Genomic DNA, 72,089 nt, shown 5'->3' on the forward strand with positions numbered 1-72,089 from the left:
GACCCAATCGGCTGTTTTATGTATTTGATGTTGTTTTTCTTTTGGAAGATTCCCGTATGTGTATGTGTAGTCATGTGATTTGCGGGGTTGGTTGGTTGGGTTTCGAGGAGGTTTATGATTGATTGGGAACAATTAGTTCTTAGTTTAAATTTTTAGGTTGGAAAATCTTGACCAAGTTTGAGTTTTGTAAAAAATGACCCCGGAACGGTATTTTGATGGTCCCAATAAGTTCGTATGGTGATTTTGGATTTAGACTTATGCCCGGAGTTGAAGTCAGATGTTTCTAGGTTGAATTGGCTCTTTTTGCCGAAAGTTGGCAATTTGAAGATTAAGAATTTTCTAAGTTTGACAATGGTTTGACTTTATGGCTATCAGGTTCGAATTTTGGATTCGGGACTTGGAGTAGGTCCATTTTTTCATTTGGAACTTGTGTCCAAAGTTTGGTATCGTTACGAGTTGGTTTGGTAGGAATCGAATGCTTGATTGTGATTTTAGAAGTTCTTGAGCTTCATTGCGATTTCTATGTGTTTGGTGTTCGATTTGTAGTTTCGGATGTTATTTTGGTATTTTGAGCTCGCGAACGAGTTCGTATGATATTTTTAGATTTGTGTGGATATTTGGTATGGAGTCCCGGGGGCTTGGGTGAGTTTCAGACGCATTTCAGATCATTTGAGTTGAGTTTCAGATTGCTAGTTCTTTGCTGGTGCTTCAGGTCTCGCAAATGCGAGATCCTGTTCGCATTTATGGACCTCGCATTTGTGGACCTCTCATTTGCGAGGTGTGTATCGCATTTGCTATGTTTGCCTGAGTGGACTGGCTTCGTAATTACGGAGTCAGTGTCGCATTTGCGAGGTTAACTGAGTGCTGGAGCATTCACTTTTGCGGAGTCTTGGATAGCATTTGTGATCTATTTTTGGCCTGACCTTGTTCGCATTTGCCGACAAAGGTGTCACATTTGCGACTTTTGGGGGACTTGGCAGACATCGCTTTTGCGAGCCAAGCAGTTCGCAAATGCGACTTCTGCAGCTGAACAGATAGTTGGGATTTCGGGACAATCTCATTTTATCACATTTTTTAGCCCTAGACTCGGTGGGAAGTAATCTTAGAAGGGGAGTTTTACACATAGCTATTGGGTAAGTGATATTGACATATTTTTAATATTATAACATGAGTATTTATGAATTTTAACATCAAAATCATGAGATTTGAAGGGAATTTTAAGGGATTTTTTACTATGGTTTGATAAATAAACATTTGAGATTTGGGAGCCGATTTGGACATGGATTTAAAAACCAAATACATATTTGGACTCGTAGGGTTATGGGCAGTCGAGATCTACCCCTCGACTCGGGTTTTGACCGCGCGAGCCGGGATTGACTTTTATAGACTTTTTGGGAATTGTATAAAGATCTCAACTTTATTAATTGAAATTACTTTTTCTTGCACTGCTTGATATTATAAATTCATTTTTGCTATATTTGAGTCGGGCGAAGGTGAATTATAAAGAAAAAGTATTTTTAGAGTATTGATTTGGCCTAATTGAGGTCGGTATCTTGCCTAACATTGTATAGGGGAATTAGTTCTTCGGATTTGGCCTAATTTGCATTGTTTGTGTTATGTGAGACATCGTATACACAATGTGATGAGTGTGTATACGGGCATATGTGGTTTGTGATGAAATTAAACCTTGGGCTATTAATATGCCTTGAATTGGGATTGTTTGGTATATAAACATGCTTTAGTGTTGAATATTCCCTGTACTCTTATATTATTGTCAAATTCTTGTGCACGTCGTTATTGAGTTTTGATCATATATTTGTGGTGACTTCAGATCTTGTTGTTTTGTGATATTATAGCACATGTGGACATGAAGTGTGATTTGATTGTTGTTATGTGGAGTATAAGGGTGGCGAAATGCGCATGCAGCGACATAAAGGTAGTGTTTATTAATACGCATGCCGTGAGATAAGGGTGGCTTATACGCGTGTAGCAATATAAGGGAAAATATTTTACTGTAATGCGCACGCGGCGACATAAGGGTGGCTTGTTGATGATGTTATGTGATATTTTGGGGTGTTCCCTTGTTATTGTTTATGTGTTGGAACGTGGATTGATGTTTTGGTTACATACTCGTTTCTCTTAAATGTTTCTACCGTGCATTTTCATGAGTTATTGGTTGATTTGTTATGCTTATCACATGTCCCACTCTTGTTTGATAATTGGTTGGTACATAGGAGTTATTCTACTTGAAGTTGATGTTACTTGCGCTTCTAGGTTGTTGATATCTGTTTCGTTATGCTTTCTGTTGTCAGTTCTTTAATTATCTTGCACATGTTATTTGACTAGTGAGTGACTTGACTTAAACCTCGTCACTACTCCACCGAGGTTAGTCTTGATACTTACTGGGTACCGACTGTGGTGTAATCATAATATACTTCTGCATATTCTTAGTGCAAATCCAGGTACCACAAACTGTGATGGTCATTAGAGAGTTGAGCTCGAACTGTTGGAGACTTCATGGTATACCTGTTGTTCTGCTCATAGGCCTCAGAGTCACTATATTACTTCAATTGCTACTGTTTATTGTATCCCAAAAAGTAATGTATTTTTTAAACTTCTTGCAAATTCCATGTAGAGCTTATGACTAAGTATTACAGGGTTTTGGGATTTATGACTATTGTATTCCTGTTTTTGGCTATGTTATGGCATTTCTTAAGATTTGTTTAATATTTAAGTTGTTTTATTGTGTTTGATCTCGTCTTGTGATAGGCTTACCTATTCTTAGGGACTAGGTGCCATCATGACCCTAGTGGTGGGATTTTAGATCGTGATAAGTTGGTAACAAGCTCTAGGTTCATAGGTTCTACGAGTCATAAGCAAGTTTAGTAGAGTCTTGCAGATTGGTACGGAGATCTCTGTACTTATCTTCGGGAGGCTATGGAATTATTGGGAAATTTTACTTCCTTCATTCATTATCGTGCAGATTTCTTGATTTTGCAGTTGGAGCCTTTGTTCTATTCTCTAACAAATGGTGAGGACACGAGCTTCAGTTAATGATGATACTGCCCCTGGTGCCGGTGTTGCTAGAGGTCGAGACAGAGGATGATGTAGAGGCAGAGCACGTGCCACGACACGAGGTTGTGCTAGGGTTGCGACTGAGGAGCTATTAGTAGCTCCGGTTGGGGAGCAGGTACCCGAGGCGCCTGTTGTTACCCCTAGACTTCAAGAGACTGGCACATTTTCTAAGCATGTTTGGGACCCCAACTCAGGCTGGGTTGATTCCAGTTCCACCAGCTACTCCACAAGATGGGGAGGAGCTCAGACTCTCGCCGCCCACACTCTAGAGAAGCGAGCTCACGTTAATCAGGCTCTGTGTGTTATACCAGTACAACCTGTGATTGTGGTTCAGCTTGAGGTCTAGCCAGTTGCGTCGATTGAGGAGTAGAAGAGGTTAGAGAGGTTCCAGAAATATCATACTCCTCATTTCAATGGCGAAGTTTCTGAGGATGCATGGGCTTTCTTAGACCAGTGTCATCGTATTTTGCGTGCTATGGGCATAGTGGTGCTGAGCGTGGTCGACCTTACTTTTTTCCAGCTAACGGGGCTAACATATAGATGGTGACAGATTTATGAGCCGAGTAGGTCATATGGCGCATCGCCACTCACTTGGTCCCAGTTCACTGAACTCTTCTTGACGGAGTTTATTCCACGGACCTACATGACGAGTTGTGCACTAAGTTCGAGCAGTTATGCCAGGGGAGTATGAGTGTGTCTGAGTATGCTACGAGGTTTACTGAAATATCTCATTATGCACCTACTTTAGTTTCCACTATTAGAGAGAGAGTCCGCAAATTTATTGATGGACTCGGTTATAGCCTCAGATTTGGGATGGCGCGAGATTTGGAGACTGAGACTCAATTTCATCTGGTTGTGGAGATCGCTAGGAGGTTGGAGCATATCCACGGCTAGGAGAGAGGGGATAGGGAGGCTAAGAGGTATCGAGATTTTGGAGGGTTTAGAGGTTCCCGCTCTGCGATTTCAGCTCGTCATGGTAGAGGCCTTATCAGTTGAACAGTTCAGGTTGCACTTCATGTTACTCGTAGTGCTCTAGCTAGTCAGGGACCTCAGGGTACTCATATTGGACAGCCATCTTTTAGTGCACCTTCTGTACGGGGTTCCTACATTGGTTATTCCACGTGTCCGGGGTAGACTCAGTACTAGTAGTCACACCCGCAGAGAGGTTATTTCGAGTGTGGTGATACTAGGCACATGGTGAAAGATTATCCCAGACTTCGGAGGGGTGGACCTCCACAGGGTACTCAGGCTATGGTTTCTGATCCAGTTTCTACTCCACCTGCACTGCCAACTTAGGGTGGAGGACAGGCGGGTAGAGGACGTCCTAGAGGGGGAGGCTAGGCCCTTTGTTATGCTTTCCTTGGTAGGACTGAGGTTGTTACATCATATGCTGTTATCATAGGCAGTGTTCCGGTCAGTCATAGAGATGCATCAGCTTTATTTGATCCGGGTTCTACTTATTCGTACGTGTCATCCAATTTTGCTTCATATTTGGATATGTCTTGTGATTCTTTGGATAGCCCCGTTTATGTGTCTACACCCGTTGGGGATTCTATTGTGGTGGACCGTATCTATATATCTTGTTTGGTCACCATTAGGGGCTACGAGACTAGGGTTGACTTTCTGTTACTTAATATGGTGGATTTTTATGTCACTTTGGGCATGGATTAGTTATCACCATATCACGCTATTCTTGATTGTGCTGCTAAGACCGTGAAGTTGGCTATGTAGGGGTTGTCGAAATTGGAGTGGAGAGGTTCATTAGGTCATCCTCCTAGTAGGGTGGTGTTCTGAATGCACGACAGAATGTTGAGAAGGAGTGATTGGCGTACTTAGACTTTGTGAGGGATGTTAGTGCTGATACTCCTACTATTGAGTCAGTTCCGGTAGTGAGTGAGTTTCCAGATGTGTTTCCAGCAGACCTGCTGGGCATGCCAGCCGACAGGGGTATTTATTTTGGTCAGCCCATCTCTATTCCACTATATCGCATGACACTAATGGACTTTAAGGAATTTAAGGAACAACTTCAGGAGTTGCTTGATAAGGGTTTTATTACACCGAGTGTCTCACCTTGGGGTGCTCCAGTTTTATTTGTGAAGAAGAAAGATGGCTCTATGAGGATGTGTATTGGCTACAAGCAGTTGAACAAGGTTACCATCAAGAACAAGTATTCATTACCGCGTATTGTTGATTTATTTGATCAAATTCAGGGTGCTAAAGTATTCTTGAAGAATGACTTGTGATCGGGGTACCATCAGTTGAAGATTCAGACTTCAAATAACCCCAAGATAACTTTCAGGACCAGTTATCCTCACTATGAGTTTTTGGGTAATGTCTTTTGGGCTGATCAATGCCCCAGTAGCTTTCATGCACTTGATGAATAGCGTGTTTTAGCTGTATCTGGATTTCTTCGTCATTGTATTTATTGAAGATATACTGGTGTGCTCTTGTAGCCGAAAGAAACATGAGCAGCACTTAAGGATCGTGCTCCAGACCTTGAGGGAGAAAAAGCTATATGCTAAATTCTCCAAGTGCGAGGTTCGGTTAGACTCGGTGGCATTCTTCGGTCACATGGTGTTTAGTGAAATGATTAAGGTGGATACGAAGAAGATTGAGGAAGTTTAGAGTTTGCTCATGTTGATACCCAATTTTACCCTCATATTTTATAAAGTATTCCATATACTTTTAAAATATTATTTTTGCATTATTACCCAATTTACAAGAGTCATATAAGTATTTTCTATAATGTTCTATCATTTGTAAAGCTTTATAAAATTGATTTTCTCGCATTTAATTTGTTTAAATATTTATTAATTATTTTTTAAAATTATTTTAGGCTGATTTAATCATCAAAATTTATAATTTTATACCCCCATGCGTTTTATAATATTTCATCTCATTTTTATATAATTATATGTGCATTTTCTCTATTTTACCTACATTAGTTACAATAATAGCCTATATTCTATAAATAATTACGTTTATTATATTATTTATGCTAAAATAATATTTTTATATTTTTATAATGTTAAGCTATTAGTTTCAAGAATTTTACTGAATAAATGATTTTTTATTAATTTTTAATCATTTTCTATAATTTATTTTTTATGCATTTCAGATATTTTAATTGTAGCCCAATTTTGAGCTAATTTGGACCAACACCTGACACAAAAAACACATGGCCCAACTCTTTTATCCATTTGAGGCCCAAACCACACGACCCTTTACCTAGTCGCGACCCGTCTCATTACCCACCCCACTCTTTCTTTCAATCTTGGCCGTTGATCTCAAAGATCATCGACCCATAAACTATCTTCCCCTTTTAATTAACCTCACCCAAACCCTAACATCATTTTCACCTGTCCGCCGCCCCCAGGTCCTCTCGAACCTTATCCTCTCCTCACAAACCCTAGCCTCCACCCTCAAGTCTTCTCCGAATCCAATCCATTCATGGATTCTTACCCCGATTTTCTTACCCTTTTTGGATTACATCGCTGTTACTTGTGTAAATATGGTATTACTTAGTACTTGCCCAGTTTTGAAAAGTACCAATCTTCCAAATCAAGAGAAATCAGACGTGATACTCAAGATTCAGACGGGTTTTCTTCTATATACGTCCATGGCAAGATTATACGGGCCCGATTTTACAAGATTCTTCAGCCAATCTATGATTCCAAGCAAAATTAGGGTTTACCTAATTTTTCTCCTAATTTGGTTCTTAATCGATTCTGCATGCTCTTCTTTTCTTATTCATGTTTGATTAATTTTGTTTCCTTGTTTGGATGTTTGATTTTTGCTACTATATAAACCCCCATTCCTCGTTTCCCTAAGAGACCTTAACAACTACCGTTATTCTCTCACTCTCACTTGTCCTATACTACTCTGAAACTTAATCTCTTGGCCGGATGAAATCCAAGGCCACTAGAATTCAATTATCGTACCTTTCTCAGTGTGAGCACTGCTCGGGTTTCATCTGAAACCCTTGGAAACTCTAGCGCACTGAGATTCTTGGGTTCTACTACTCATCTTGCCATTAACAAATAAGATATTGCTGAAATTGTTCTTCTTGTTTATTTGTTTGTCAATTGGTAACTAGTAAGTCCTTTGGCCTTTGTAGTTTCATCTTTTGTTTGAGTTCATGAACTTTTTGTAAACCAATCTGTTACCATGCTATCTTTGCTTACAACCCTATTGGCCTTAAAATTAGTTTGTCATTCTGAACTATTTCTAACACTAGAACTTGCCTATTTTGGTAACCCTGATTCTGGATTTCTTAAGCATGCTTTACTGTTCTGTGTATTTCTGAGTACTTATCTCTATTGTCTGCTATGAGCCTATCTCCCTACCTTGTTCAAGACTCTTGTGAGGAACCAATCCATTGCCCTAAATGTGTTCGGATGCATTTCTTCTACTAGGTCATTCATGTGCAGCTTGTAAACTTTCCCAGTGATCATCTAACTTCTGAATGTCATTACTTCCTAAACCTCTAAGACAACTATGACATGTTTTATGTAACTCTTATATGTTCTCTTTGACCTACTCAATTATGTGTTTCAAAGGTGAATATCAATGTTTAGCCTCTTCATGCATATGATCAATTGACACTAAGCTTGATAATTGCCTATCTTGTTAACCTAGGATTCATATTTTCATCTACCATGAATCCTAATGTCTGCTTGTCATGTTAACCTAGAATTGACATGTTCTTCCACATACTATGAGTTCTTTAGAATGTTGTGCTATAGTTAAGCTTCAAGTTTAACTAAGTATGTTCACCAAAGTGTGCTACTAGTATGTTGTTATGAAAGGGTTTCATCTAAAATCCTCATATGAAGATTGTACTCCACCTTCTTCCTGTCTATGATTCTACTAGACTTTCATATGAAGCTCTTTAGGTTAGCTCTATGTTGAGACACTGTTTGCAGTAGTTTTCTAGCTTATGATATCCTATCTTATCACCGTTAAAATTTTACTTTCCGGAATTACTTGCCCACATGTGTCTTTGATGCTTTTCAACTTAGCATGTTCCTGTTTATTGGATGAAATTGCAGTTGTTTCAGTTATAAGAATCAAGTGTTTAAGTTATTCTATGAGTGATTTTGTTTGGTATCCATTAGCTTAATTACTTCGATCGCTTGGGCATGGTGTGCTAGGCCCGCCTTTTGTATTGGGGGTTTAAAGTATATTGTCTGCACCTGGAGCTTGGGCCTGCTATCTGCATGAATTTCTAAGCCTATTTGAAGGCCCATATGTGTTATCGGGTTATTCTAAGTTTGTATTTGGGCCTGTACTTATTCAATGTGGTATGTAATAACTTATAAAACTGAATGATGGGGAAATTAGTAAAAAGAGGGGCTGGGGTATTCTAGTTATTGCATGAATGGGTAGAAAACCTGTCCATAGAATTTAATTGCTTGGTTTGCTATTTGTTTGACGTGCTTTATTTCTATACACTAATAGAAATCACGCCCATAGGGATTCAAATACTTCACCTACTCAACCTACCTAATGCACGTACATTATCAAAAGCATGCTTGTAGGAACCTATGCCCTTTACTTGTTCACATATCTACTTTTATGCACTATTAGATAACATGCCTATATTAATCAAACATCATTGACTATTTGCTCAACTTGTGCAATTGCAATGTGAGTATTAGATAACATGCCTATAGGATCGTGTTAAGTATGCTTCCACCAATACTCATCTAGATACCATGTTTATAGGGCCTTAATTGATTAACTAATTAGCTATTTTTATCGTTCTTATCACACTGCCCAGCTAGACAACATGTCTATAGGAATAAGAATGACAAATCTATGTTCCCATGCCAACTATTAGAGAACTTTCCTATAGGATACTACTACTCTCTTAGAAAGCATGCCAATAAGATTAAAAAATGAGTAATTCTGAGTTTTCCAATGGCCTCACTGCCCCAAGCGCAAATCATTTAGAGATCATGTCTATAGGCTTTTATACCACTTGTAATATGTAATTTCGATAATATGGACAGCGGCACTGCCCATGAGATGTTCTTAAATTGTGTGGTCACATAGAAGCCATGCCTATAGGCTTTTAAACAACTCCAACATATCTCGATTCTAAAACTGCCTACTATAGAATCTAAATCTGTCTACGTGCTTTCGTTGCTTATGTGTGGAGGCTAACTTGAGCCATGCATTGTCTTTATGTGTAGTCCTACTTGTTTTGAATGTACGCCTAGAACGAGTAGTGCACGCATAGGAACGGGACCATAGGCATAGACCCTAAGTAAAGTCTAGAACCACCCAAATAGTAGGTCCAAATCCTCCTGGATCATAGGCATGGGACGGGTAGTGCACGCATATGATACGGCCTAGAATTGAACTGGAGCACTTTAGGTAAGCAACTTTAACATAGTAATTGGGTAGCAGGAGGTGATAGTCTGTGCCCGCTGAATAATATGAGCAATCCCTACCCTAAGGGAGTTGCGAAATATTATTTATGTTGTACGGGGTGATCCATTATGCTAAAACACTTAGGACCCCGCCCCCCATTTATATGTTTGGTACTCGCACCTTTGTTTCTTTGAAGTGAGAACAATTAGGTTGTATCTTGTAACCTCCAAAGACTTGTACCGATCGGTTATATATAGTCTAATTCCTTCATATGTGAAATCTTCTTTACACCTCTTTTATATCGTAGTTGAACTTAATTCCCTGCCTTCCCTCAATTGACGTGATCACATAGGATAATTATAATCCAATAATCCCACATAGCGTTAATTTCTGTCGGGACCCATAATTGTGGACCTCGAAGATTGTTTAACACCTTCTCTTTGAGGTAATTTGAGCCCTTACCTGATCTTTGGTGACACGAACTAGTTAAAATAGAGTTATTCGCCGATAGGTGCCCTAACGCACCTCAAAATCGTTAGGTGGCGAATCTCCCCTTTTAATACCCATCTAAAAGAGTTGTCACAAATCTTTCGCGATAAAATGGGGCTTGACAGCATGGCGACTCTACTGGAATTTTCGCAGGCTCTTACCATAATAAAGTTTCACTTATGTGGATTAACAGATTATTTGATGATATGTACATCCCCTCCCTATTTACCTTATTTTCTTAAACTGCTATATCATGTACATCCCCTCCCCATTTCCCTTATATACTTAAACTTCTATGATATGTGCATCCCCTTCCTATTCCCTTTATCTTGTTTAAGACTGGTATATCATGTCTCTCCCGTCCCTATCTCCCTATTTGCTTTATTTAATTACGTTCTCGAACATTTTCATGCGTTAAGCTGACTTCTCTCTTTTGTCTTTCCTTTTTTTTTTTTCATATTCATCTTTATCATATTATTTACCGTTTTTACATAATTCCATCATGCAAATATCTGGCAGCATGTTACTATTTTTGCATAAAGCATGCTTTAACCATCATACTCCACTTGTGCTTATTATCAACACAACGGTACTTGATGAGTGTCCACGCTTTTCTAAAAATACCCTTTTAAAATGGAAAGGCTTATTAGCGATATACTAGTCGATCAACGGTGCAATCAATGGTTTCGTGCCTTTCCCTCTCAAGTAGTCCATTTGAGAGTACCAGTCTAGACCCTTCTAGAAACCACACTCTGATTTGAAATGAACATGCATCATGCTAAACCTAGTATGGATTGAGACGTCATTGACGTATCAACCCGTTTAGATAAACATTGTATGAAGTCCAAAGGGATTTCCATAATCCCAAAGGACACCATCATATTATGTGTATTACTTGGAGAAAAACATGCCAATATACGGACCATTATTGCTTAAATAGTCGAATCTTGAGGGGGAAGGGCTAACTTTTATTCGTTTGCAGAAAATGAAGCACGAAATCCCCGGGTTTGGTATGGTCCATAATATCCCGCCTCTGCTAATTGACTGGTGAAATGACCTTGCACCATGCGACATAAATCACGTGAGGAGAGTACTGAGTAACTTGCCATCCTTGTGTAATATTCGATCCAACAGGGAATTAATTGAGGCAACCACTATGTTCAGGGATGAAAGGAGAGATGTTTTCAGGTTTGGAAATATATAAATGACTCCTCTTCTAGAAGAAATAGGATGCTTCGCCAAGTTACCATGGGATAGTCTAGGTCTACTAGTACTAGAAAATCGTACCTCACGTGATTTTCTAAAAATGCTAGGAATTGAGAAGAACGGCAAACTGGTTTGCCTGAAGAAATCCTACATCCCCTTTGAATTTCTCTATGAGCGATATGGGCACAACAAATCATATCACTTGCATCATGAGGAGCTAGCCATTATCTCTTTGGGATGGGTACACCGCCGGTCTATGTCTTCATAGTCTATTTCTTGGGTTTGCTGATCTTTCCGGTGCAAGGAGGGAGAATTCACACTCGCTTAGCCATAGTTGCTAGGACCGTGATGGAGGGTAGCGAGGGGCAGAAATACACCATCATGCCTATGATCTTAGCCGAGATATACCATGCTCTTGATCGGTGCAAGCATGGGTTTGGATATTTCGAGGGTTGTAATATCCTACTACAAGTTTGGCTGCTATAACACTTTCAGGGGAGAAATTATTGCCAGGAGCTTCTACATAGGCCACTGAATGACTACATAGCCAGTCATCATCCAAAGTAGATGACGTTCGCTCCAGACAGGTTTGCTAACTTGGGAATTCTGTAGGCTGGGTGCGTTTCATCAGTAATCTGACAGATGAGCAAGTGCATTGGATGTTTGAGTGGTTTCCAAGTAGCGAGTTAATCATCAGGTCCAAAGGAACTACTCACTTAGTACTGATCAGGTTGCGAGGCATCTACACTTGCACTCCTATAAGGGTAATGAGGCAAGCTAGGAGGAGGCACGTCATACCTCGGGTTTCCAACATGGTTCAGTATAAAGTAGATTTCAAAGGAGATGTTATCCCATTTAAGTTTGAAGCCCAGCACTTGTGGAACCAAAAGATCATTGTGGATGGAGAGACTATTGAACCAGACATATACCATGCCGGTCATATGTATTACTATCTCTCATGGTTGGAAGACGACATAACCGGGATATCAAATCGGGGGTCAATCTGAAAGATAGAATCATAGATGAGGTGCCTGAGGCACAAGTAAAGGCTACGCAAAAAAGTGTTCGAATTTGAAGCTAAACACCTGGAGCAGCATAAGGTGGATATGGAAGCAATCAAGGAATGGAAGAAAATTGCAAATAAGTCGACAGAGAGGTTGAGCACCTAGAGCAAGGATCACTACAGGAAAATAGGTCTTTAACGATGGAAATTTCAGTCGTTAAAACTCCAAATCCGATCGTTATCAGTCAATTATGATGGGAAAAAAACTAGTCGTCACCGGTCGTTAGTGCCTCCGTCGTTAAAGGTAAACAACCGAATTTTGATCCCATCGTAAAAACTCTTTTAACGATGGCAAGGAATCCAGTCATTATACCAACATTAGCGAGGGGATTTTCCCATCGTTAAATATCGTCCCAGTCGTTAAACACTTCACTAGCAGTAATCAATTTTCAGTCGTTGTTAGTGTTTGGCGACCGGAATTCCATTCGTTAGTTGTATGTACTTTCAACGACATGCTTTTCAAAAACCAAAATTTTCCTTCGCTAATGTGAAATTTAAATTAATAAATATATTACACGCATTCAACATGATACAAAGAATGAAGTCAATATTGACATAAAACGTCTTTTTTAATTATAAAGAACTAAAGCATCAAAGTAGAAATAATATATTACATCCAAATTGCATGATCCTTTTTTTTCAATTCCTTAAAGAAAACAGAAAATTAAAGAGAAAGTGAGATAGTAGTTTGTACAGATGACGACAACTCCTAATAAAACAAAATAGATTTCCATTGTTCTTCAACAATTCCAGCTGCTAATTCAACTTGCTCGGAATTATCTTTAAGGATGATTCTTCAAACTTCTTCGGGCCCTTTATCTATTAAAAAGGTTCATATTAATTGAGTAAGAAACACGATTTAATATTGGTAAGTTGCTACCACACAGTAAAATGTAAAACCACGAAGCGAAGAACATTTCAAAATACTATAAACAACCAATGCTTCTTATAACAACGTTACTAAATCCAACATTAAGAGTATCATGAAACTTATTACAAATGCTCGCCAACAGTATAATAGCCATAATATTGGGAGCAAATGATATCATACAAAAAAGTAGTACTATTCCCTCCTTTTGCACAATGGTGTTTAGGAAGAACCTTAGAAAAAACTAATTTATCTTTAACAAGAAAGAAACACTCAAGATTGAATTATTGGTTATTTAGAACTTCACAAGTTACTGTGTTACATAACCAAAATGGGAAAAAACAATTGAAGCGAGGTACATCAGTTAGGTTGCAGCAACATGGCTAAAGCAATTTGTTTAGGTGTAACAATTTCGAACAATGTTACTTACCCAAAAGCAGCAACATTGCTAAAGCAAAGGCAATATTAATTGGAATAAAGTGGAGTTCTATCAAGTGGAAGAATTGTTGACTATAAGCAGAGTGTCATGTTTACTGGTGTTCATCGTTCTTTTTGGCAGGAGTAGGAGTCTCATATTTGGTCAATCAGTGGCTTATTAGTATAAACCAACATATTTAGAACTTCTTAGAGTCATTGCAGAAATAAATATTGCATGGTGAATACACGTCATTCCAAACTTTTAAAGGAACAAATGAACATTTCTGTTTTACAGTATATAGTCAATACTAGTGACAGTTGAACTTTTTTTGTCCTGATATATAGTCAATATTAGTGTAATATGTTAGACTTGTGCTCTGAATTTACTTCACTTGTTTAAGCATCATGATTTTTGCCAAGAATGTGCACTTAAGACTAGATGTCATTTCCTATTGATTTCACTGTTCTTCAGCAACTATAGTCATTTATTTATTGTATTTTTTACAGGTGCTTGCAAATAGGCCTGATATCATAAGAGAAGATTACATGAATGAACTTTGCATTCGTTATCTCGGGTTTCATTTGCACGACTCAAAATCACCACATATATCATGTTTAATACACAAGATAGTAAAAAGATACTAAACTGTGAATTTGGTCCACATGAATTTGCATCTTTTTGCTTGCCAAGCACATATAATATTATATGTTCAAACAATGAATCTAAGATGCACATATCTAATTGGATTATTAGAGTAACTATACATATATCAAGGTCAGTACTTTATTTAACTAACAATAAAAGATTTCACTAAATTCATTTAAGGATATTCATCATGTAAAAATTGGTAGAAAGCTTGCGCACATGTTAAATACTTTAACTTGTACTTTGTTGACTTGAAGATGGTGCTGATGAAAGTTGATCAACCAGTAAGCTTATAAGATGATCATACTTAGATTCAAAGTCGTCCATACGTTTTTCCAGAGATTCTTTTGCTTTTTTAGTTGCATTCAGCTCGGTCTGTAGTGATTCTTTTTCTTTTCGAGTTGCATTCAGCTTCAATCAGTATTGCAGCCTTTGAGAAGCTGCCGCCTTTCAACTCCTTAGTGGTTATACCACCCCCTAATCCAACCACATGACTCTTGTTTTGAGGTCCAAAACACCTTTCTATTACCTCGATATTCGTAAGAGATGGCTCAGATTGTACCGGCTCTTGTATTTCAGCCTATAAAATACAAGAAAAATTAAAATAACAAAATACATAAAAATAAAATGAAGGATGTAAAATGAAGTTCATCAGTAAACATACATATTTTTTACTAGCTTCAGGTTCTACAAGCGTGTCGTCTTTCTTGTGAGTCTCAAAGAATATAGTCGGCATGTTCGGTGGATTACCGTCTTTGCCTCCCTTCATATTTAAATAAACAAGTCAAATAAAGACATTAAACACTGCCTGAAGATCCCCCCTTAGTTTGGAGCAAGTGGCATCAGAACCTGCCTCAGTAGTGCTGGACTGCTGCAGCAGAACATTGCCATCAAGAAAGATATATTGTCATGACAATTGCTGATTAACAGGAGAGTGGTAATAGCTCTAGCCCTATGAAGGTAAAAGATGTCGACCAGAAGACTAGATCACCTCAAGTTGAAAAACAGTAAAAAGATCCCATGCAGAAGATTTATATAGTACCAGTCAAGTCCTTTACTTCCATATTATTCTGTTGCATTTTTTTTTTAGAATTAGTAATTCTGTAACATTGCTAAACCAAACATGTAAAATCAAAGCCAATAAACAGTGTATTTTGCAGTTCAAGGTGCAAAAATTAAACTGGAAAAAACACTCTTCAGCGAATATGAATCGGATTGCACTGTGCACTTACCAGTTCGTAAATAATTTCTCTAATCGGCTTGCTACCCGTACAATGAGGCATTCTCAACTTAAACCTATTGATCGAGTTTCTAATACTTATTTCCTATATTAAGAACAAACCATTAAAATCATGAACTGTTACTTACAATAATAAGAAGTTAAAAAGTAGTTATGAAGTCTTACCTTAAATTTTTTACTTAAAAAATATTCCTTGACCAACCATTCCCAATCACTCTTGTCTAGTGTCTACCTCCTTCGGGACATCTTTTAGAGCTTCATGCAATAGCTTAAACTTCACATACATGTACAACGATCCTCTCCAATTAATCCATAACTTTTTCATATGGTTTAAGACATGATCTCTTTGATGATTCATGCCATCACTGTCAAATTTGTCCTATAATATTTTGCAAAATCATCAATCAAGAAAGGAAAGGACTTGAAAATTATCAAAAAGGCAAATTAGTAATGCAGCCACTTTCTAATTGATTTGAAAAACAAAGTTGTTTCAGCGCCTTAAGTTTGACGAAACGTGTTAAGATGAAAGTAAGTGATTCAGCTAGGACGTGCAATAAACTCACCGTTGTCAAAGTCAAGTTTCGCTCCGCAATAATAAATATTGTAAAACTGCCTAATAAATGCATTGCTCTCATAAATATAATCAAGCAGTTCAATAAATAACTCGCACTCAATCCTTCAGTAATTAACGCATATTTCCAAATTTCCTACCCTACATTCGCGTCTATAAATAGATACCTCTTGTAACTCAATTGTGTAAAGTAAATTGTCAATCAAGTTAGTAACAAGTTAGAGAAAAGTCAAGTTCTCTCTTTCTTCCCCTCAAGATTTCTCACACTTATCAAACGAATCCTTCCGAAACCTACACTTGCCTACACCTACACTTATCAATGTCAAGAAGCTTTGTAAAGCATCAACTATTTCACACTATTAACAATGTAATTGGCAGAGATCACTAACAGAGATTCAAGACAACTTATAAATGCAAAAAACCAGCTTAAAAATAGTGATTCACCGTAACAGCTCGCCACATGTGTTCCAACTTATCTTCTCCGATGTTCTTCCATGAATGTACTTGCAACGAACACATATTACGATCACGAACTAATATACCCAAGTGTCTCGAAAATGAGGCTTGATGCTTTCCAACAACCCGATTATTGTAAAAGTTGACTCTAAACTTTTCTCCGGGTTTGAGTTCTGCTACATCTTTATTCTTGTTCTTTCCTCTCACCTTTTTTTGCTTTTCAGGTTCACATAAATCTGTAAAATTTTAACATAAAATAAATTCCAGTCTTATAACAAACAAAAAAATATTAAACTTTAGACCTTGCATCATTTCATCTTCTTGAGCGAGGGAAATATCATCTTCCATCAGATCGAAACTAGGAGGCATAAGATTAGTACTATTATGTGCTAGCTTATTCTGCTCAGAAGCTGTTGAGTTGTGATTTTTACTTTCGCCAACCAGATTTTTCTTTCCAATGCTTCCTTTTGCCGAGCCAGAAGATCTTAAGTTTTGCCCACATCCCCCTGCTAAAGCACTAGGTTGACTGTAAGTGTCTCGTACATTCTTCAAAATAGCTCCAACTTCTGCAAATTTTTATTTGAGTAAAGCATAAAATAACTTCTAGTCTTATAACAAACAAAAAATAAATAATTAAAACTTAAGACCTTGCATCATTTCAGCTTCTTGAGTAAAGGGAATGTCGTCTTCCATCATATCAAAACTAGGAGGCATAAGATTATTACCACTATGTGCTAGCTTATTCTGCTTAGAAGCCCCTGAGTTATAATTTTTAATCTCGCCAATCAGATTTTTTTGCCAACATTTATTTTTGCAGAGCCCAAAGATAGAAAGATTTGCCCCCGTCCCCTTGCTAAAGCCGCAGGTTGAATGTATGCATGATGTACATTTTTCAAAGCTGCTCCTGTTTCTGCAAATTTTGATTTATGTGAAACATAAAACCAATACCAGTCCAATAAGAAACAAAACAAAATAAAAAGTTATAACTTAAGAGACCTTGTATCGCTTCAGAGTCTTGAGCGAGGGGAGCATCCTCTTCCATCAAAGCGAAACCAGGGGGCACAAGATTATTAGTATGTGCAAACTTATTCTGCTCAAAAGCTGTTGAATTGTGATTTTTTACTTTCTCCAATCAGAGTTCTCTTTCCAATACTTATTTTTATAGAGCCCAAAGATCCAAAGTTGTGTCCTCTTCCCCTTGCTAAAGCACCAAGTTGAATATATGCATGATGTACATTCTTTGAAGTTGCTCCCATTTCAGACTTCTGAAATTTTGATGGATTCATGTCAATCTAAAATAAGATAAAAGTATGGAGTAACTGTTAGCTGAGAAAGATAAAAATCATTAAGATGATTAATAAAATTATTTATCCACACAAAATTTCCCGTGCCAATATTACTGATAAAAGAATTAACTTGTGTTAGAATTAGAAAACACAGACAAAATACCACAAGGCTAAACTTGTAAAACCACATATTTAACAAGATATTGCAGCCATTTTCTTATAGCAAAAATAGAAATCAATATTAGTTCCTGTCAAAAAGGGAAAAACTTTATAGCCAACTGCTGATGAAAGAACTTATCTGTGGTTAGAAAAACAAAGACAACATACATGATACAACAAGGCTGCACTTGTAAAACCACATAAGAAAAGCGAGAGAACCTTTCTTGCAACATGCCAGCCTTTATTTGAAGGATCGTCGCCATAAAATACTTGTAATTCTTGGTTTGCTAATACAAATGGCTCATTAGTTTTCAATAATCGCTGACGGTTAACACTCATAAAGCCATATTCATCCATTTCAACTCTTTTTTCTTGATCATACACATCAAACCACATACATCTAAATAAGATCACTCTTTTTCCTCCAATAAATTACAATTCAAGAATCTCAGTAAGTTCTCCATAATAATCAATATTTTTATTCTCTTCATCTGTCTCACCAAATACAACCACCCCGTAGTTTTGAGTTTTCAAACCCCTGTCATAGTCTTCCACGTGAAACCTATATCCATTAGTAATGTAACCTTTAAGACGTCTTACATATGGCAGGGGACCACGTGACAAAGTGAGCAAATCTTTCATGTTCTTACTGTTATCACATTTGTACAATTCAACAACCTATCAAAATCAATTATATAATTTAATTAGCAAATAATATATAAATATTATGTTTAAAAAAATAACAATAGTATATAACTAGTACTAACCTTTTTTTTAAACCAGCTAATGCACTCCCTATCGAAATATTTTTGAGAGGTATCACCTGAAATTTGTGAAAACTCTCTACAAAAAATTAAAGAATAACATGTCATTTTAATTGAAATCATGGATAAAGTATAAGTGAATTATTATGTCGAGTCAATACTTACTCAAGAAATGGTTGAATTTCATCACAGCTCTTCAAAATATAAATATGTGCTTGCTCTAATTCATCTGGATTAAGTTTGTCTATTTTTCCAGCTCTTAATTCTTTTTCAGGTTGACAAAAAACTGTTAAACCTCCATCAGATTCAATAATACCACCATCATAATTTCGCTCAAGGCGATTAAATTTTGTTTCCATTGTATGCAAATACCTTGAACATAAAGTCAAACATTCAGTTGCCAAATATTCTTCCATGATAGAACCTTCTGGGAAAGCCCAAAAAGTATAGCCATCGCTCTACTGGATACATCCATCTATATTGAATAGGTCCAGCAATCATAGCCTCATTAGCTAAATGGATCGGCAAGTGCACCATCACATCAAAAAATGAAGGAGGGAATACCTTTTCTAACTTACACAAAGTTATAGGAATTTGAGCTGCTATCTGTTCTAACTCATCCATTCTTAACCATTTTTCTCCAAGCAAGTTGAAAAATAAAGACAACTCAATAAGAGGTTCACATACAGATTTGCAAAGCATACCGCGTATAGCAAGTGGAAGTAAATGTTGTAAAAGAACATGACAATCATGACTTTTTAGGCCAGAAATTTTGCGATCTTTAGTGTTGACACACTGAGATATATTTGATGAATATCCATCTGGAACCTTTAATTTCTTTAGGAATCTGAAAAATATGCTCTTCTCTTCAGGAGATAACGTATAACATGCTGTCGGTAGCTCATATTTATCCCCATTTTTAATTGGATGCAATTCTTTCCTTATGTTCATTGCATGCAAATCCAAGCGAGCTTTTATGGTATCTTTAGTTTTTCCTTTGACATTTAAGATTGTCCCCAAAATATTGTCACATACATTTTTCTCGATATCTATCACATCTAAATTATGTCGCAACAATAGAGTTTTCCAATAGGGAAGATCAAAGAAAATACTCTTCTTATTCCAATTATCACCCATACTCTCATGTGATATTTTAGGCTTCTTCTTTGGATCCTTTGTTAGTGGTAAACCATCTAAGTTAGCCACTTGATCAAGTATATCCTCACCCGATTAAATTTTGGGTGGTAGTCTTCGCTTCTTAGTGCCATCAAATGACTCTTTATCATTTCTCCATTTGTGATTAAGAGGAAGAAAGCGTCTATGACCCATATAACACTGCTTTTTACCATTTTCTAACCTGATTGAGGATGTTTCTTTATTGCAACATGGGCAAGCTAATTTTTCTTTTGTACTCCATTCAGATAAATTTACATAGGCCGGAAAGTCATTAATGGTCCATAATAGAGCTGCATGCAATATAAAGTTATGTCTGGTTGACGCATCAAAGGTCTCCACTCCAGTTTCTCATAATTCCTTTAATTCATCCATCAAAGGCTGAAGATAAACATCAATTACATCTCCCGGACTTTCAGGACCAGGAATAAGCATCGACAAAATAAAATTCTCTTGCTTCATACATAGCCAAGGTGGTAAATTATAAGGAATAAGTACAACCGGCCAAATGCTGTACGTGGTTCTAGAACTTTCAAATGGTTGAAAACCATCGCTAGCAAGTCCAAGTCGAACATTACGAGGTTCAGCGGCGAAAGACTGGTGAAGAAACATCCTCAACTCATTCCATCGCCAACTCTTTTTTCATGATGCCATGTCATTAAAGATGATATCTTTGAGGACACAAACAATCTTTGAAGTCTTGGATTTAAGGAAAAATAACGTAAAATCTTGTGCGCTATCTTTTTCCCACTCTTAAATTTAGTTTCTCCACTATATTTATCCTCTTTCCATCTAGATGCTCCACAAACTTTTCAAGATTCAAGAAACTTGTCATCCTTCCAATATAACATGCAATTATTGTTACACGCATCAATCTTCCTGTAAGAAAGCCCAAGATCCCGAATTATCTTCTTTGCCTTATAATATGAATCTGGCAAGTTTGATTCATCAGACAATATATCTTCCTTCAATATCTTCAACAAAATTGTAAATGACTCATGACTCCAATGCCCAATACTTTTGATATGAAGCAATTTAACCATAGTAGAAAGTTTAGAAACTTTTGAATTTTGGTACAATGGTTGCTCAAAATCCTTTAAAAGCCTATAGAATTGTTTTTCTTCAAAATTTGATTCCTCCTCAAGAAAACCATCACCATCAATGTTTGTATTGTCTGCATCAAAATCAGGGTATAAATCTCTTTGGATCCCATGTATTTCATCCTCACCATCAGCTTCTTCAATGTCATCATCTTCTACATCTTTTAAATTTGATTGTGGCTCACCTAACTTTTTCCCGTGATGATACCAAAAAGTATAATTTTGAATTATTTCATGTACTATTAAATGTGACTTAACCATCTCACGTGTTCCCAAAGTTGTATTACAACATTTGATACATGGACAACGTATTACACGCGCTTCACTTAATCTTATAAAATAAAAATTTTAAAAATTTTCCACCCCAAGCTTGTAAGCATTACCAAGTCGGTCATGGATAAGTTCCATCCATTTCTTATCAGGTGCCATAATCTAGTGCATGTGTAATATATATGTATATATGATTAAAATAATGTATTAGCCAGAAGTAAATATTTATTCAACAAGCCAACAAATAAGCAAACACTTCAACTTGTATGTAGTACAAATGTATACTAAAGCAAAATTGATAATAATCACCGTATTGTCTTTTAAATGCCTAATTCAGATTGAAAAATCTAAAATAAAAGCAAACAGAGGTTATATATGTGAGCTTTCTAAAGTATCACAACCACGATCAATGCTTTAGAAACAAAACAATGATCATCTTACAACTTTTACAATAATGAATACAAATATCACTAAGAAATATAATGAAAACAGAACAATAATCAAATAACAACTTCTATTTTCTGGAATCAAAATTAAAGCGTTTATTTTGATTATATCAATTTCCATTAAATATAATGAAAATTGATATAGTAAACTTCCGACCTCTTATTTCTCAGGGCTCATCTGAAATGTGTTAATATATTCATGCCAGCTCCTAATAGAATTAAGCAGCTCTAAGATACTTTTTTTAGCCTGGTGGGACACATTTCTGTCAATACTAAACAATCTGCTCTCTTTGGATTCAAGAAACAGAAACTGCAAAATAGAATTACATTTGCTCTGAATGAACAAGGTAATCAAGTGCTGCTTCATGATTGCCAAGCCTGACAACTCTATTTCCAGCGACCCACTCAGCTATTTTATTTTAAAGTTACAACATTTTCGCTTATGGTGCACAAGAATTACATTTTGATAGATTTAGATCTCAACACGTAAATTAATTCTAATTAAGAAATATAGTTCAACTTTATTTGGCCAGAACATCATCTTCTAGGTAAGATAAGAAAACAGTACTTGATCAATTCATTAAATTAAATAGCAAAGAATATTTCAGAGAACTAGTCAAAGAAGTTTTTTTTCTTCTGTAGTAATTTTATATAATAGTAAAAGGCAATAATTTTTTTTAATAAAAAATAACATCAGGCCTTGCTATTTTTATCCCACTAACATATTATTTGCATTGTTACATGGAGTTTCTCTATTGAACTTTCTGAAATAATATATTAATATTGTAATAATGTTTTTGCAGATTGCTTTGATCACAAATGGTCACAAGAAGAGGTTTTTCAGGAACTAAATAGTGAAGAACTAAGGAACACCACATCTAAACACATATTGTTACAAATTAAGAGGCAAATTTAATTCCTACAAACATGTTTGATTCTTAAATCTTAATCTTCCAGCAAGCAAACAAATAGCAGAGGTACTACAAGAAGCCTCGCCATAAAAGGGCGTCAATGTAACTATAAATATGTAAAATATACATATAATTCTAAGAAGAAATCCAATATTTGAAAAGCAGAGAGATTAAAAAAAGACGCGATTTCACAATAGTTATTATTACAAGTTTGCCGACACAGATTCACCATTATAACTTGACGGACGAAAACAGGGGGAGTATAGATAGAGTGACGGAGAGAGAACAGAGGGAGGAGATCGGAAAAGAATCCAACAAAAAAGACGAAAAAGCAGAAGGAAAAATCATCCAAATACCCTCCAAGCCCATCGTTACCCTCTCTCAAAAATCCCAATGCCTAATTTCATCTTTTCTCTTCCTATCGATTAAACTCATCCCAAACCCAATTATTTTTTTCGACAAAATCAGCTCAACATTAGCTCCAACATAATCCCAAAACAACCCCAAAATGCAACAGTAAAATGAAAACTAAAACCCAGAAAAACTAGCTCCAAAATGCCACCAACATTTCAGCCGAAAACTCCATGTAAACAAGTTGAAAATCAGTCCAAACATGCCTCAAAATAGCCCTTCTTTTAACATAAAACAACAACATTAAAGAGTAGTTATAACTTGAGTTTACCTTGACAAGAAGGAGAACAGAATCCTATTAGTGTTGACACAGATTCATCAGAGAAGACAGATTATAAGCTACGTACAACAAGAAGCCCAATTTTTTTTGTGATTATTTGTTGAGTTTTGCTCTGCTCTGTATATGTAGTGTTAACTTCAGAACTTCTTCGCCGATTGAGTAGTGGTTGTAGAGAGAGCCCTATTTGTTCGTGATTCTTTGCCTCTTCTTTGCTGAAGTTGTTGTGCGCGATTTAGGATAGCATTAGGGTGAGAGATTGTAGGGTTTCTTTGATAATTTGGGGCTTATGTGCGGATAGTTGGTTGAGAAAATAAAGAAGGGAAAAATTAGCGCTCGTTTTTCCTTTTTATTCAAATTTAACGAGGGGATTGGCATAAATTTAAGGACCGGAAATAATTCCCTCGTAAAAAATACAGTAAAAAATAACTTTAACGACCATAATAAATATTGGCCTCTATAAGTACACATATAACGACTGAATTAATTTTCTTTTGTGAAGAAGTGGTTGTTAAAGATATCTTTTCTTGTAGTGGATTAATGGAACTAGAGGGAAAGATGAGAAAGAGGTTTTGGGATTGTCAAGGCATGGACTATGATGAAGGAGGAAAGATGGCGATGGCTTACTTGCTACTCGATATGCGCGACCTGGGAAGTGTGATCGATGGAGTCAAAAGAGCCAAGCATGGAGAATGTCCTTCTGAGACCAAATAGACTAGGAGATAATGATTCTTTATTGCTTTATCGATTAGATTTTGTTAGCTTTAAATGTAATAAGGCTTCGTGCCATTAGTGACTTCAAATTATTATTTCGATTTAGTAAAGGTTGATTTGATTTATTTTTTGCATTAATGGAATGAGGCAACATTGGCATGAATTTTATCCAAGTCTATATGTTGCTTAGGCCTACCTCGATCACAATGAGGTCTCCAAATTAGGATGCGAATTATTGCATGACCTTACGTGATACTTGCTTAGATGTTGCAAAAACTCTTTTATTTAGTCTTACTGACTTGGTTACCTTTTTGTTTTTCTTTCTTTTCATCATTCCCATTCCCAAAGATTGGTTCGTACATTCTGACATCATCAGCATACCACACCAGATCCAGAGGTCCTCCACCTCCTCCTCCACCTAGCGACCCCAAAATCAAAAGCAAAGACAAGGGGAAGATGGATGATTTAAGAGGTAATCGAAAGGACAACACTACGATAACAGAGAATGTTGAAACCTCAGACGGAAGAAGTACTCCAGGACAAAATGAGTTAGTCCTACGGTTGGAAAAAAACATCTTGGAGCTACAAAGTGAGCTTGAGCAGGTCTGAAATATTGCAAACCTCTCCCTTACTCTAAATGACCCCTAAATCAACCACCAGAACACCACTACCCAAAATAAAACACCACCCCAAAATACACAAGCCCAAAATCCTCCACCCAAAGCTCCAAAAAATCCTCCCGCAACGCATCAATATCATAACCCCTCACCCCCTCAAAACCTTAACCCTCCACAAGTTTAAAACCCTCAAAAAAACCACCATCACAAAGACCCAGTATCCACAAAGAACCACTTATCATACCCCTCAGAACATGCCACAACCTACCCTCGATCCCCCTCAAACCTCAATCAATGATCACCCATATATTCAAGTCCTATTAACACACCAAGGCCACCTAATATACATGGAGACCTTACTGCACACACCACCACATACCCTATACATACCCGAACCAATCTAGAAGGATTTGCTCATCCAAAATATGGCGAAGGAGCTAAAGAAGCTGTCAGGTAAAGTTAGAGTGTTGAAGGCAGGAAAGGCGTTGAAGGTTTGAACTACGAAAACTTGTGTATCTAGCCAGATATGAAACTGTCAGAGGGTTTCAAACCTCCTAAGTTTGAGATTGTTGATGGAAGCAGTTACCCTAAGGTGAATTTAAGAACCTACTATGACAAGCTTGTAGAAGTGGGGAAGAACGGGCAAATCCGCATAAAGCTGTTCATGCAAAGTCTTACAGGTGATGCGTTATCCTTGTATATTAGCCAAAACCCAAAGAAATGGGCAAACTGGGTGAGTATGGTATCTGATTTTATGGATCGATTCAGGTTCATCACAGAGAACGTGCCAAACATTTTCTATATCCAAAACCTCAAGAAGAAGCCAACAGAAACCTTCCGCGAGTTTGCTACTTGCTAGAGGTTAGAGGCCGCCAAGGTGAGGCTGCCACTAGAAGAAGAACAAATGAACAAGTTCTTTGTCAGAGCTCAGGATCCACAGTATTATGAAAGATTGATGGTTATAAAGAATCACAAGTTCTCTAAAATTATCAATTTGGGAGAAAGAATAGAAGAAGGAATCAAGATCGGTATAGTGACAAATTTGGAGGCGTTGTAAGCCACCAACAAAGCCTTACAATCAGGAGGTATTTCGAAGAATAAAGAAGTGTGTACCGTGATGATAGCCCAGTGCTCTAAGTCTCCCCTTACCTATCAAACACCTCTACCCATATAACAATCCCCACCTCCAAAATACCAATACCCAGCCACTACTTACCATACCTATAATACCCAACCTGCAAATTACCATTCACCTTCTCCCGCCCGCCAAAATTATAGAAAGCCACGACCAAACTTTGACCGCAGGACTTCCAGATAATACACCTGTATCGCTGAACCCATAGCCCAACTATATGAGAGACTGAAGGCCACTAGGTATGTCACTCCCATTCCTGTTGTTGCTGTTAAAAATCCTTCCTAGTGGGTTAACCCAACAAGACTTGTGCCTACCATTCAGGCATGATGGGTCATAATATTAAGGAATGTCGTATGTTGAAAGACAAGATCTAGACGCTGATCGACACCAAAGTTATAAAAGGTAAGGAATCAGCGCCGAATGTCCGCAATAACCCTCTTCCTTATCATAGAGGTGAGGGAGTGAATGTGATAGAAACTGATGAAGAATAGGATCAAGAAGGATCCATCGGACTTATTCGAGAGGGGGACGCTCCCAAAACATCCCCTGTCACCCTCTCGCTGATTGTGATGCAAACCCAGGCACCATTCGAGGTCGAGGTAGCTACGCCCTTCATTGTGATGGTAGCTCCAATGCCGCCTTATAAGTCTGATGCTATTCCATGGGATTATGTGACAGAGGCGAGGAGAAAGGGAAAAGCCTAGATGGAAGAGACAGGTGCTGCACAAGGAATGACTAGAATCGGCAGAGTTTACACACATGAAAATCTTAAAGGAACAAGTAAAGAGACCGCACCAAAACCACCTGTTATAGAGACATGCACTGATGATCTTTGGAGGAAGGTACGTGTGAGGGAATACTCTGTTGTTGATCACATAAATAGGACTCCCGCCCAAATATCCATCTTATCACTATTGCAAATCTCATATGCGCACAAGAATGCCTTGATGAAGGTGTTAAGTAAAGCTTATGTGCTTACCGGTATCTCTAGAGAGGAAATGGCGAATATGGTGGGGCAAATACTGGAGAGTCACAAGATTACTTTCCACGATGACGAGCTACCGCCGTAAAGGTTGAGTCACAACAAAGCATTGCACATCACTACGAAATATGAATATAAGTTTATTGCCAGGGTTTTGATAGATAGGAGTTATAGTTTGAAAATATCCCCGCTGACTAATTTGAAAAGAATTGGTATAGGCCTGCATGAGATACGGATGGGAAGTATGAACGTGAAGGCATTTGATGGGTCTCAGAGAGGCACTATAGGAGAAATCAACCTTGATCTACAGATGTGCCAACCTGGTTCGATGTTGAATTCCAGGTGCTAGATATATCCGCCACTAATAACTTGTTACTGGGACTACCATGGATACACAGAGCTGAGGAAGTCGCTTCTACTCTACACCAGTTGTGAAGTTCGTGTGGAATCATCAAGAGGTGATTATTCATGAAGATGGAAGTAACCCTATCCATACCAACCAGATTGTGCTAGTTATCGAGAATATGAGGATATTGGGAGGAGAGGCATACCACAACAATGAGAGGATAAATGCAATCGAGAAGGGGCGATGGAGGAGCAACAAGATAGAGAGCATACTGATGTGGTTGGGGTACGAACCAAGCAAGGGTCTTGGTCCAACGCTTTAAAGGATCACAGAACCAATACAGCCATAATATCATGGCACAACCTTTGGTCTCGGATATGAATACACCGTAAAAGAATATAATGATTGGACACCGCCATGGCATGACTTTTACTATCCATTGGAACAACCCATACCACCGTTGCACCAGACATTCCACCAGACTGGTGTGATTTGGGCATCCGAGGAAAAGGGGTTTTGGCCGGTATGAGGAAGTTGTTTCTGGACGAGGAAAATATGGACTGCAATGCAATCATGGAGGAGGAGGAGGAGTAGGAGGAAGACCTCACCATTCAGACTGTGGGAGAAGGAACTGTTCTTAAGAACTAGACTACTGCACCATCCCGGGCTCACCGAGCACGTGGGTAGCCTTGGATGAACTAGCATGATTAACTTTTAAAGTTGTTTTAGCATTTAAGGTATTTTTAGTGTTTTGAAATAATTACTCGAGACATTGAGTCGTACTTGTTGACAGTTTTAAGTTTTATTAAGGCATGATTGCTTTTCGTTTATTTATATTATTATCTTTCTACATTCTTTTTCAGCAAATTATTGCCTATCCTTATGAACCTACGACCGTGACATGTAATGAGACAACGCAACATAAGGAAAGTGATTCGAAAAATTTGGAAGATGATATAATACCTGAGGAAATTGTCAAAGAGGTAGAGAATTTTGAGAACAAACCAAATGCCAATTCTGAAGAAACTGAGGCAGTTAACTTAGGGGATTCTAAGACAGTGGCAGATATTGCTAAGTGAGTTAGACATCATCTATGTGACTCAAAAGGCGGTCAAGTGGTAAGCATTGGCCGATCACTTGGCAGAGAACCCCGTAGACAGAGAATACGAACCATTGAAGACGTATTTTCCCGACGAGGAAGTATTGTTTGTAGGGGAAGATATTGCCAAAATATATGATGGTTGGAGGATGTTTTTTGACGGAGCTGAAAACTTCAAAGGAGTGGGCATTAGAGCTATTTTGGTATCAGAAACCGGTCAACATTACCGGGTATCTGCCAAGCTCAGGTTCCCATGCACCAACAATATGGCAGAATACGAGGATTGCATCATGGGATTCAGATTGGACATGGACATGAATATTCATGAGTTGCTGGTAATCGGAGATTCAGATCAGCTGGTACATCAAGTACTCAGAGAATGGGCTACCAAGAACACTAAAATATTGCCATACCTACACTTTGTGCAAGAGTTGATCAAGAGGTTCATGAAGTTAGAATTCAAACATGTTCTGAGAATACCGAACAAGTTCGCAGATGCACTAGCTACCTTGTCTTCCATGATACAACATCCAGACAAGAATTTTATTGATCCTATCTCGATAAAGGTTCGTAAACAACAAGCTTATTGTGCTTATTTTGAAGAAGAGTTCGAATGAAATCCATGGTTTCACGATATCAAAGAGTATTTGGAGAAATGAGAATACCCAGGAAATGCTATGCACACTCAGAAGCGTACGCTTCGAAGATTGGCTAGACATTTCTTTCAGAGCGGAGGAGTTCTGTATAGAAGGACTCCTGACTTGGGACTGCTACGATGTGTCGATGCCAATGAGGCATCTAGGTTGTTTGAAGAGATACACGTCAGAACATACAGACCTCACATGAGCGAGTTCGTTATGGCCAAGAATATATTAAGGACAGGGTACTTCTTGATGACTGTGGAGAGAGACTATATCAAATATGTTCAAAAGTGCACCAATGCCAAGTACATGCAAATATGATATAGGTGCCACCCAATGAACTCAATGCAACGTGTTCACCCTGGCCTTTCTCTGCCTGGATCATGGATGTCATCAGACCGATTGAACCGGCTGCTTCAAACAGACACAGATTCATTTTGGTGGCTATAGATTACTTCACAAAGTGGGTCGAAGCCACTTCCTATAAAGTTGTGACTAAGAAGGTCGTAGCAAATTTTTTCCTAGATCGTATTATTTTCCAATACGGAGTACCTGACTCAATCATTGCTAAATATGCTGCAAATATCAACAATGATCTAATGAAAGCCATGTGTGAAACATTCAAAATCAAGCACCGAAACTCTACAATATATAAGCCGCAAATAAATGGAGACGTGGAAGCCGCCAACAAGAACATCAATAAGATATTGAGGAAGATGGTGGACAATTAAAAACAATGGCACGAGAAGATACCGTTTGCTCTACTCGGATAACACACCACGGTCCGCACGTCAACTGGGCAATTCCCTATTTACTGGTCTATGATACTGAAGTTGTCATACCCGCCAAGGTGGAGATTCCTTCCCTAATAATCATAAAGGAAGCCAAGCTCAGCGGTGTAGAATGGATACAGAGCCGGTACGAGCAACTGGCTTTCATTGACGGTAAAAGGATGAATGCAGTGTGTCATGATCAACTTTACCAGAATAGAATGGCAAGGGCTTTCAACAATAAGGTAAGACCGAGGTAATTCATACCGGGAAATTGGTGTTGAAGTGGATCTTCCCACACCAGGATGAGGCCAAAGGAAAATTCTCACCTAACTAGCAAGGCCCTTACATGATTCACTGAGTACTGAAAGGAGGAGCACTTATACTTGCAGAGATGGACGTAGAAATATGGCTAAAACCTATCAATTCGGACACTGTCAAGAGATATTATGTCTGTGATTGTATTCACACTTTCTTTTGATGTAACATGAACTATGCTTGACATGATTCATGTTTAAGACGGGATACGTAGGCAACCATATGGGTTCGGTCACATCATAATAAAATCTTCATTACCTTCTACGATCAGGAACTGGGGCAAGTTTCGAGTTTTCGTCAATCTCATCACGTCAAGGATCGCCAAGAAGTGTGTCGCCGAGAATATACATGTAAACTGGGGTAGAATTTTGAGGAAGGTCCTCAAAATTCCTAGTTGAGAAGGTCACAATGTCTCAAAGCATGTCACAGCCTATGATTTGACCAAACTGTTTACTTTTATACATTTTTACACAAAATTTACCTTAAATGTATATTTTAAAAAAATCGCATTTCTATAGTAGCCAGATGTTACCTAGGGTGACTCGAACAAGGCGTCAAGACAAGGAGCAAAGGCGTAATGCGGAATCAAAAGCACGAACTGACCATTCCCCCCAAAACTCATATTTTTTATTAGAATGCAGGCATAACGGACATAACAAGTATGTCCACGAATATATAACAAGACCGCTATCTGCACACCGACAGAAGTTGCCAGGCACAATCGCGTCAAGCTAAGAACCACTTTTCTTTATCATATTTAATCTTTGCTTTCCTCTGCATAGGTCAAAGCACACCCCTTATTACATTGCATAAGGCTAAGCATTGCCCTCATTACATTAAATAGGGCTAAACACTGCCCTCATCATTGCATAAGGCTAATACAACCTTTCTTTGCATGAGACTAAGCATTGTCTCCATTACATTGTATTAGGCTAAGCACTGCCTCCATTATTGCATAAGACTAAGAACTTCCTTCCTCCTCATAGGGTTAAGCATTGCCCTCATTACATTGCATGAGGCTAAGCACTGCCTCCATTATTGCATAAGGCTAAACATTGCCTTTCTCTGCATAGGGCTAAGCAGTGCCCTTATTACATTGCATGAGACTAAGCACTGTCTCCATTACATTGCATGAGGTAAGAACTGTCTCCATTATTGCATAAGGCTAAACGCTGCCTTTCTCTGCATAGGTCTAAGCACTTCCCTCATTACATTGCATGAGACTCCATTGCATTGCATGAGGCTAAGCACTGCCTCCATTATTGCATAAGGCTAAGCACTGCCTTCCTTTGCATAGGGATAACCACTGCCCTCATTACATTGGATGAGGCTAAGCACTGCATCCATTATTGCATAAGGCTAAACACTGCCTTTCTTTGCATGAGACTAAACGCTGTCTCCATTACGTCGCATGAGTCTAAGCACTGACTCCATTATTACATAAGGCAAAATGCTTCATTTCTCTGCATAGGGAAAAACACTACCCTCATTACATCGTATGAGACTAGGAACTATCACTGGCAGAAGGCTAAGCATTGCCTTATCTCGCTCTCGCAAATGACTAAGCATCACATGTTCCTTCTATCAAACTATCGATATCGCCGCATCTTTGCATTTCATTGGCTGAAACATCGCCACATTATCCGAAGGCGTCATAGTCTAAAGGAATCATCCTCATAGCCCGAACACATCTTGCCATGGCATATGGATCTCTCGAAACTGCATATCATTATTTCAAGGCGTCATAGTCTAGAGGTACCATCCTCATGGCCCGAGGACATAATTTCATGGCCTGCGAATCCCTTATCATACGCTTCATGTCCCAGGACGTCCTGGTCTAAGGACATTATCCTCTTCGTCTGAAAGACAACTCTCATAGTCCAAAGGGATTTTGCATCATGTTTAAATTTATGCAATAACTACATATATTTGCGTGCATCTTATTTTAAAAGTTTTACATGTAACTCGAGAGGTAACCGTTTTATAAACAGGAGCAATTCTCGCTCCAGTTTTCGTTCACAACATTCACATTCTTTGACTGTTTCAAACGTAACTGATGATCAGCAATTGATTACTCTTTATTGTGTAACCGCTCAAATATTTGCCTTGTACATCCATAATATTCAAATTTTCATTCATAGCTCCATCAGAAATTATCTGTTGCTTATGACGTTGTCCTATCCAATAGAAGATCCTTATTCGAAACGTATGCCTTTTTTTTATAATAACTCCACTAACCCTGTTCGTCATTGGATCCAGAACTACACACGGTCTGATTTCCGTAACACCAAGGATATGTAGGCAACTCAGGAATCAGGGTTCGGCCCCATTTTTTCCAACATACCTCATCCTCGCCCATTCAGGCAAAATTGGCTATCATTTTCCTTTATCCGACAACTCTTTCATCATTCCCGGGTAAACAAGGGCAGTTGTTGATACCCAATTTTTTTCTCATAGTTTATAAAGTATTCCATATACTTTCAAAATATCATTTTGCATTATTACCCAATTTACAAGTCATATAAGTATTTTCTATAATATTTTATACTTTTTAAAGCTTTAAAATTTATTTTCTCGCATTTAATTTGTTTAAATATTTATCAATTATCTCTTTAACGTATTTTAGGGTGATTTATTCATCCAAATTTATCATTTTATATAACATGCATTTTATAATATTTCATCCCATTTTTATGTAATTATATGTGCATTTTCTCTATTTTATCTACACTAGTTACAATTCTAGGCTATATTCTATAAATAATTGCATTTATTATATTATTATTGCTAAAATAGTATTTTTAATTTTTTATAATGTTAAGCTATTAGTTTCAAGCATTTTACTGAATAAATAATGTTTTTATTATTTTTAATCATTTTCTATAATTTATTTTTTATCAATTTCGAATATTTAAATTGTAGCCCAATTTTGAGCTAATTTGGACCAAAACCAGACCCAAAAAACACATGGCCCATCTCTTTTATCCATCTGAGGCCCAAACCAAATGACCCTTTACCCGGTCGTGACCGTCTCAATGACTCGCCCCACTCTTTCTTTCAATCTTGGACGTTGATCTCAGAGATCAACGGTCCATAAACTATGTCCCCCTTTTAATTAACCTCACCTAAACCCTAACATCATTTTCACCCGCCCATTGCCCCCAGGTCCTTTCGAACCTTCTCCTCTCCTCACAAACCCTAGTCGCCGCCCTCAACTCTTCTCTGAATCCAATCCATTCATGGATTCTTACCCCGATTTGCTTACCTTTTTTGGGTTACATTGCTTTTACTTGTGTAAATATGGTATTACTTAGAACTTACCCAGTTTTGGCAAGTACCAATCTTTCAAATCAAGAGAAATCGGACTTACTCCTCAAGATTCAAACGGTTTTTCGTCTATATACGTCCATCGCAAGATTATGCGGGTCTGATTTAACAAGATGCTTCGGCCAATCTATGATTCCGGGAAAAATTAGTGTTTTCCTGATTTTTCTCCTAATTTGGTTCTTAATCGATTCTGCATGATCTTATTTCCTTATTCATGTTTGATTAATTGTGTTTCCTTATTTGGATGTTTGATTTTTGCTATTATATAAACCCCCCTTCCTCGTTTCCCTGAGAGACCTTAACAACTATTATTTTTCTCTCACTCACACTTGTCCTATACTACTTTGAAACTTAATCTCTAGGCCGGATGAAAGCCAAGGCCACCGAAATTCAATTATTGGACCTTTCTCAGTGTGAGCACTGTCCGGGGTTCATCTGAAATCCTTGGGAACTATGACACACTACGATTCTTGGGTTCTACTGCTCATCTTGCCATTGACGATTGAGATATTGCTGAAATTGCTATTCTTGTTTACTTGTTTGTCAATTGGTAACTGGTAAGTCCATTGGCCTTCGTAGTTTCATCTTTTGGTTGTATAAATGAACCTTTTGTGAACCAATGTGTTACCATGCTATCTCTGTTTACAGCCCTATTGGCCTTAAAATTAGTTTGTGATTCTAAACTTTTTCTAACACTAGAGCTTGCCTAGTTTGGTAACCAGGATTCTGAATTTCTTACGCATGTTTTATTGTTCTGTATGTTTCTGAGTACTTATGTTTGTTGTCTGCTATGAGCCTATCTCCCTACCTTGCTCAAGACTCTTATGAGGAACCAATTCAATGCCCTAAATATGTTTGGATGCATTGTTTCTACTAGGTTATTCATGTGTAGCCTGTAAACTTCCCCAATGATCATGTAATTTCTGAATGTCATTACTGCCTAAACCTCTAAGACAAGTATGACATGTTTGCGGCAACATTAATGGTGGAGGAGGATGAAGAAGGATATAGTTGCATATGTAGCTCGGTGTCTGAATTGTCAGCAAGTAAAGTACGAGCATCAAAGTACTAGTGGTTTGCTTCAGAGGCTAGAGATTCCTGAGTGGAAGTGGGAGTGTATACTATGGATTTTGTTGTTGGACTCACACAGACTCAGAAAAAGTTTGACGCGATATGGGTCATTATGGATAGGTTGACCAAGTCGGCATATTTCATTCCAGTGGCAGTTACCTATTCTTCAGACCGATTAGCTGAGATCTATATCTGCGAGATCATCCGTCTTCACGGTGTGCCCGTGTCTATCATTTTTGATTGAGGTACGCAATTAACTTTGCACTTATGGAGGGCCGTACAACGTGAGTTAGGCACGTGGGTTGAGTTGAGTACAACATTTCACCCCCAGACGGAGGGACAGTCCGAGCGCACTATTCAGATATTGGAGGATATGCTTCGCTTGCGTTATGGATTTCGGGGGTTCTTGGGATCAGTTCTTGACGCTTGTGGAGTTTGCCTACAACAATAGCTACCAATCGAGCATTCAGATGGATCCCTATAAGGCATTATACGGGAGGCGGTACCGTTCACCAATTGGATGGTTCGAGCCCGGAGAGGCTCGGTTGTTGGGTACCGATTTGGTTCAGGATGCCTTGGAAAAGGTAAAGATTATTCAGGATCGACTTCGCACCGCTCAGTCTAGGCAGAAGAGTTATGCCGACCGTAGAGTTCGTGATGTTGCATTCATGGTTGGAGAGAGGGTATTGCTCTTGGTTTCACCCATGAAAGGTGTGATTTGGGTGTGATGAGGTTCGGAAAGAAGGGCAAGTTGAACCCTAGGTATATCGGACCCTTTGAGATTCTTGAGAGAGTGGGTGAGGTGGCCTATAGGCTCGGTTCGCATTGCCACCTAGTTTATCAACAGTCCATCTAGTGTTCAATGTGTCCATGCTCCAAAAGTTTCACGGTGATCTGTCCGATGTGTTAGATTTCAGCTCAGTCCAATTGGACAAGGATTTGACTTATGAGGAGGAGTCGATGGCCATTCTAGCCCGACAGTTGAGGTCTAAGAGTCATCCTTCAGTTCAAGTGTAGTGAAGAGGTCAACCGATCGAGGCAGCCATGTGGGAGTCCGAGTCGAACATGCGGAGTAGGTATCCACACCTTTTCACTAGTCCATGTACCCTTCTATGTCCGTTCAGGGACAAACGTTTATTTTACAGGTGGAGAATGTGATGACCCGATGGTCATTTTCAGTTTTAGCCTTTGTTTCTGTGCTCTGAAACCTCGAATAGCTCCGTTTAGCCTTTCTTGATTTGCTTGCACAGTCAGTGTCTTTTTCCAAATCATTTTTATGTGAAAAATTGAAGAAAATGTAAAATTTTGCCTTAAAGCTCATTTGAGTTGACTATGGTCAATATTTTGTGTAAACAGACCCGAATCAATATTTTGATGGTCCTGGTGGGTCCGTATCGTGATTTGGGACTTGGGTGTATGCTCGGAATCGAATTTGGAAGTCCCTAACTTGATATAACGTAATTTGTTGAAAACTAGTAATTTGAAGGCTACAAGAATTACTAAGTTTGACCGTAGGTTGATTTTGTTGCTATCGGGTTCGGATTTCGGCTCTGAAACTTGGTATAGGTCATTTCAGTATGTATGATTTGTCTGCAAAATTTGGTGCAAAATGAAGTTGATTTGACATGATTCGGACGTCTGATTGTAAAATTACATGTTCTTGAGTTTCTTTGAAAATATCATTCATTTTAATGTCCGATTCATAGTTCTAGGTGTTATTTTGGTGTTTTGATCATGCGAGCAAGTTTGTATGATGTTATTACACTTGTTTGCATATTTTGTTTGGAGCTCGAGGGGCTCGGGTGAGTTTCGAATAGGCTAACAGAGTGATTTTTGGACTTAGGCTATTGCTGGTTTCTGAGACTGCTGGTGTCTGGTGTTTGTGCTTTGCGATCGCGAAGGAGAACTTGGGGCTGTGGTGGTTTTCCTCTACGCAAACGCGGGGAACAGGTCGCGAACGCGAAGCTTAGGTGGGGATTACCCTTCGTGAACTGGCCACCCACACGCAAACGCGAAGTCTTTTGGGATCCTAGGGGAAATTGGTAAGTCACTCTATGCGAACGCGAGCCCAGGATCGCGAATGCGAATGCAAGGGATGCTAAGCCTTCGTGAACGCAAAGAGTTGACCATGATCGCTATGGTCTTTTGGCCAGTTCTCTTTGCGAACGCGTCAGGTGCTTCGCGAACGCGAAGAACACCTGACGCCCACACTTTAAAACTTCTAAAAATTGGGATTTCACCCATTTTTCACCATCTTCACATTAGAGCTCGGCCTAGAGGCAATTTTAAAGAGAAATTTTATGCGAGGCGAGGAGTGTATATATGCCGTCAAAATAATTGTTTTCATATTTTCCCGTATTTCATTAATTATCTTATCCATGTCTTAACCGTTACATGCTTTAATTGCTTTTTATGCCTTAATTTGTTACTTGTCTCTTATTACTCTTGTATTGAAATGTTCGTTTCTTCCATGATTAATTGCTACTTTCCTTAATTGTCTTACTTGTACAGTTTAATTGTCATATATTTGACTTGCCTTGTTGCTTTGTATTAATTGTAGCATTCCTTGATTTGGTACGGGGTTCCTTTACTACTTTGCTTTCGCATTCTCTACTTGCAGAGATTCTTGTGAATTGAGCTGTTGGATTGATCACTTTTGTTGAATTTGTTTATGGATCGGGTTGCACGCCGCAACGGTTGTGATATGGTGGAATAAGGGAGGATTTTGATATTTATACGGTGGGATCGGGTTGCGCACCGAAATAAATTTTATATGTGATTTTGATATTGATATAATAAAATAAGGGAGGATTATGATATTGATTCTGATTATATGGTGGGATCGGGTTGCACGCCGCAACAAACTTTATATGTTATTCTTGATATTGATATGGTGAAATAAGGGAGGATTTTGCTTGTACAGTGGGATCGGGTTGCACACCGCAATGAATTGTGTGTGTTGTACTCATTGATGTATTGTGTTAACTTTTAGCATTTTCATATGAGATTCTGAGGACTGATTTTCTGGTTTCACTGATTTCGAGGATTGAGTTTGCTTTCATCAGTTAACTGCTTTGTCGTTATTTCATGTGTTCCTTTCCTATTATTATTATTATTATTATTATTATTATTATTATTATTATTATTATTATTATTATTATTATTATTATTATTATTATTATTATTATACTGCATATATGTTATTGTAAGTGATCCGCCTTAGCCTCGTCACTACTTCATCGAGGTTAGGCTTGGCACTTATAGAGTACATGTGGTCGGTTGTACTCATACTATACTCTGCACTTCTTGTGCAGATTTTGGAGTCGGTCATAGCGGCTATCAGTAGATTGCTCAGATTGATTGCTTGACGGAGACTTGAGGTATACCTGCACGACATTCACAGCCCTGAAATCCCCTTCTACATTATTCTAGCTGTTTATTTCATTTCAGACAGTTATGCTTTCATTTAGACCATTATTTGTATTACTCTAGTCGCTCGTGTACTTGTGATACCAGTTCTGGGATTGTATCTAGATATCGATGTTATTTTGGTTTACTCACTCTATTTCAGTTTTATTTTAATTTATTCAATTTCTTGGTATCATTTAATTGGATTTGTTAAAATGGCTAAAAACTATTTCTAACGTTAGCTTGCCTAGCAAGTAAAATGTTAGACGCCATCATGGTCCCGAGGATGGGAATTCCGGGTCGTGACACATGCGCATCAATATCATCACCCTTATACTGCCGCATGTGCATCAAATTAAAACACAATAATCAACTTGCACCACACGTGCCCATATGCCACAACATTTTTCACTCCAACAATACTAATATTACAACAACACATAGCCCACGGCTCAACCACAGTGTGCACAAAAATCTCAATAACAAAAAAATAAAATGGAAAATAACTCAACAAGGAAAGATTTTCCAATAAACAACAGCTTCAATCACATGTTAATAGCTCTCAATAACTACAACTTCAATTAAAGGCATAATAATAAACTCAACAATGAAGGATATGACATGTAATAACAACCTCAATCAAACACATATAAGAGTAAACTCGATAAAGAAAGACAAAACATGTAATAACCACTTCAATTAAAGTATATAAGAGTAAACTTAACAAAGAGAGATGTAACATATAATATCAACTTCAATTAAATGCATATAAGAATAAACTTGAAAAAGAAGAATAGAACATGAGATAACAACTTTAATTAAATACATATAAGAAACCTAAGAGTCTAAACCGGTAAATTTTTACATATGAGCCCGTGTACACACTCGTTACCTCATGTACATATCTTCCACATAATTCAAGCAGTGCAATTAAACCAAATCCAACAGGGTAGTTTTTCCTACACAAAGTTAGGCAAGAAACTTACTTCAACTAGGCCAAATCAACACTCAAAAATGGCTTTTCCTTTAAAATTCGCCTCCGCACGGTTCAATCTAACAAAAAATGACTTAATATCATCAAACAATGCAAGAGAAACAAATTTCGATTAATAAAGTTAAGATCTTTACACAATTTCCCAAAGATTAACCCCGGGCCGCGCGGTCAAAACTCGAGTCCAAGGGTAGATCTCGACTACCCATAACCCCACTAGTCCATTTATGTATTTTATTTTCAAATGCGAGTCCAATTCGATTTTCAAATCTCAAATTTTCATTTTTCAAAATATAGACAAAATTCCCCAAAAAATCTCTTCAAATTTCATGGATTAGAAGTTAAATCTCATAAATAATCATGTAATATAATTGAAAATTAATCAAAATTATTTATCCAATAGTTGTATGTGAAATTTTCTCCTCAAAATCGCCTCCTACCGAGTCTAAGATTCTAAAATAAGAAAATGAAGCGAAGTCCCATTTTTTTCAACCCTTTTGTTCAGGTGTAGAAGTCGCAATTCCGACCTGGGGTTCACAATTGCAAACTCTCACAAATGCGGCACCTGACAACCCAAGAAAATGTCGCAAATGCGACACTGACTTCGCATTGCGAAGTCAGTCCCCTTCGCAAATGCGGCCAGATGGTCGCAAATGCGACCTACCCATGCCCAAGCCTTTATTTGCAATTGTGAATAAGGCAACACATTTGCGATACCTAAGCCCTCCCTGCCTACATCGCAATTGCGATGCTGATGCTCAAAATTACGATAACTGGAGCACCAATACACCAGCATCCTAGAATGAGTTCAAACTAATCCGAAACGTGTTCGAAACTTACCTGAGCTCTCGGGGCTCCACGCCTCTAAAAACATTATACGAACTCGCTCGCGCAATCAAAACACCAAAATAACATCCGAAACCACGAATCAGACATCAAAACATATGAAATTCAAAAGGAAATACAAGAATTGCTAGAAACATAACCAAGCGTCCGATTCTTATCAAACCAACCCGGAATGACACAAAATTTTGCGGACAAGTTTCAAATAGCAATACGGAGCTATTCCAAGTCCTAAAATCAAAATTCAAACCCAATAGCCATAATGTCAACCTACGGTCAAACCTAAGAAAATTTCTAAACTTCAAATTGCCAACTTTAGGCAAAATAAGTCAAATCAACCTAGGACCTCTGAATTCCGGGCATACGCCCAAGTCCAAAATTACAATACGAACCTATCGGAGCCATCAAAACACCGTTCCAGGGTCGTTTTCACAAAAATCAATCATCGGTCAAATATTTCCAACTTAAGCTTCTAAACCAAGAACTAAGTGATCCAAATCACTCCAAAACTTCCCCGAAATGAAACTAACTATCCCCACAAATCATATAACTACAAATACACACACAGGAAGCTTCAAAAAGGGAACAAAGCTCAAATACACAAAATGACCGATCGAGTCGTTACATTCTCCCCCTCTTAAAACAAATGTTCATCCTCGAACGTGCATAGAGACATATTTAAAGTACAAAAAATGCGAGGATAACGACTCCGCATGTCGTGATTTGTCTCCCAGGTCGCCTCCTCGACCGGTTGACCCCTCCATTGAACCTTTACTGAAATAATATCCTTTGACCTCAACTTCCGAACCTGCCTGTCTAAGATAGCCACTGGCTCCTCAACGTAAGTAAAATCCTTGTCCAATTGGACTGAGCTGAAATCTAATACATGTGATGGACCACCAAAATACTTATGGAGCATGGAAATATGGAATATCGGGTGAACTCCTGATAAGCTGGCTGGCAATGCAAGTCTGTATGCCGCCTCACCAACTCTCTCAAGGATCTCAAAAGGACCAATTTACGTAGGTTTCAAATTGCCCTTCTTCCCAAACCTCATCACACCCTTCATGGGTGAAACTCTGAGTAGAACCCTCTTTCCAACTATGAATGCAGCATTATGAGCTCTCCGATCATCATTACTCTTCTGTCTGGTCTGTATTGTACGAAGCTGATCCTGAATCAACTTCACCTTTTCCAAGGCATCCCGAAACAAATCAGTGCCCAACAACCTAGCTTCCCCCGGCTCAGACCAACCAACTGGAGAACGACAATGTCTCCCATATAAGGCCTCACAAGGAGCCATCTTAATACTCGATTGGTAGTTGTTGTTGTAGGCTAACTCTGCGAGCAGTAAAAGCTGATCCCATGAGCCCTCGAAATCAATAACACAGGAACGTAGCCTGTCTTTCAATATCTAATTAGTGCGCTCGGACTTCCCGTTCGTCTGGGGATAAAATGTCATGCTCAACTCGACTTGTGTGCCTAACTCGCGTTGCACATCTCTCCAGAAATGCGACGTGAACTGCGTGCCTCGATCGGAGATGATAAATACTGGCGCACCATGAGCCAATCGGGCTGAGATCGGACGCCATACCGCACACATGGTGGTTATATGATTGTATGTCGGTAACTAATGATCTTCTAACTTGAAAATGTTAAAGTTTATTTGGTGATTTACTTATGTTTTAACTTGACATCTTAAATACTGTTGATTTTCTCACTACCTTCATGTTTCTTTCTCCGTATGTTGGCATTTCATTTCATGTAAGGGTACTTAGCTTTATATACTAGTAGTATTCTACATGTACTAATATTTCTTTTGCGGGGGACGCTGCACGATTAATGGATGTAGGTGGTACCTCAGCAGGTGGCACATATTCTTGATAGGAGTGTACCCTCAATCCAGCGAATTTTGGTGAGCCCTACTCTATATCGGGCCCCTGTGTTGTATTGATCTTGTACATTATTTTTTAGGTATAACTGAGGCCTTAGCACCGGCACTTCTATATTTTCTCATGATAGTTTAGAGGCTCCGTAGACACACTGTGGATCATGTTAATATGGAAAGAACTATAAAATGCTACTTTTGTCATTTACTCCCACTTGTAAACTAAGAATTTGTATTTTTTGTTATCTACCAATGAAACTCTTTAATTAACGAAAGTTAATGATGTACATGTCTATCCTCTCGATTGACTATCTGTTGTTATTTATTCTTGAATCATTCATGGGCAATGTTAGATATTAGGCACTAAGTAGGCTTGCTTGATTGAGATATCTCGGTTGAGCGCCGATCCCGTTCTCCTAGGCCGGGACATGACAGAAATAACCAAAACTCAACATTGACACAATGAACACACAACCACCAAAACAATATCAATACAAATTGTTGACTACAAACTTCTTTTATTAACTTCAAACATCATTAGCACAAATCACATCCTTCTTTCATTATCAAAAAAAGGAGTTGAATAAGCTACCAAAAGATAAAACTTACAACAAAGGTGAAAAAACCTAACTACTAAGAAATATGGTTCATAGACCATCCTACAAATTTTATATTATGTAGCAGTCCTTGGTCTGCTTAGGGCTCATAGGAGGTGTGACAGATAATAGAATTTCGCCGGCGGTCACCTTGAATATAATTACAGCTGAATCAAAATTATCAATCTCCTCCAATTTCTTTTATTTCTAACTCCCTTCACAAATGCATCGAACGCCTTCTTCTTCTTAAGCAACCCCAAGATAACACATTTTAAGTGCTCCAAAATTGGGGGATCAAACCATTAAAAAAATTATAGCCCGTCTTACGATCCTTCTAAGAAATAAAATTTTAGTGTTAAAAAATGAAATATTGAATTTAACTAAATTTTTTATATTAAGCTTACCTCATAGAATCTACACTTATTTAAACGATGACTAGGATTATCAATCTCCATGAAATTACCAACATAACTTCTTCACCATAATGGTAAATATGCTTAAAATTATACATCACATAATAACCTTAATGTTTTTTAAAGTTTAAACGAGAAACAAAAGAAAAGATTCAAGATTGATAATTACACTCTAATTTAAAGAGAAATTATACGAGATAAAGAAGATTGGAAAAGAAGAAAACTTCAAAAGCTTTGAAGCTAATGACTCAAGAAGGGAAAAAATTCGAGGGTGGGTCTAATTTTTGGCAAAGGGTTGAGGACCTTTTTTAATGTAATCAAAAGAGTCGTTAAGATCTATATTTTATTGTTGATGTTTGTCAAATAGTAGGTTTTCACGCCCTCTGTTGGCGCTTTACATGTCTCAGGTTTTGATAAAAAATGAAATGTCTTATGTACACTAGAGAAAGGTTGAGTGCGTAAAAGGTTACCCTCAACTTCAAGGTCAAGGGGTAACTTTAGGTCTATGGCTATATGTTCAGCTTATCCTTTTAAAAAATACTCTTAACTGTAAAACAAGTGTTTTTTCTTTCAATTGAAGGCAACTTACTTTGAAAGTCAACATAGATGAACAAATCAGAGAAAAAGTAAAAAAGTTAAAGATTTGCTCTTCATAACCTAAAAATATTTGGGGCAGAGTAGAAATTTTATGAAAGAAGAAGGCTCTTTCCACAAAAAAGAACCCAATTAATTCAAAAGAAAAAATGAAATAAAAGAAAGAGAAAATTGAAAGAGACGAGAGACAGGGAAAAAGCAAACCACACGACGGAGGTCGGAGGAAGAATAGAACCAGTCACCGCCGATACTCACTCCTTCCCTTCAAACCCTAATTCAATGTTCACTTTCTCTCTCTAATCTATCTCTATCTCCTAATTTTTTACATATACATACATATTGTATACGTATATGTAGCTTTTAAAATATATATGCATTTATATATTCAGATTATTATTCATGTCCTTCATTCATTCACAGCTAATCATCTGCAAGTTAATTGACCATATTGCTCTTGCTGTTGCTTCCAGTTTACAGATCTGTACAGCGACAATTGCCCTGTTTCTAAGGGCAATATTGTAAAATTCTGCCAGATCTGCTGCGACTTGAATATTTCCAATGGATGAGCTCGATGTGTTAGCTCGAGACTTCGGGTTCCGACCAGCAGGAAAATCGGCACCGATGAGATCCGACGCCGGAGATCGACGTTCCTCCTCCGTTCGATCAACGACCTCTTCACCATTGTTTGATGATCCTGATGGTACGTTATTTAACGATGTCTTTGGCGGGCCTCCTAAGTACACAAATACTACTGGCAATAGCAATAAGTCGGCGTCGATGAACGACTTCAATTACGATTCAATTTTCAAGTCGGGGAATGAATCGAAGAGCAATAACAATAACAACGATGACAACATGAAAACATCATCGTTGCCTGTTTATGACAAGCCAGTATACGACGAGGACATATTTGATGGATTACCGGGAGTAAAGAGTAAATCGGTGTCTTCATCCACGGCGAGATTTGAAGACGATGTTTTTGCTACAATGATTCCGCCGCCTCAGAGGACTGATCATAAGAGTCATTTTGATGATCTGTTGGGGAATTTGGGGAGGAATGAGAAGGTGGCTGAACCGAAGAGTGGCAAGAGCAGTGGTTCCACAGAGTTCGATGATTTACTAGCTGGCTTTGGGAGTGGCAGTCCTGCCACCAGTAGCAGGTACTTTGTCATATCTTTTTGGAGCTCCTTCCCTATCCAATTGTTTAATTTCAGCTATTTTTGGTGCAATGAGACATAAATAACAAATGTGACCTGGCTGTGGAACTAAGCCTTGCCTTTAAGTGGAGAAGGCTGACCCACTATCTCCGAGTTGTGAAGCTGAAACAGTGGAGTTTATAGGTCATTAACAAAAACAGAATTTCATTGACTTCCTATTATTTTGTTGCACGAACAAGAAAAGCATTTGCAAGCACCTCTTATGAAATCTTACTTGGACTGGAGATCAGTGATTCAGGATTTGATTATTTAGCTCGTGTGGGGAACTATTGCTGGATATCATAGAATTTGAAAGCTGTATGACCTTCTTTATCGATTGGTGTGTTGGTGAACTTAGTACACTCCTGAGAGTTATTAAATGTATTGCTGAATTACTAGAGCTATTAAATAGTACTAGCATTGTGTTCATCTGGATAAATCATGCCTCTTTCTGAGAAATTGTTTCTGGTAATGGTTTGCTGTCTGTATTTAAGGGTTTGCTTAGCTTAAACGATGCAGCTAATAATGTGCATAGATTATCTTCTTCTGACGGTGAAGTTCACTGACAAAAACTTGTACTAGGGAATATTATCATGGAATGATGATTGTGCATTTAAACTGCTTATTTATTATGATTGGCTGTTCGAAAACGGTTCTGCATCTTATGTACTTATCGCCCCTTTGTTTTTGGGGTTTGGAGAGGGCTTTGGGGTTGAACTCCAAACATTCTTACTTCTCTGCAGTCATAGAAAAGGGTCAAAATTTTTGGGTACTGTAAGATGGAGAACATGATCAGATCATCTGCTTTCTCTGGTTGACATGCATACTATTTTTAAGGGTGTAAATACTGCTTTAGAGGGCTAACGTAATAAGCTTGTTCCCTTTGTATGAAGAACTGGTTGTCCATATAAATTTTTGAGTCATTCTCACTTTGTATAGTTTTTGAAATCTCCATAACCCTTGTTGCTAATACATGGAGTAATTTCCGTCTTCTCTTGGTATGCTCCTGATTGGCAAAATAGTAGTTGGTTGAAACTGTCACCTCTAACTGATAAGCGCAAAAGATGCAATTTTTGTGACAGGTGTTAAAGTCCTGTCAGCCTTGACAATTAGCGGTTCAACTGAACCTGTTTAGTAGTTTGGATGTCTTGTTAAAACGAAGTTTCTTCATTTATCATTTAGTTCTTTGTTGTTCATGTTACCAGAATTGACTGGAAACTGACGATTAGATTTTTTACTATAAGTGGTATGTTCAGATGAAAACAAGATTGAGAAGGGAATTTGCCAAACTGGCCGCGATAAATAGACTGTATTTGGCATGTGGGACAATTTTCTTTTCTGCATATCATTTTGCTAATTAGAGTCATTGATTAGATTAAATTAAATGTACTCCAAATGCAGGAAATTTATTGCTTTACCTCTGTTGCATTAATTTTGATTCTAGTATGATTAAAGCTGTGCTTTACCGCAGGTCATTTACAGAGTCAACTCAACCCTCCAAACCTGCTGGAAATTCAAATAGAAGCTCTAGTGTGTTTGATGACCCTTTTGTAGTTTTAGAGTCGACCTCGGTACCAGCAAATTCTTCTCCCGGGGAGTTTTCAGATCCACTGGAGGAGATTGGTAAGCTTGGTAAATCTGGAACTGCGAAAACTGATGCTTCATCAGTTAGTGGAGGGGTGTTTGATGATCTAGATCCACTTAATGGTTTTAATAAGCCGGTTCGTCCACTTTCCCCTGAGAAGAAGACTGGAGGTAAGGACAGGAGCCCGTCAAAGGCTGGACCAGGAAGGAGTGATGCACATACCTCTACCTCTAGAGAAAATATTGGGACATCGTCATTTAGATCTTCTGAAAGCCACTCACAGAAAAAGGTTCGTGGGGATCAGGAGTCTCCTCTTTTTGACATGCCTTCAGAAGATCCTCTGAGATCTTTCAGTGAAGCTGCTCCACCTCCATATGCAGATAATGATCTTCATGAATCAAACTTCCAAGTAGATACATCCCCAAGATCAGAGGAACAAGTGCAGTCTTCTGATGATATATGGCTTACTGTATCAGCGATTCCTCTTTTTACACGACCTACAAGTGCTCCACCTCCATCTCGACCACCGCCTCCAATACCACGGCGCAGTTCAAAATCAGAGGCAAGTTTCTTTGCTTCAAATGCAAGAAGGAAGGGTGATGGGTACTCCTCTTCCCCAAATCACAACCAGTATTCTCAGAGTCCTAAGCCTGTCCGTCCTGCAGTTAAAAGCCCTCCAGTCTCACAGTTGGATGAACTTGAGGATTTTGCCAGGGGTTGGCCCAGGAGTAGCACTGATGAAAATGCTGATGCTTTTTCTGGAGAAGAGATGAATGCAAACTCTGTAGCTGCTGCCTCAGCAGCTGCAATGAAGGAGGCTATGGATAGAGCCGAGGCCAAATTTAGACATGCTAAGGAAGTCCGAGAAAGGGAATATGCAAAATCTGCTAAGAGTAAGGAAGATGTACATCTGGAAAGGGATGAAGAAGCAATAAATGAAGTGCAGGAACGAGAGTTTCAAGAAAACCAGGAGAGACTAGAAAATGAGAGGCGACAACGGGAAAAGGAAGAGGAAGAAAGAGCACAAAGGAAGCTTGAGAGAGAAAGGGAGAGAGCGAGGGAGCTTGAAAAAGAAAGGGCTAGGCAAGCGGTAGAAAGGGCTACTAGGGAAGCACGGGAAAGAGCAGCAGTTGGGGCACGTGACAGAGCAGCTGCTGAAGCTCGTTTAAAAGCAGAAAGAGCTGCTGTGGAGAAGGCTGCTGCTGAAGCTCGAGGACGGGCTGAAAGGGCTGCAGTTCAGAGAGCACAAGCAGAAGCTCGCGAAAGAGCTGCAGCAGAAGCTAAAGAAAGAGCTGAAAAGGCAGCTGCAGAAGCAAGGGAAAAAGAAGCGCGTGAAAAAGCTTCTGCTGTGAAGGCTGAGGCTGAGGCACGACGACGGGCGGAACGAGCAGCAGTAGAAAGGGCAGCTGCAGAAGCTCGAGAAAGGGCAGCTGTAGAGGCTCGAGAAAGGGTAGCTGCTGCTGCAAGAATGAACCAACAAAGGAATGATAATGATCTTGAATCCTTTTTTAGTATGGGTAGAGCCAGCAGTGCACCAAAGACGAGAACGAGTACTCCAGTGAGTAGCGAACATCATTAACATTCTTTGTTGTTCTTTAGTTTAATTTTTTTTACTAAGTAACGATAAACCTTTGACGTTCATTCTTGCTGACCTTTACTTCGTTCGCTGCCAATTTTAGGACAATGTATTTGATTCGCAATTCCAGACTAAGGCAGGATCTGAAGGGCCAAAATCATCGTCTGGTGTAGCGTCCTCCAACATGAGGAAAGCATCTTCCACTACTAGTTTCGTGGATGATCTTTCTTCCATTTTTGGAGGTAATTCCTCGTGTCTTCATGGGCGAACATTATGTATCTGATTTGGTTTTTAAGTTGTTTCTCATGGCTTTATTGTTTACTATTGAACTTCACCAGCTTCTGCATCATCTGGAGATTTCCAAGATGTTGAAGGGGAAACTGAAGAAAGAAGAAGAGCCAGACTTGAACGCCATCATCGTACACAGGAGCGTGCGGTATATATCCTGACAAATAATATTTTCTTTCTAGTCATGTTGGATATTTTACAGCTTTTAGCATGTAGTCTATTGGTGCTCATTGTTTATGTATTTATTCATAGTTGATATGTATGTGCTCAGGCTAAAGCTTTGGCTGAAAAGAATCAGCGTGACCTTCAAGTGCTGAGGGATCAGGAAGAAAGACATGTAAGTTCTGTTTTGACAAATAACTAGCAAAAGCTATAAATAGAAATTTGCTGTGTAAGGTGACTAAACAACTAAGCTACTATTCACAATACAATGTTGAATCTATTACTGAAAATCCTAGTAAACACGGCCTTTTTGATCAGCAACTCACTATTTGGAGAGTTTTGTTGCTGCTGCATGAAAGGCACTCACATATTGCCTAAATAGATAATTTTTTAGTTTGGAATGAAAGAGACTGAATAGAGAAAGAATCAACATAAAGAAGTCATATAGCTAACTCAACTAATTCGGATTGAGTTGTAGTTGATTGATTGTGTTAATATGCGAAATCGAGGTAGCCATAGTTATATATTGACTACAGCACTACTTAGTTCGAAGTGCTGATTTTTTTAGCGGTAGTTTTAAGTGCTGAATAAATCGAGTTAAAGCAAGGAAAATTAATATTGCTCCTTGTTTCCTTGCCTCTACACATGTCACCTTTTAGTGAATAAAATGAGTCAAGTGTTGTTGGTTTCTTGGTTGAACTTGCATTCTAAAGATGAGCTTGCTTTTTCCTCGTTCCTCTTTAAGTTTTATTTGTATCGTCATCCTTTGCTTCTTTGACTGTTGCTGTTTATTCTTTAATCTTATTGGTTTACTAATTGTTGCAGAGAATTGCTGAAACATTAGATTTTGAGATCAAGCGATGGGCTGCTGGAAAAGAGGGAAATCTGCGTGCACTTCTATCGACTTTGCAATATGTGCGTTTGGTTTCCATACATAATTTGCCCATATTTTGTTTAAAATAATCCCCCTCCCAATAAAACCCTTACCACCTGAAGGAATACTGGTGTTTCTTCTAAAATATAGATATAGAAATTTTAGGAGCCAAAAGAAAACATACAAACAACTTAGTCTGTCTATTGTCGTGTTTGGTTGCTAGTCAATCATATTTTCTTGGAGATAGTTACCCTCAGCCCTCCCACTTTGAACACCGTCGTTGAAAAAGGAAAATGAAACTACCAGTTTCTGAAATGGAAATTCATAAGCCAAAGTGACTATGATTTCAAATCTCTTGGAAATCATAAACTTTTTTATCTAGTTTTGATTAGGTTATCTAGTTCTTGACTATCCTATTCCTCAAATGTTTGAACTTTCTTCACTTAATAATAATATCATCCTGTTCAAAGTCACTTAAACTTTTTTTTTTCTCCTTATGATGTAATTTTCTCTCGTTTTTATTCATCAGGTGCTTTGGCCTGAATGTGGTTGGCAGCCTGTGTCCTTGACAGATTTGATTACGGGCGCCTCTGTCAAAAAAGTATATAGAAAAGCAACCCTGTGTATTCATCCTGATAAGGTGCAGCAGAAAGGTGCCACCCTTCAACAAAAATATATTGCCGAGAAGGTTTTTGACCTACTTAAGGTACTTAACAGTGGTCAATGCATCTTAGATTCACGTGCCACAAATTATTCTCTTTTTTGTTTTTTGGATGAGACATGTAATAGATTTCCAGCAACTGTCATGGTTTGATATTATTGTAAAGCAGATGTGAAAATAGACTCCTCTGTTAAGGCATGAAGAGTCTATCATTCCATTGTTGCTGTAGGCTTGGTGGACCTATTGGCAGTCTATTTTTTCTGGTCGTTATCATCCATGTGTTCCCGACTACTCACTTCTTTTCTCCAATCTGTTGATTTTAAGTGGTCAGGATTTCTGTATCCTTTTACCTGAATTGCTTAGCTTGAGTTATTGCCTTTTTGCCAAAATTATCATCGTAATATCCTTTTTCTGCCTTTGTTATTTCTGACTGCACAACTCTCTTTAGCTTATTCTCAAGTTATATTTTTCAGGAAGCATGGAACAAATTCAATTCTGAGGAACTCTTCTAGATGCTGCATTTGAGTAGCTGTAGCTCCCTTTTGGACTTTTCAATTGAAGAGGTGGGTAAATTTTCCTAAAGCAAGCTCGTCATTGCGATGCCTCTGATATCTAGCATTCCCCAGCATGTGGCGTTTGGTGGACTGCTAAAGATGGTCTTTTTGGCCATGATGATAAAGTAAATTCTTACCGTGTTGCTGTAAATTGATGTCAATGCCAGAGTCATGTGGGTAACTGGCACTTGAAGTAACTGGTTGGTGTAGAATAGCATTGTTTCCAATCATGTTATGCTTCTATATTGCATTTGGTCACCGTCTCTCTGCATGTGATCATTTGTCTTCAATATTCTTTTTTGGTTTCTTTCCAGTTAAGCTTGCATTTGTTTGTACTTAAAGAGATGTCATTGTTGTTAGCTATATGCAACATGGGAGGAGCATTGTAGTATTGTTGAGTTGAGTATCACACAAGATGTAAAATCCTATGTAATTTCCTATTCATTTATGTGAAAATTTTGTTTTACGTGCAGAAAATACTCTTTTCCATCACTCTTTGGGACTTTATATGATTTCTATTGCGGGTGCTAACAATAACATATGATGCTCAAATTAAAGCTTATCTTCAAAGCTTTCACTTGAGGGTGAGGAGGGCGTGATCCAAGCGTTTCACCCCTATCTCTTGTAGTCAAAGTTTAATTTTATTGTTGTGGAGCAAAATATATCAATTAATTGCTTAAATAGCTGAAAGTAGACGGAGATTACTTGTTCCAAATTTTACTGGAGTGTTTTTGCAAAAATTAGGAAAAATCTTGCAATCCCGGAGGTTGCTGTTGCATTATAAATCATCGAAGCTACTGTATTTAAATCCATAGTCACACCATCAAAGTTCATCAGATATAACTGAACTGGTTGTCTTTAGCATTTCTGCTTTTAATAATGGTCCATTTTTATTTCGCCGTAATTCTTTTCTCCAATATATATACATACATATTCTCTCCTTAATTACGGGCTTTATCCCTTCCAAACATCAACCATTACAATCAACGGAAGAACACCAAGAAGGAAGAGAACATAGCTTAAGAAGAAACTGCCTATATTACAACCTCAAACATGCCACATCCCTGACAGGTAACGTACAGTGCATTCAGAGTAAATCTAGTTTCAACACAAAATTTAGGCTTTAACCTGCATCCTTTATCAAGATGGTCTGAATGAGCTTCAGCCAATCTATTTCGTAATACCTCTAGATTGATCTGGAAAAAAAAGACCATCAGATAACATATTTTAAAAAAACATTTTGAAGTATGTTCCAGTATAAAACAATTACCTACTCTTCACTAAACCTATAATGCAGACATATACAATGCATAAGACTCAAATGTTAACTTAGGAGCAAATAAACTCAAGTGATACAAAATGCAAAGAGAGAAAAGCATTCCCTTAGTACAAAAACAAATATTCCAACAACTAAATTTACCAGTTTTCAACCCTGCACCAATACCCAGAATGTCATACTTAATCACTTCACAATAGTAGGTTATAGCAGCAGCTACAAATCTGGTATACAAAAGATTCTGGTTTGCAGATAAAACCCTCCCACAAACAAGAAAGAGCAAGGCTGTGGTGGGGAAATATTTTTCACTTAAAACCCAAGAAAGTAACTAAACAAGGGTGTAATTTGATGCAAACAAGACAGCAGTTATTGTAAATCAAAAACCTTCAGAAAAGTCTCGAATTACTTATCAAATAATAGAAAAATTTTAAAAAACTGAAAAGTACATAAGACATTTAAATTAAAAAAAGACTAACCTCATCATCTCTGTTGAGCCTAAGTCCACAAAGAGTGCAATAGATAAGATGACAGTTCTCTTTCAACTCCCCTTGCTTGCAGATGGGACACCAAACCTCTTTGCCACCCTATAGGAAACATCAAGGTAATTCAAAAAATCACCTATTATCAGAAGTGTCAGCAAATTGACAGAGACCATGTGAAACAAGAAATCATCTGAATGTATGAATGTGAAACTAAAACATATACCAGCAAAACCCAAAAACACAACCCTTGTATGAGTCAGCAAATAAGAACCTACAAATGTTAACAGCTGAAACAGTAACAGCTTTTCCTTCCATTAACCATTGAGAATTTTCGGAGTGATCCTGCCTAATATATTCATTACAGCACAATCAACTGGCCATCTCATTTGCTCTAGTATCATTATTAGACAAAACCTTTTGCCATGGAGGCAGGACCGTTTAAGATTACAATCCTTTTTTTTTTTTTTTTTGGGGGTGGGTGGGTGGGGGAGTATACAGCGGTAAAAGAGAGTCAAATTAAAACTTGATACAATAGTTTGACCAACAATGCCATACTATGAATAGCATTCTCGTGTATCAAATAAGCTAAAAATTGTAAATCCACGCTTACTGAAAATAGGGAGTTATAGGGTTTCTAACCAATTTTACAGGAAAGGAATGATGAGAAATGCAAATCATAATTTGTTGTGGTTAATCTGAACTGACACTTTGTAAGGTTACTTTTTTGTTTTGACTTTTATAGTGGGCCACAAACCTTCTCGTTGAGGGTCATGTGCTCGAATACTGCACAAGCCAAATACTCGTCTTCTTCATCTTCCCAAGTTCCAGTAGAACCTTGTTCTGCAAAAAGCCAGAGCAATCTAACTCAAAATACAGGTCAATCGATATGTACTTCCTAAAAGAATCCCTCCTCCATGAAAAGGATAAAACTGAAAAAGGAAACAAAAAACTAGTTCCACATGGCAGACGACAGTTCATGATTTTCTGTCACCTTCAAACTTTGACGAAATGAGTGAGTCTAAGCTCCTCAATAACGCCTGGATTCTTTTTCCCGAGCTTATATAAAGTAGATTATCTCTACTCGGAACACTATGAAGTTCTCTAAACCCACAACTAGGAGAGCACCTAATTCCAGATGATGTGTGAAAGACCTTTACCTTTTGTTTCTTCCACCCTGAGATCTTCATAAAAAATCCTCTGCATTTCGAGCAACATTTCCTCACAATCACCTTGATAAGCTTCATCAAGGCCATCATATTCCCATATAGTATCATCAGATGCTGGGGAGAATTTTGAATTATCAAGACTCGTGCTGTGATATGAGTTCTTAAATTTCTGTATTTCATCAGAAACTATGACCTCTAGAGATGACTTGATCAGATTCTGCAACCACATAGGCTAATATAAGTTCAAGGAACAAGCTAATTACCTTCTGTTAAACACACAAAGTGGGACAAGTTGGAGTATAACTGATGACCACATTCAGAAAACTGACAATAACACCAAGCTTTAGAAGTGTATAAAATTTTAAAAGCCAACTCTAGTTTACAAGAAGAGCAGATAAATGACAAACATGTGATGTATAGGAGTCTAGTCTAGGATCCTACTGGATATACATAAAAAGCTAGCAAAAATAGTAGGGATAAAAGATATTTCAGACGTAATGACCTAGTGAGGACTTGTCTCCAAAAAATGTCTACCCCAGCATTTATAAGGTTTTCTGATACCCCTTGACACCAATAGACATTCCAGAGAAGAAACTTGTCGGTTTACCACAATGAGCTTTACAACCTAGATTTATTGTCTGATAGACAACAGTATCCTCAAAGACAATTATCGTCCGATCCTTACCAATCAGTACCAAAGAAAATCACCTTGAGAGAACTAGAGATCACTTGTTGTTGTTAAGTGACATACAACAAACTCAAGTGCTGTTTCACTTACTTTTCTGAGCCAACAACAAAGGGACATTGACACCAAGGTTATAGCATTTCTGCTATTGATTGACACTCTATAAAATCCTCCATAGCCACTTTCCAGGCATTGCTATGGACATGGGATCAGCCATAATATGCCTCGCTGGGTTTTTGCCTCTTTTCTTAATTTTTGAAAGTAAAGATATCTAAATACTTTTCAGGAAGCTTTGACAAAGAAAGATCTGTGCTAGAAATTTAGCATACCTTTGCAGAAAAAAAGGGAAACATGAGGAATGATATAACTAAAGAATGTTGACCAGTTGCAAAATGTTTATGGAATACGTACACATATGGAAGCAATGTTATTGGCATGATTTATCATCCATTTGAGGCAGAAAAACTTGCATTCTAACTAATCAATGCATAGAATAAGGTCGAATTACAAATTAGGGTTTGCAAAAAGAAAATAGATCATGCCATCTTATCCTTCCGCAAAAGAAGGAAACCCACTCTTTCAACCAGACGTACCGGGAGATTAAGCCACAGTGCAATTGTGGTAAAAGGTACACATCACACTAGTGCTAACAATAGAAACCCCCTATCTACGAATCGTTAGCGAGTGATTGATCCAGTCTTATAATGAATTGAGGTGCCAATTCAGATAACATATCAACTTCGGCCCATTTCGAATGGCTTATTAGCCAATTGCCAGAATTCACCACTCAATAAATAACAGGTATGGAACTTTTATTGACAAATGAAGAGAACTTGATTGCCCTCCATTGTTTCCGGGTAATTCTTTTGAAAGGTTTCAACAGACAGCAGTTACAGAAAGGGGCAGATCTACGGTTTCGGTTACAAGTTAACTCAATAGCTTTTGCCCAAAACTCTGTAAACATATTAAGAAATACACTAGATATCTATAAATATTTAAGTGTGAACCCTTGTTATTATTGTAATATTCTTTTGGAACCCATAAATTTCAAATACTGGATCTGCCTATGGGTTACAAACCAAAAAAAGGAGAAACATCACTAATGAAACAGTAACAATCAGTTCCCATAGAGTAGATGAAATATTTTGGGATATGAGAAATTACTAAAAACCTTGTGTTGTTGGTCGTTGGCGAACCTTAATTTCCAAAGAAGGCGGCTTCGATCTTCTCGGACCCTTCTGTAACAATTTTCTCTGAGCTACAAAACAGTTTATGAAAAAAATATTGAATCCATCAATTTGCCCCAAATGTAAACAAGGGTATTGTAGAAGTAAAAATGGAACCTTGTGTTTCCATTTGGGATAATTATTGAAGGAACTTTGAGATTTAAGACAAGGGCGAATCTTGAGTCTTTGTTCATCGTCTCCTGCCATTTTTTCCTAAATCAAGTAAATTGTTGGACCCTGGCCTGGAGAAAATATGTAAAAGCAGATGGGGGAACTTGGTGCCTTCCCCTGCCTATTCTAGCGCTTAGCGCGTTTGTCTTAATTCTCAAACTCCAGCGCCATGAGCGGTTGAATATATTATTTTAAACTATAATATTTTTAATATATTATATCATGTTAAATTTCAACTAGCATCTTACTTCTCAATCAATATTTCATTTACTAAACTATATGAAATTAAAGAAAAATTAATTATATAGTCATCGTATAACTTTATTTCTTATTTTTTCTTTATTATAATTTTTATTATTTAGTATTATTAGGCTATTGAATTTTTTTTATTAGCGCATTACTTGATTTAATATCATTGTCCACTACTCCTTTTAACATATATTTCTTACTTCTCAAAACATTATTTTTAAAATTTTATTTTATTGTTCACAATTATTCAATTTTCTAAATTTATCGATAATATCTTTGTGTATTATTTACTTAATTTATCAATATAATCTTTGTATATTTTTTCTACTGTAATATTATAATTAGTTTTCTTCATTTTAAATTTTATATATAATCATACATGAATCAAATTGTAAATTTTGAAATTTTTCAAAATATAAACATATAAGTAATTTTACTATTTTATCATAAATCTACTGATATTCTTAATAATTGCTATTTTTGCAATATTTGTTATAAGCAAATGAGCTGTTCTTTTATCTCAACTCAAATATTTCTATCTATAAATTCGAAATAATATTTTATCTTTAAATTTGAATTAAAATTATTTTCTTTATCAAAAACTTATTTGCAGTTTGAATTGGTAGTTTTTTTTTTTATAGATATAGACTATCATATTAGGAAGAAATCAATCCCCAATTTGAATTGGCAATTTTTTATTTTTTATTTTTTTATTTTAAAATAATTTAAAACTTCAACTTTCTTGGAGCTTAATTTTATTTTATTGTTCACAATTCTTCAATTTTCTAAATTTATTAATAATATCTTTGCGTATTATTTATTTAATTTATTTTATTTTCTAAATTAATTCAAAGTTGAAATATCCTCATATTATCTGTATTTTCATCTTTGTACATTTTTTCTACTGTAATATTATTATTAGTTTTCTTCCTTTTGAATTTTACATATAATCTAAATACGATCATATTTAAATAAAGTTTTAATTTTGATTTTTTTCAAAATATAAACAAATAAGTAAATTTTACTATTTTGTCATAAATCTACTGATATTTTAAATAATTTTTATTTTTTTCATTATTTGCATTAGCAAATGAACTTTTATTTTATCTCAACTTAGATATTTCTATCTGTAAATTCAAAATAATATTGTTATATTTAAAGTCGAATTCACTAAATATTTTTTATAAAAAAATATTGATGATTTGAATTGACAGTTTCTTATAGGTATAGACTACCATATTAGGAAGAAACTACTCTCCAATTTGAATTGATAATTTTTTTATTTTTATTTTTTATTTATAATTATTTTAAAACTCCAACTTGTTAGAGCTTTGTCCAAAAAATCTATACTTGTCATCTTATGGTTATGCCACTTGGCATCATATATTTTATTTTATATAGATAGATATTATATTATGTGTTGGCAACTTCTCAATTTAAAATAGAATAGGGTTCAGAATAAATAATTTCTAATATATAAAAATTATTTTTTCGTAACAAAAAATAGTTAAGTATGTTTAAATTTGAATTCAAAAAAGTAACTATTTATTAAGAACACAATGCATAATTTATTTATTTTTAAAATTTAAATTCAAAGAAACTAATTAGTACCTAACATAACTAACTTTGTCCTAAATTGCCAAGTGGCCTATTGTGACGCTGCCACTTTGTAACGACCCGAATAGTCGCTTTGTGTATTTGATCCATGTTTTCTCTTTTGAAGCTTCTCATATGTGTATTTATGATTTTATGATTTGCGGGAATGGTTAGTTTCATTTCGGGAACGTTTTGAAGTGATTTGGATCCCTTTGTTCTTGCTTTATAAGCTTAAGTTGAAAAAATTAATCGAGGTTTGACTTTTGTAAAAACAAACCCGGAACGGTATTTTGATGTCTCTGATAGATTTGTATTGTAATTTTGGACTTAGGCGTATGCCCAAAATTTAATTCGGAGGTCCCTAGATTAATTTGACTTGAAAGTTGGCAATTTGAAGTTTAGAATTTTTCTTAGGTTTGACCGTAGGTTGACTTTATGACTATCGGGTTCGGATTTTAATTTTGGGACTTGGAATAGATCTCTTTTTCTATTTGAAACTTGTCTGCAAAATTTGGTTTCATTCCGAGTTGGTTTGATAGGAATCAGACGCTTGGTTGTGTTTCTAGCAATTCTTGAGTTTTCTTTTGGACTTCATGTGTTTTGATATCCAATTCGTGGTTTCGGATATTATTTTGGTATTTTGGATCGCGCGAGCGATTCGTATAATATTTTTAGACTTGTGTAAATGTTTGGTGTGGAGCCCCGAGCGCTCAAGTGAGTTTCAGATTGATTTGAATTCATTCGAGGTTGATGGTGTGCTGATGCTCTAGATATCGCAATTGCGAGCACCAACATTGCAATTGCGATGTAGGCAGAGAGGGATTAGGTATCGCAAATGTGATGCCTTACTCGAAATTGTGAAGAAAGGCTTGGGAATGGGTAGGTCGCATTTGCAACCATCTGGCCGCATTTGCGAAGTCAATGTCGCATTTGCGACATTTTCCAGGGTTGTGAGGCGTCGCATTTGTGAGGGTTCGCAATTCATAATTGCGACTTCTGCACCTGAACAAAAGGGTTGGGAAAAATGGGATTTAGCTTTATTTTCATATTTTAGAATCCTAGACTCGGTAGGAGGCGATTTTGATGAGAGATTTTCACATAAAACTATTGGATAAATGATTTTGATCAATTTTTAATTATATTACATGATTATTTATGATATTTAACCTCTAATCCTTGGAATCTGAAGAGAAGTTTTGGAAAATTTTGTCTATGTTTTGAAAAATAAAAAATTGAGATTTGAGAGTCGAATTGGACTCGGATTTGAAAACAAAACACATATATGGACTCGTGGGGTTATGGGTAGTCGAGATCTACTCTTGGAGTCGGGTTTTGACCCGATGGGCCCGGGGTTAAATTTTGTTGATTTTTGGAAAATTGTGTAAAGATATTAGCTTTATTGGCCGAAATTGGTTTCTCTTGCATTGTTTGATGATATTAAGTCATTTTGGTTAGATCTGAGCCGTGCGGGGGCGAATTTTAAGGGAAAAGCTATTTTTGAATGTTGATTTGGTCTAGTTGAGGTAAGTATCTTGCCTATCTTTGTATGGAGAAAATTATCCCGTAAGATTTGGTATAATTGCACTATTTGAATTATGTGGAAGACATGTACATGAGGTAACGAGTGTGTACACAGACTTATATCTGAAAATTAACTTATTTAGACTTATAGGTTTCTTTTATGCATTTAATTGAAGTTGTTATCTCATGTTATATTCTTCTTTGTCGAGTTTATTCTTAAGCATTTAATTGAAGTTGATATTACATGTTCCATCTCTCATTGTAAAGTTTACTCTTATATGCTTTAATTGAATTGGTTATTACATGTTCTGTCTTTTTTTGTCGAGTTTACTCTTATATGCGTTTGATTGAGGTTGTTATTACATATCATATCCTTTATTGTTGAGTTTATTCTTATGCATTTAATTAAAGTTGTAGTTATTGAGAGCTATTAACATCTTTTGTGGTTGAAGTTGTTGTTTATTGGAAAATTTTTCCTTGTTGAGTTATTTTCCGTTTCATTTTGTTGTTATTGAGACTCTTGTACACATTATGGTTGAATCGTGGGCTATGTGTTGTGATTATATTGGTATTATTGTGGTGGAAAATATTATGGCATATGGGCACGTGTGGTTCAAGATGATTATTGTGTTGTGACGTGATGCGCATGCGGCGGTATAAAGGTGGTGATATTGATGCGCGTGCGACGAGATAAGGGGAACTTATGCACATGTTTCTAGTAGGGAAATTACTTCATTTGAGGCACACACGGCGAAATAGGGGGTTAAAGCGCGTGAAGCTATTTTGGGACAAATATTTTTTTAAATAAATGCAAGGCTCACGCGGCGATATAAGAAAGATTGTGATTATGACTTGTGAAATGTGAATATGAGGTGTGGTACCTCGGAGTGATTCTTGTTGTACACTCTATGTTGGAACGTCTTGTTGATTTGAACGGTTATTGTTTTCCTTAATTCAATTCACTTGTATTTTGACTTTATTTGATTATTTGATGTTTTTATCATATGTTCACATATTGTTGTCATTTATTGCTATTACTTCCGTTGTTAGCCTTATATTAATATTCTGCCTTGTTGTCATTTATTTCTATTACTTTTATTGTTAGTCTTATATTAATATTCTACTTTATTGTCCTTTATTGCTTTTACTTCCTGTTGCTAGATTATATTAATATTGTGCACAGTTTCTGTGTCTAGTAATTGTCTTGATCCGACCTCGTCACTACTCCGCTGAGGTTAGTCTTGATACTTACTGGGTACCATTGTGGTGTACTCATACTATACTTTTGTATATTTTTGTGCATATCCAGGTGCTTCTGCTTGTGCCGCAGGCCTCAGAGTCACCTTCTAGTGATCATATGCTATTGTGCCTCTCATTTCCGAACAATATTATAATAGAGATTCCTAGTGTATTTCAGTAGAGCTTATGACTCTGTACCACCGATTTTGGGATTGTACGACTATTGTTCCATTCAGGTGATATTATGTCATTTATCAGTTTGAATTAATAGCTTAATCATTTATTTCGGTTAAATTCTCAACATGTGATAGGCTTACCTAGTCTTAGAGACTAGGTGCCATCACGATTCCTAAGGTGGGATTTTGGGATCGTGACAAGTTGGCATTAGAGCTCTAGGTTTTTAGGTGCTATGAGTCATAAGCAAGTTTATAGAGTCTTTCGGCTCTATTAGGGGGTAGAGCCGCGAGAGGTAGACACCCGGGGAGGGGCGCGTGCTATAGCTAGAGCACCTGTCAGACCAGCAAATGAGGAGCCACCAGTAGCTCTGGTTGGGGGACAGGCACCCGAGGCGCTTTTTGCTACCCTTGCACTCCAGAGACCTTAGCACATTTCCTGAGTATGTTCATCACTGTAGCTCATGTGGGATTGATCCCAGTTGCACCAGCTATATCTCAGATTGGGGGAGGATCTCAGACTCCCGCGACCTGTACTCTAGAGTAGCGGGTCTAGGTTTATCAGGTTCCCGGAGTTATGCCAGCACAACCCGTTATCCCGGTTCAGCCTAAGGTCAGGCTAGAGGCATCAGAGGAGGAGAAGAAGAGGCTTAAGAGGTTCAAGAAGTATGATCCTCCAACTTTCAGTGGTGCAATTACCGAGGATGCACCGGGTTTTCTAGACCAGTGCCACCGTATTCTCTGCACCATGAGCATTATGAAGGTGAGAAGAGTCGCCTTTACTATATTTCAGGTGACAGGGGCGGCATATAGGTGGTGGCGGGCTTATTAGGAGGGTAGGCCAGTTGATGAAGTGCCACTTACTTGGGCTCCGCTTTAAGATTTAGTTTTGAGGGAGTTTGTTCCCCAGACCCTCCGGGATGCATGGAACACATAGTTCGAGCAGCTGCGTCAGGAGACTATGTCGGTGTCGGAGTATGCCATCAGGTTCAGTGAGTTGTCCCATCATGCACCTGCTTTGGTCTCTACAGTAAGAGAGCGAGTCCGCAGATTTATCGAAGGGCTCAGTTATGGTCTTAGATTCAGTATGGCTCGGGAGTTGGAGATGGATACTCCATTTTAGTAGGTTGTGGAGATCGCTTGGAGGATGGAGCGTATGCGTGGCCATGCGAGAGAGGATAGGGAGGCCAAGAGACCTCGATATTTTGGAGGATTTAGTGGTTCCCGCTCTGCAATTTCAGCTCGTCATAGCAGAGGTTATGTGAATTGACCAGTTCATTCGACACTTCCAACTACTCGCAGTGCCCTAGCTATTCTGAGGTCTCATGTCCCCTATTAGGCACAACCACTATTCAGTGCACCTCCCGCACGGGGAGCCTTCGGCGGTTAGTCTAGCCGACCGGGTCAGACTTAGTTTCGCAGCCACACCCGCAGAGAGGTTGTTTCGAGTGTGGTGATACTAGGCATATGGTGAGGGATTGTCCCAGACTTAGGAGGTGTGCACCTCCATAGAATCCACGGGTTTAACATGGTTCACAAGCTGTGGTTGCTGCTCCAGTTACCGTTCCACCTACACCGTCAGCTAGGGGTGGAGGTCAGAGGGGTAGAGGTCATCCTAGAGGGGGATTCCAGGCCCATTGCTATGCTTTTCCCGGTAGGATCGAGGGTATTGCATTAGATGCTGTCATCACAGGTATTGTTCTGGTCTGTCATAGAGATGCATAAGTTTTATTTGATCTGGGTTCCACTTATTCATATGTGTCATATTACTTTGCTCCAATTTGGATATATCTCGTGATTATTTGAGTGCCTTGTATATGTGTCTATGCCTGCCGGAGATCCTATTGTAGTAGACCGTGTTTATCGTTCGTGTTTGGTTACTATCGGGGGTTATGAGACCTGGGTTGGCCTTCTGCTATTCAGTATTGTGGACTTTGATGTGATATTGGGCATGGATTGGTTGTCGCCCTATCACACTATTCTGGACTGTCACGCCAAGGCCGTGACATTGGCTATGCCAAGGTTGCCGTGGTTGGAGTGGATAGGTACATTGGATTATGTTCCTAGTAGGGTGGTGTATTTTCTGAAGGCATAACGAATAGTAGAGAAGGAGTTCTTAGCATATCTAGCCTTTGTGAGGGACGTCAGTACTGATACTCTCACCATTGAGTCAATTCCGGTAGTGAGAGATTTTCCAGATGTGTTTCCAGCACACCTATCAGGCATGCCGCCCAATAGGGATATTGAATTTGGTATTGACCTGGTGCCGGGCACTCAGCCCATTTCTGTTCCATCATATCGTATGGCACCAGTAGAGTTGAAAGAATTAAAGGAACAACTTAAGGAGTTGCTTGATAAGGGTTTTATCCAACTGATTGTTTCACCTTAGGGATGCTCCAGTGCTATTTGTGAAGAAGAAGGACGACTCTATGAGGATGTGCATTGATTACAGGAAGCTGAACAAAGTTACAGTCAAGAACAAGTACCCACTACCGCGTATTGATGATTTGTTCGATGAGCTACAAGGTGCTCGGGTATTCTCAAAGACTGACTTGAGGTCAGCTTTCAGGACTCGCTATGGTTACTATGAGTTTTTGGTGATGTCATTTGGGCTGACCAATACTACAACAACCTTTATGCACTTGATGAACAGGGTGTTCCAGCCATATCTTAATTCTTTCGTCATCGTGTTCATTGATGACATATTGGTGTACTCTCGCAGCTGGGAGGACCATGAGCAGTACTTGAGGATCGTGCTCCATACCTTGAGGGAGAAGCAGCTATATGCAAAATTCTCCAAGTGTGAGTTTTGCCTTGATTCAGTGGCATTTTTAGGCCATGTGGTGTCTAGTGAGGGGATTAAGGTAGATCCGAAGAAGGTGGAGGCAGTTCAGAGTTGGCCCAGACCATCTTCTGCTACTGAGATCCAGAGTTTTATAGGCTTGGTCGGGTATTATCATCGTTTTGTAGAGGAGTTTTCATCCATCGTAGCTCATTTGACCAGATTGACTTAGAAAAGTGCACCATTTAGGTTGTCTGACGAGTGTGAGGAGAGCTTTCAGAAGTTCAAGACCGCATTGACCACAACTCCAATTCTAGTTTTGCCTTCAGCATCTGGTTCTTATAAAGTTTATTATGATGCTTTGCGGATTGTCACTGGGTGCGTATTGATGCAGAAGGGTAGAGTGATCACTTATGCTTCGCGTCAGTTGAAGCCCCATGAGACGAACTACCAAGTACATAATTTATACTTCGTAGTTATTGTTTACATGCTGAAGATTTAGAGACACTATCTCTATGGTGTGTCTTGTGAGGTATTCACATATCACAAGAGTCTACATCACTTGTTTAAGCAAAAGGATTTAAACTTGAGGCAACGGAGGTGGCTAGAGCTATTAAAGGACTATGATATCACAATTCTTTATCATCCCGGAAAGGCCAATATGGTGGCCGATGCCTTGAGTAGGAAGGCTGAGATCATGGGCAGTCTTGCTTATATTCTAGTTGGAGAGATACCGTTAGCATTGGATGTTCAGGCTCTGGCCAATCAGTTCATGAGGTCGGATATTTCGGAGCCTAGCCAGGTTCTTGCTTGCGCAGTTTCACAGTCTTCTTTGTTTGAGCACGTCAAGGTGAGTCAGTATGATGACCCCCATTTTCTTGTCCTTAAGGACACGGTGCAACACGGTAATGCCAAAAAGGTTACTATTGAAGATGATAGGGTGTTGCGAATGCAGGGCCGAACTTATGTATCCAATGTGGATGGGTTGCGTGAGTTGATTCTTGAGGAGGCCCACAATATGCGATATTCTATTCATCCGGGTGTCGCGAAGACGTACCAGGATCTGAGGCAGCACTACTGGTGGAGAAGAATGAAGAAAGATATTGTAGAGTACGTGGCTTAATGTTTGAACTATCAGCTAGTAAAGTACGAGCATCAGAGACTGGGCATTTTGCTTCAGAGACTTGATATTCCAGAGTGGAAGTGGAAGCGTATCACCATGGATTTTGTAGTGGGACTTCCACAGACCTTGAAGAATTTGACGCAATATGGGTTATTATGGACAGACTGACCAAGTTTGCACATTTCATTCTGATTGTGACTACCTACTCTTCAGAGCAGCTGGCTCAGATTTATATTCGTGAGATTGTTGTCCTCATGGTGCGCCAATATCTATCATCTCCGATCGAGGCACGCAGTTCACATCACATTTCTGGAGAGATGTGCAACGTGAGTTAGGCACACAAGTCGAGGTGAGCATGACATTTTATCCCCAAACGAACGGGCAGTCTGAGTGTACTAATCAGATATTGAAAGACATGCTACGTTTATATGTTATTGATTTCAGTGGCTCATGGGATCAGCTTTTACTGCTCGCATAGTTAGCCTACAACAAAAACTACCAATCGAGTATTCAGATGGCTCCTTGTGAGGTCTTATATGGGAGACATTGTCGTTCTCCAGTTGGTTGGTCTGAGTCGGGGGAAGCTAGGTTGTTGGGCACTGATTTGTTTCGGGATGCCTTGGAAAAGGTAAAGTTGATTCAGGATCAGCTTCATACAACACAGTCCAGACAGAAGAGTAATGGTGACCGGAGAGCTCGTAATGCTACATTCATGGTGGGAGAGAGGGTTCTGCTCAGAGTTTCACCATGAAGGGTGTGATGAGGTTCGGGAAGAAGGAAAAGTTGAAACCTATGTAAATTGGTTCTTTTGAGATCCTTGAGAGAGTTGGTGAGGCGGCATACAGACTTGCATTGCCAGCCAGCTTATCGGGAGTTCACCCAATGTTCCATGCTTCCATGCTCCAGAAGTATTTTGGTGGTCCATCACATGTATTAGATTTCAGCTCAGTCCAATTGGACAAGGATTTGACTTATGTTGAGGAGCCAGTAGCTATCTTAGATAGGCAGGTTCGGAAGTTGAGGTCAAGGAATATTGCTTCAGTGAAGGTTCAATAGAGGGGTCAACCGGTCGAGGAGGTGACCTGGGAGACAGATCACGACATGCGGAGTCATTATCCTCGCCTTTTTGGCACTTTAAATATGTCTCTGTGCACGTTCGAGGATGAACATTTCTTTTAAGAGGGGGAGAATGTAATGACTCGATCGGTCATTTTGTGTATTTGAGCTCCGTTTCCCTTTTTGAAGCTTCCCGTGTGTGTATTTATGGTTATATGACTTGTGTGGACGGTTAGTTTCATTTCGGGAAAGTTTTGGAGTGATTTGGATCACTTAGTTCTTGGTTTGGAAGCTTAAGTTGGAAATATTTACCGATGTTTGATTTTTGTGAAAACGACCCTGGAATGGTATTTTGATGGCTCCGATAGGTTCGTATTGTAATTTTGGACTTGGGCGTATGCCCGGAATTCGGAGGTCCTAGGTTGATTTGACTTATTTTACCTAAAGTTGGCAATTTGAAGTTTAGAAATTTTCTTAGGTTTGACCGTAGGTTGACATTATGGCTATTGGGTTTGAATTTTGATTTTGGGACTTGGAATAGCTCTGTATTTCTATTTGAAATTTGTCCGCAAAATTTGGTGTCATTTCGGGTTAGTTTGATAAGAATCGGACGTTTGGTTGTGTTTCTAGCAATTCTTGGATATCCTTTTGAATTTCATATGTTTTGATGTCTGATTCGTGGTTTCGGATGTTATTTTGGTGTTTTGATTGCGCGAGCGAGTTCGTATGATGTTTTTAGAGGCGTGGAGCCCCGAGGGCTCGGGTAAGTTTCGAACACGTTTCGGATTGGTTTGAACTCATTCCAGGATGCTGGTGTGTTGGTGCTCCAGTTATCGTAATTTTGAGCATCAGCATCACAATTGTGATGTAGGCAGGGAGGGCTTAGGTATCGCAAATGCGTTGCCTTACTCACAATTGCAAATAAAGGCTTGGGCATGGGTAGGTCACATTTGCGACCTTCTGGCCGCATTTGCGAAGGGGATTGACTTCGCAAATGCGAAGTCAGTGTCGCATTTGTGACATTTCCTTGGGTTGTCAGGTGCCGCATTTGTGAGAGTTTGCAATTGTGAACCCCAGGTCGGAATTGCGACTTCTACACCTGAACAAAAGGGTTGAAAAAATGGGACTTCGCTTCATTTTCATATTTTAGAATCTTAGACTCGGTAGGAGGCAATTTTGAGGAGGAATTTTCACATACAACTATTGGATAAATAATTTTGCTTAATTTTCAATTATATTACATGATTATTTATGAGATTTAACTTCTAATCCATGAAATTTGAAGAGATATTTTGGGGAATTTTGTCTATGTTTTGAAAAATAAAAATTTGAGATTTGAAAGTCGAATTGGACTCGCATTTAAAAATAAAATACATATATGGACTAGTGGGGTTATGGGTAGTCGAGATCTACCCTTGGACTCGGGTTTTGACCGGGCGACACGGGGTTAACCTTTGGGAAATTGTGTAAAGATCTTAACTTTATTGATTGAAATTTATTTCTCTTGCATTGTTTGATGATATTAAGTCATTTTTGGTTAGATTTGAATCGTGCGGAGGCAAATTTTAAAGGAAAAACCATTTTTGAGTGTTGATTTGGCCTAGTTGAAGTAAGTTTCTTGCCTAACTTTGTGTAGGGAAAACTACCCTGTTGGATTTGGTTTAATTGCACTATTTTAATTATGTGGAAGATATGTACATGAGGTGACGAGTGTGTACACGAGCTCATATGTAAAAATTTACCGGTTTAGACTCTTAGGTTTCTTATATGTATTTAATTAAAGTTGTTATCTCATGTTCTATTCTTTTTTTTTCCAGTTTATTTTTATATGCATTTAATTGAAGTTGATATTAAATGTTACATCTCTCTTTGTTAAGTTTACTCTTATATGCTTTAATTGAAGTGGTTATTACATGTTTTGTCTTTCTTTATCGAGATTACTCTTATATGCGTTTGATTGAGGTTGTTATTACATGTCATATCCTTCATTGTTGAGTTTATTGTTATGCATTTAATTGAAGTTGTAGTTATTGAGAGCTATTAATATGTGGTTGAAGTTGTTGTTTATTGGAAAATCTTTCCTTGTTGAGTTATTTTCCATTTTATTTTTTTGTTATTGAGATTTTTGTGCACATTGTGGTTGAGCCGTGGGCTATATGTTATTGTAATATTAGTATTGGTGGAGTGGAAAATATTGTGGCATATGGGTACGTGTGGTGCAAGTTGATTATTATGTTTTAATGTGATGCACATGCGGCAATATAAGGGTGATGATATTGATGCGCATGTGTCACGACCCGAAATTCCCATCCTCGGGACCATGATGGCGCCTAACATTTTACTTGCTAGGCAAGCCAACGTTAGAAATAGTTTTTAGCCATTTTAACAAATCCAATTAAATGATACCAAGAAACTGAATAAATTGAAATAAAACTGAAATAGAGTGAGTAGACCAAAATAACAACGATGTCTAGATACAATCCCCGAACTGGTATCACAAGTACACGAGTGACTAGAGTAATACAAATAATGGTCTGAATGAAAGCATAACTGTCTGAAATGAAATAAACAGCTAGAATAATGTAGAAGGGGACTTCAGGGCTGTGAATGTCGTGCAGGTGTAACTCAAGTCTCCGTCAAGCAATCAATCTGAGCAATCTACTGATAGCCGCTATGACCGACTCCAAAATCTGCACAAGAAGTGCAGAGTATAGTATGAGTACAACCGACCACATGTAATCTATAAGTGCCGAGCCTAACCTCGACGAAGTAGTGATGAGACTAAGGCGAATCACTTACAATAACCTATATGCAGTATAATAATAATAATAACAATAGGAAAGTAACACATGAAATAACGACAAAGCAATTAACTGATGAAAGCAAACTCAATCCTCGAAATCAGTGAAACCAGAAATATCAGTCCTCAGAATCTCATATGAAAATGCTAAAAGTTAACACAATACATCAATGAGTACAACACACACAATTCATTGCGGTGTGCAACCCGATCCCACTGTACAAGCAAAATCCTCCCTTATTTCACCATATCAATATCAAGAATAACATATAAAGTCTATTGCGGCGTGCAACCCGATCCCACCATATAATCAGAATCAATAGCATAATCCTTTCTTATTTCACTATATCAATATCAAAATCACATATAAAATTAGTTTCGGCGCGCAACCCGATCCCACAGTATAAATATCAAAATCCTCCCTTATTTCACCATATCACAGCCGTTGCGGCGTGCAACCCGATCCATAAACAAATTCAATAAAAGTGATCAATCCAACAACTCAATTCACAAGAATCTCTGCAAGTAGAGAATGCGAAAGCAAAGTAGTAAAGGAACCCCGTACCAAATCAAGGAATGCTACAATCAATACAAAGCAACAAGGCAAGTCAAATATATAACAATTAAACTATACAAGTAAGACAATTAAGGAAAGTAGCAATTAATCATGGAATCATGGAAGAAACGAACATTTCAATACAAGAGTAATAAGAGACAAGTAACAAATTAAGGCATAAAAAGCAATTAAAGCATGTAACGGTTAAGACATGGATAAGATAATTAATGAAATACGGGAAAACATGGAAATAATTATTTTGACGGCATATATACACTCCTCGCCTCGCATAAAATTTCTCTTCAAAATTGCCTCTAGGCCGAACTCTAATGTGAAGATGGTGAAAAATGGGTGAAATCCCGATTTTTAGAAGTTTTAAAGTGTGGGCGTCAGGTGTTCTTCACGTTCGCAAAGCACCTGACGCATTCGCGAAGAGCACTAGCCAAAAGACCATCGCGATCGCGGTCAACTCTTCGCGTTCGCGAAGGCTTAGCCCCCCTTGCCTTCGCATTCGCGATCCTGGGCCCGCGTTCGCATAGAGTGACTTACTAATTTCCCCTAGGATCCCATAAATCTTCACATTCGCATGTGGGTGGCCGCGTTCACGAAGTGTAAGCCCCACCAAAGCTTCACGTTCGCGACCTGTTCCCCGCGTTCGCATAGAGGAAAACCACCACAACCCCAAGTTCCCCTTCGCGATCGCGAAGCACAAACACCAGACACCAGCAGTCTCAGAAACCAGCAATAGCCTAAGTCCAAAAATCACTCCGTAGCCTATCCGAAACTCACCCGAGCCCCTCGAGCTCCAAACAAAACATGCAAACAAGTGTAATAACATCATACAAACTTTCTCGCGCGATCAAAACACCAAAATAACACCTAGAACTACGAATCAGACATTAAAATGAATGATATTTTCAAAGAAACTCAAGAACATGCAATTTTACAATCAGACGTCCGAATCATGTCAAATCAACTCCATTTTGCACCAAATTTTGCAGACAAATCATACATACTGAAATGACCTATACCAAGTTTTGGAACCAAAATCCGAACCCGGTAGCAACAAAATCAACCTACGGTCAAACTTAGTAATTCTTGTAGCCTTCAAATTACTAGTTTTCAACAAATTACGTTATATCAAGTTAGGGACTTCCGAATTAGATTCCGGGCATACATCCAAGTCCCAAATCACTATACGGACCCATCAGGACCATCAAAACATTGATCCGGGTCCGTTTACACAAAATATTAACCGTAATCACCTCAAATAAGCTTTAAGGTAAAATTTTACATTTTCTTCAATTTTTCATATTAAAATATTTTGGAAAAAGACACAGACTGTGCACGTAAATCAAGAAAGGCTAAAAGGAGCTATTCGAGGTTTCGGAACACAAAAATAAAGGCTAAAACTGAAAATGACCATCGGGTCATCACATTCTCCACCTCTAAAACAAACGTTTGTCCCTGAACGGACATAGAAGGGTACATGGACTAGTGAAAAGGTGTGGATACTTACTCCGCATGTCCGACTCGGACTCCCACGTGGCTGCCTCGATCGGTTGACCTATCCACTGCACTCGAACTGAAGTATGACTCTTAGACCTCAACTGTCGGGCTAGAATGGCCATCGACTCCTCCTCATAAGTCAAATCCTTGTCCAATTGGACTGAGCTGAAATCTAACACATCGGACGGATCACCGTGATACTTTTGGAGGATGGACACATTGAACACTAGATGGAATGCTGATAAACTAGGTGGCAATGTGAGCCTATAGGCCACCTCACCCACTCTCTCAAGAATCTCAAAGGGTCCGATATACCTAGGGTTCAACTTGCCCTTCTTTCCGAACATCATCACACCCAAATCACACCTTTCATGGGTAAAACCCAGAGTAATACCCTCTCTCCAACCATGAATGCAACATCACGAACTCTACGGTCGGCATAAATCTTCTACCTAGACTGAGCGGTGTGAAGTCGATCCTGAATAATCTTTACCTTTTCCAAGGCATCTTGAACCAAATCGGTACCCAACAATCGAGCCTCTCCCGGCTCGAACCATCCAACTGGTGAACGGTACCGCCTCCCATATAATGCCTCATAGGGATCCATATGAATGCTCGATTGGTAGCAATTGTTGTAGGCAAACTCCGCAAGCGTCAAGAACTGATCCCAAGGACCCCCGAAATCCATAACGCAAGCGCGAAGCATATCCTCCAATATCTGAATAGTGCGCTCGGATTGTCCGTATGTCTGGGGGTGAAATGTTGTACTCAACTCAACCCGCATGCTTAACTCACATTGTACGGCCCTCTAGAAGTGCAAAGTTAACTGTGTACCTCAATCAAAAATGATAGACACGGGCACACCGTGAAGATGGACGATCTCGCAGATGTAGATCTCAGCTAACCGGTCTGAAGAATAGGTAACTGCCACTGGAATGAAATGTGCCGACTTGGTCAACCTGTCCACAATGACCCATATAGCGTCGAACTTCTTCTGAGTTTGTGGGAGTCCAACAACAAAATCCATAGTATACGCTCCCACTTCCACTCAGGAATCTCTAGCTTCTGAAGCAAACCACTAGCACTTTGATGCTCGTACTTTACTTGCTAACAATTCAGACACCGAGCTACATATACAACTATATCCTTTTTCATCCTCCTCCACCAATAATGTTGCCGCAAGTCCTAATACATATCGGTGGCACCCGGATGAATAGAATATCGGGAACTGTGGGCCTCCTCAAGAATCAACTCACGAAGCCCATCCACATTGGGCACACAAATATGACCCTGCATCCGAAAAACCCTATCATCTCCAACAATAACCTGTTTGGCACCACCGTGCCACATCGTGTCCTTAAGGACAAGCAAATGGGGGTCATCATACTGATACTCTATGATGCGCTCCTACAAGGAAGACCGAGAGACTGTGCAAGCTAGAACACGATTGGGCTTCGAAACATCTAACCTTACGAACTAATTAGTCAAAGCCTCAACATCTGATGCAATCGGCCTCTCACCAACTGGAATATACGCTAGGCTACCCATACTCAAACCTTCCTACTCAAGGCATCGACTACCACATTGGCCTTCCCGGGATGATACAAAATGGTGATATCATAGTCTTTCAACAGCTCTAACCACCTTCTCTGCCTCAAGTTGAGATCCTTTAACTTGAACAAATACTGTAGAATCTGATGATCCATGAATACCTCACACGATATGCCGTAGAGATAATGCCTCAAAATCTTCAGCGCATGAACTATGGCCGCCAACTCTAGATCATGAATAAGGTAATTCTTCTCATGAACCTTCAACTGCCGCGACGCGTATGCAATCACCCTATCATCCAGCATCAATACTGCATAGAGCCCAATACGAGATGCATCACAATACACCGTGTAAGATCCTGAACCTGTGGGCAACACCAACACTTGTGCCGTAGTCGAAGTAGTCTTGAATGGGGTTGCTATGGATGAAAACCCACAAGTGCTCTGATACCAACTTGTCACGACCCATATGTATAGAGTACATGGGATCGCGAAGCACAAGCACCAGACACCAACAGTCTCAGAAACCAGCAATAGCCTAAGTCCAAAAATCACTCTGTAGACTATCCGAAACTCAACTGAGCCCCTCAGGCTCCAAACCAAACATGCACACAAGTATAATAACATCATACGAACTTGCACGTGCGATCAAAATACCAAAATAACATCTAGAACTACGAATCTGACATCAAAATGAATGATATTTTCAAAGAAACTCAAGAACATGTAATTTTACAACCGGACGTCCGAATCACGTCAAATCAACTCCGTTTTGCACCAAAATTTTACAGACAAAATCATAAATACTAAAATAAATCTATACCAAGTTCCAAAATCGAAATCCAAATTCGGTAGTAATAAAGTCAACCTATGGTCAAACTTAGTAATTCTTTTAGCATTCAAATTACTAGTTTTCAACAAATTATGTTATATCAAGTTAGGGACTGCCAATTTTGATTTCGGGCATATGCCCAAGTCCCAAATCACGATACGGACCCACCGGGACCGTCAAAATACTGATCTGTGTCTGTTTACACAAAATATTGACCGTAGTCAACTCAAATGAGTTTTAAG

The 72,089-nt window shown here is 38.3% G+C and overlaps 3 protein-coding genes across 5 annotated transcripts; 2 read left to right on the forward strand and 1 right to left on the reverse strand.

The window, feature by feature from the left end:
- The first annotated feature begins 28,365 nt into the window (after positions 1-28,365).
- LOC142166830 (uncharacterized) lies at positions 28,366-28,716 on the forward strand. Its single transcript, XM_075226319.1, has one exon. It carries the CDS (start codon positions 28,366-28,368, stop codon positions 28,714-28,716), a length of 351 nt encoding a protein of 116 aa, XP_075082420.1.
- A 14,367-nt stretch (positions 28,717-43,083) lies between these two features.
- On the forward strand, positions 43,084-50,332 carry LOC107824114 (auxilin-related protein 1). Of its 2 annotated transcripts, none has more exons than XM_016650847.2 (9): positions 43,084-43,240; positions 43,437-44,119; positions 45,627-47,298; positions 47,420-47,558; positions 47,655-47,752; positions 47,876-47,941; positions 48,592-48,681; positions 49,170-49,346; positions 49,775-50,332. In XM_016650847.2, exons 2-9 carry the CDS (start codon positions 43,518-43,520, stop codon positions 49,811-49,813), a joined length of 2,883 nt encoding a protein of 960 aa, XP_016506333.2. In that variant the 5' UTR covers positions 43,084-43,240; positions 43,437-43,517; the 3' UTR covers positions 49,814-50,332. The 2 variants fall into 2 exon arrangements, with proteins under 2 accessions (XP_016506333.2, XP_075089609.1); XM_075233508.1 differs by having other exon boundaries at positions 43,128-43,240; positions 43,430-44,119.
- A 387-nt stretch (positions 50,333-50,719) lies between these two features.
- Positions 50,720-55,027, reverse strand: LOC107824115 (uncharacterized). 2 transcript variants are annotated; one of them, XM_016650848.2, is made up of 6 exons: positions 54,808-55,027; positions 54,636-54,722; positions 52,771-52,996; positions 52,368-52,453; positions 51,608-51,715; positions 50,720-51,051 (listed from the first exon to the last, which is right to left on the reverse strand). In XM_016650848.2, the coding sequence occupies exons 1-6, from the start codon at positions 54,895-54,897 to the stop codon at positions 50,890-50,892; spliced, it is 759 nt and encodes a 252-aa protein (XP_016506334.2). In that variant the 5' UTR covers positions 54,898-55,027; the 3' UTR covers positions 50,720-50,889. The 2 variants fall into 2 exon arrangements, with proteins under 2 accessions (XP_016506334.2, XP_016506335.2); XM_016650849.2 differs by having other exon boundaries at positions 54,661-54,722; positions 54,808-54,973.
- Positions 55,028-72,089: the final 17,062 nt, after the last annotated feature.

This window comes from Nicotiana tabacum, chromosome 2 (genome assembly GCF_000715075.1).
Source record: "Nicotiana tabacum cultivar K326 chromosome 2, ASM71507v2, whole genome shotgun sequence".
Lineage (NCBI taxonomy): Eukaryota > Viridiplantae > Streptophyta > Magnoliopsida > Solanales > Solanaceae > Nicotiana > Nicotiana tabacum.

Bases quoted from the DNA above. Each gene is read 5' to 3' on its own strand.
- LOC142166830 (XM_075226319.1), top strand. From the start codon at position 28,366: ATGGCAGAATACGAGGATTGCATCATGGGATTCAGATTGGACATGGAC.
- LOC107824114 (XM_016650847.2), top strand. From the start codon at position 43,518: ATGGATGAGCTCGATGTGTTAGCTCGAGACTTCGGGTTCCGACCAGCA. The intron at 47,559-47,654 runs GTAATTCCTCGT...GAACTTCACCAG, and splicing joins TCTTTCTTCCATTTTTGGAG to CTTCTGCATCATCTGGAGAT. The intron at 48,682-49,169 runs GTGCGTTTGGTT...TTTATTCATCAG, and splicing joins TTCTATCGACTTTGCAATAT to GTGCTTTGGCCTGAATGTGG.
- LOC107824115 (XM_016650848.2), bottom strand. From the start codon at position 54,897: ATGGCAGGAGACGATGAACAAAGACTCAAGATTCGCCCTTGTCTTAAA. The intron at 54,723-54,807 runs GTTCCATTTTTA...ACTGTTTTGTAG, and splicing joins ATCCCAAATGGAAACACAAG to CTCAGAGAAAATTGTTACAG. The intron at 52,454-52,770 runs GTAAAGGTCTTT...GGCTTTTTGCAG, and splicing joins CAGGGTGGAAGAAACAAAAG to AACAAGGTTCTACTGGAACT.